The 72,089-nt window shown below is 36.7% G+C and overlaps 1 protein-coding gene across 1 annotated transcript; it reads right to left on the bottom strand.

The window, feature by feature from the left end:
* Nucleotides 1-26,172: 26,172 nt before the first annotated feature.
* LOC149256857 (uncharacterized) lies at nt 26,173-34,412 on the bottom strand. Its single transcript, XM_089457519.1, has 3 exons — nt 33,652-34,412; nt 28,700-28,785; nt 26,173-26,596 (listed from the first exon to the last, which is right to left on the bottom strand). Exons 1-3 carry the CDS (start codon nt 34,004-34,006, stop codon nt 26,591-26,593), a joined length of 447 nt encoding a protein of 148 aa, XP_089313645.1. The 5' UTR covers nt 34,007-34,412; the 3' UTR covers nt 26,173-26,590.
* Between the last annotated feature and the right edge of the window lie 37,677 nt (nt 34,413-72,089).

Consider the following 72,089-nt stretch of genomic DNA (forward strand, 5'->3'; position numbering starts at 1 on the left):
TATATTTTTTATATTCTCCAGTAGGCATGCCATTTAAGGAGTGGGCAGTATTAGAGGCCCATACATAGCAGCTATGATTCTTTCCATTTTGGTAGGTGCTTGTGGACCTGCCATAGTTGTGGTGGCTAAAAGAGTATTGGAAGTCTAGAATGACAGAGGGCTGAGGAGTGACTGATAAGACTAAAGGAGTATGATGGATAGGAGGTGAGGTTTCCTTTGGGCTTACAACAAAGGAGAACCTAAAGAATAAGGAGCTTTATGAATTTTTGAGTGTTTTTCTTCATTGCTCGTATTAGAATCTATACTCTCAACATGTATTTGTTCTATTGCAGGATTTTCTTGAAGAGATATAGAATATTGTTTAGGTTTACCTGAACTTGATGCTCCTTTCTGCAATACCTTTCTTTCTTTGATGATATTTTCAGGGTCAAGTACTGGGTCAGCTTGTGACTTCTAAGGGTTTCTCCGAGTATGCCTCACAAACTGAGCTATAACTATGAAGCGGGATCGCCAAGAGGTTCGCCCTCCAGTAGAGTCACCAGATAGATGATTACAACCAAAAATGTGCCTAGACTTTGTCTATCATCAAAGCTGGATCTGTGTCGTTTCCCAGGGAAGATAAGCTTCGTTTCCTTTCCCCGGCAGTGGCGTCAATTATGTTAGCACTCTAGGAAACTCTCCTAGGTTGCAGCTCGGAGATGCCTGGTAACATATAATCTTCAATATTGTTCTCAGAACTATTGGAATGGATGATGGTTTGGATCAAGTCAGATAATCATTTCAGCTCTATTCTCACTCAAGACATGCATGAACACCCTCAACAACACAAGGCCTTAGACCACTAATGCTCAATAGTTTGTAGATTTAATGGATAGATGGAGAATACTGATAGTATCAGTAGATTGCATACATGAACGTATATGAACGTCTAGCTACAGGCAGCAAATGAGCTTACTAACTATACTGGCAGATGCACATATAATAACACATATAAATGGCTAGCTACAGGTAGCAAAGAAGCTTGAAAATGTAACATATCAAAGCAGAGATAAGATGATAGTTATCTGGCCTTAAGCACAAAGAAAACCTAAACAAACTGTTCAAGTGCAAACATAGAACAACAAAGAGCATGGGCATTGAACATATAATGGCAAAAGAAGCTTATATTGCTAGAATGAAGATGAGAAGCTTGAATGAACAGAGGAGGAATAATCTCCAAAACTTGAACCCTTATTACATCTCACTAACATTTATTTATAGCATGTTTACAATGCTCCTGAGCTCTTTAGAAGGCTCGGAGTCTTAATCTGCCTGATATGCATTGTTTAACTGTTTTGATGCCCTCTAGGCAAGCATGGCTTGGCGTTTTTTCCTCCTTCTGACAAAGGAATAACAACTTTCAGATATTTTGGATAGCATGCTTCGCTGTCTAGGAGTTATCCTGTGCCAAAGATGTTCCATAATGTTTGTTGCGGTGATAGTCTGTTGCACTGTCTAGGAGTTCTCCGATGCCAGAGAGCTCCACGATCATTCTGTTTGTTCTATGGATGTGTTGCGTTGTCTACTGATGCTTTCCGGCCTCTGTCCCTATCTCTCGGCCTCTATTGGGTAGTGGAAAGGGTTTGTGTGCCTTTGTTTTCTCTTTCAACTACATTGTGATTGTTTCTATTATCAACAGAAAGCACAGCCATACTGCGAAATCCTGCCATTCCCTGTCCTTTTCGGACTTCAAAGATCGTTAAACATGGTTTATTTACCCATCAGGTCTGCCCTCAGGGTTATCGCAAGTCGCACTCAACCATGTCCTGTTTATTCCATTAAACCATGGAAATACATGAAATACATTCAAAACGACCCTCTTGTGGATCTCAGATTTCATATATTTCACTTCCCGGACTCGAGGTCCGGGCCTTATCGCTATCGACGGTGTCAGGCTCCCTTTGTAATTTTCGTTATATAACGAAAATATACCAAAATTCATTTGAAATGGCTTAAGCGCGGATCGCAAAATATATAAATTTCCTGCTATAATGTTGTCGGGTCCGGCTCTTCGAGTTGCCTGCATGTATGTACATAGGCCCCTCCCTTGGTATATAGCTGATGCGATTCGATCGCAATCGTTGATCACTAAATGCCCAGGCCCTATATATATATATAATCAAGCATTTTTCCCCACCGATGCGACCCGCATATCCGATCGTCAGCGATCGCTGATCGACAATGTCATGAGCCTACGTTTAAACTGTTGCTTCTACCCGGACGATATGCGATTTGACGCTTAGATCTGGGCCATTGATTAGCCAGATCTAGCGGCTACTATGCAATCACTTGTTTAAGCCTGTGGTAATGCTTATTCATGGTTTTAGAGTGTTTTGAGCCTCCCAATAGTGCATTTCTGCCCTTCCAAGGGCTTTCCTCTTGCACTGATTTTGATCATTAGATGATCTTTGAGCTAAAATTGAAAATGTCAAGTGCATTAATGGATCCATTGACATGCTTCTAAGCAAAGGTGGAGACCTTTAGGACATATATGGATCCAATTTTGGTCAATGTTATTGGTCAATTATCTGATTTGATGATGGGGAGAGTGATTTGTCCAAAATATTTAGACCCTCGGAGTCCAGTAGTAGATGTGCACACAGACTTCCAATTCCGCTCCAGAAGACGCTGCAAACGGCCCAACCAACCTTTTCAGACCATACCAGGACCACACCAACCACTACAGCTACCGTGAAACACCATTTTCAGAGCTAATTTGCCAAATTCCAGGTATTTCACCACAAATTACCTCTTATCCCTGTAAATTTCAAGACCTTTAGCTAGTGTGGTATTTTAAATTAAGAAATTGAGTAAAAATACTGCCAATTTAAGAATTGCCTACCTAAACCCTCTGAAAAAATTAAAAACCTTGGATAAACCCCCCCTAGAGCATAATTCAAATCCACAAGAACTGAATTATGGCTTCCCTGTCGCCATGGACATTAGACCCGTTACTACTCCACACCTAGACCTGGACCACCTTCCCTTGGCTGATAGGGATTTCCAAATCAAAGACACAAATCCAATAGAACTCCTGCTTATAATTCATTGCTTAAGCAAAGACAGATACTTGAACCATATAGATGATATTGGCCTCTGGGAGTCCAATTTACCCAGATACCAGTTCCCCCAAGTTCATATCTTTCCAAAAGTTGTTCATATGTGCTATGCATGCTACGTCCCTAGGCATAGAGCCATAATGTCTCATGACCAAAAGGTCCTATTCACTATCACAACTGAGTCCATTAATGAAATGGTGTAGTTCCAACTAGGGCCAAACCTAACCACACTCTCAATTGGAGACCTGTTAGACCAGTATCCCAAGCTAAGCCCATCATGATTGGCCCAGTTGTTCTAAACCTTCATTAGGGAGGATAAACACATCCCTAAGGATACCCCTCCATATGTAGCAATTATTTTCTCTAAATGGAGCCAGAACATTGTAACCATGATATCCTAAGTTTTGGGTTACTCTACCAGTGAATACATTGATGAAATTATTCTTGCTTTCATGTCCATTTATACCCCAGGGCAGCCTCCTGCAACCATACATGACTTTGCCAGTTTCATAGTTGATAGAATCATTAAGAAGTTCACAAGAATGGGAAATGAGAGGGTATTCAAATACTCTTCTATATTGTATCATCTATTGTTGTATTATCAGTCAGATAAGTTTCCTTTCACTCTCTAGAAGCTTGACACCAGGGGCCAACCCATATCTGTCATTTTTTTGACCCCACTTTTCCATGAATTTGGATCACCATATACATACTCAAACTTCATAGATTATTTTGTGTATACAATCATGACTATGCTCACTGGAAATACTCCACCTAGGATAAGTCCAGAGATAAAAAGAGTCCTCCAACTTTCCAAGCAAACCAAAGTGGGTGATTGGTACCTTTACAAAAACCACACAGAAATCAGAATATATGGTTGCCTGCTTGCACCATATAAGCTGCCAAGATACCTCCCTATGAGGTTATTTGCCTTAGAATATTACAGACAGATCATCAATGCAGATGAAGTCAACTTTGTCAGTGCCAAGAAGAAGGCCTATTTCCAAATCAAAGACCAATTAGGTCCCCTCATATGCAATTCCAGAGAGGTAGGGAAAGAGGCAGACTTAATCTTGCAAAGAATGAAATTCCAAATGAGTTTTGTATGGAGATATGACCCTTTAGAATTCATTACCAAGAAAAGGCAAAAGGTCAAGCTAGGACCTTTTATTCACCACCCCATACCAGAGATAGAGGCATATGCAAATCAAACAGAATGGGTGGAAAATACTTTAGTAGATAGAGACAACACGAGGGTAGATGTAGAAAATGCTCTGATTGATTTGGAAAAGCAACTTGGAGATCACTTTCCTGCAGCTACTAGAAGAGAAAGAAAGAGCCATGAGCACCCCTCCAGTCATGCAGACTCCTCAAAATGACGAGAAAAATCCAAAAAGAAACAGAGAGGGAGCTTCCACTTCAGGAAAGGACACCTCTAATTTGCGACAGTAAACAAGTCACAACAAGAGGCAAAGGCTCAATCTGGCCTCTGAACATGAATACACAGGAGGATCAGCACAGGTTACCAACACAAAGGTAGAAAGAAGTAGGCCCACAACTCCATCTGAAGACATACAAGATCCTTCCACATCACAGACTCAGATGTTGGAAAGGAAGCTTAGTGTGGAAGTGTCTTCCTTCAGTAGGCCTATTGACAAAGACCAGGACATAAAGGACAAGTATAAGGAAATCAAAATGAGAAACGAGAGGCTCAAAGCCCAAACATATGCTTAATACCTAAAGCTCACTTCCACAAATCAAACAAGGCTAATGTCAGCCTTTGACATCAAGGAGGGAAAGCTGCAGATGTCCTTTATCAAACATACAATACAATAGCCCAAAACATCATCATATTTCAAGAGGGTTGACTTTGAAGTGTTGGCAAGGGATATTCATCCCATAGACTAGATAGAACTGCATAAATAGGCTGGAGAGATGATATACTCCACCCTAACAGGTAAAGCCATAGCTGCCATCAGCTACAAAACCATTTGAACAACATTTCGACACAGTTTTAGTTAGAGAAGGCCTCTTCACAGAAAAAGGATACGAGGATTAAACCTTTGGAAGACTTGGTTTTTGAGCTGGGACATAATCCCAAGGATATAAAAGATACTGAGTAGTTGATAAAGAAGAAGAACGATGATATTGCTGCACTAAAGAAGAAATTGAAGATACCTCAACTGTAACATCCTCAAACACTTGAAGTCATAGAGAACCAAACCAAACATGAAGAGTTGATGGACTTGGTCCTAAAACTCAATGATCAACTAAAAGAAACTGAGAAAGAATTGGATAATTTAATCCAATTAAAGTAGACTGACATTGCATCAACTTCTACGAATGTCATCCCTACAGTATCTACAATAGTCCCTTCTACACTAGAAGCTTCACTTGCACCAACAGCTCCACTTGCCACAACATTTCCTAGTTACAACAGAGTCGACAACAGCAACAGGTACATCAGGAGAAAAAGTAGCAGAATTAGTTAAAGCCCTGGAAGAGATTTCAATTCAGGCTATAGAAATGAAAAGACTGAAGGAGAAGGCAACAAGTTTAGAAACTGACTATAAACTTGCACAAATTATGCAAAAAGAAGAGGCGTAGAAAGCCAACAGGATGAGTGAAAAGGTCAAAGCCTTGGAAAAGGACCTAACATTGGAGAAACCCCTTGGGCAAGCCAAGGAAAGGTTATGGGTGAATATCATTGACTCCGTCAAGGATATTTGGCCATCTATTCAAGTTATGTTTGAGAAAATAGAATTGATAAAGGTAGCTACAATAGCTATTCAGAAAGTCAAAGAGGAATTGGGTGAAAATCTAGAGGATGCCAATAGACTCATCCACTTCCTTAACAAAAAAAACAGATATGAGCTTCAGGAGCTCAATATAGAAGACAAGGCTGAAACCATCTTGGAAATAAGGAAGGTCCTTTCCAAGAAAAACCTAATGTTGAACTTAGAAGAAAAGTGCCATAACATGCAGGTGGCCATTGATAGATTCATGGCCAAATTCCAAATTCTGAGGGAGAAAGGATTGCCTAGTCCATTGGTCATCAATGACAAAATTATGATATAGGTGGATTATGATAATAGATTAAGGCAGTTGGCTAAGGAACAAACTAGCACTTCATCTATAAAAGCACTGCCAACAAGAAAAGTTTTGTATAACACCTTCGAGAACTTGTTTTTTCTCCAGCATGAGATTAAACACTTGTTCATTACTAAGCCCAATTTTTCCAAGTACACCGAAGCTGATGAGATATATAGGCAGATGTTGAATGTGAAATTACCTGATGCAGAATGGTGGGAGACAATTATTGATTTACTGTGATAAATTTACAACAAAAAGTTACTGCACAGTAAAATTAGAACAACAAGGTAAATAGATGAAAACACGACAGCATGGTTAGAAAGTATCAGGGTAAACGAAGTATCAGTTGAAAGGTAAAAGTTGAAGAAGATTCCAACGTGAAAGAACACAACTAAAAGCCAGCACAAAGGGCTACAAATTCAACCATAAAAGCCAACACTACCACATAAAAAGTGACAGCATGAAACAGTTCAATAGTTGTCTTTATCTTCTTGCAAGAAGATATTTGTATTTCCTAGATTAAATCTCAAGTTAGTTTGAGATATTTTGTAATAATTTTTTGTATAAATACTTCACAATTCGAAGTATGTAGGGTGGATTCTTAGACATTTCTATAGACTTTCTTGATCGAAATACTTTAAGCTATTGTATTATTGTTTGGGTCAGCAAGCTGGATTAATGAATAAAGCCAAGACATTTCACATGATTCATGTGTGAAGCGAAGTACAAACAAGTATTTTTCTCTTATGTTGTTATCTTTCTTTAAAAGTTTTCCAACAATCTTTAATGTATCTGAAATTTGAATGCTATAATATGGAATGATATCTCAGAATTTGCTTCATTGCACTCTGTTTTAACTATTATGCATTTTATTGTTTTCTGTTAATTATCTAAGTTAAGGAATTCTTGATTGCTCCTTAGTTTAGGTAGTCTCCCTTTGATCTATAGCGAAGGATTCTTAATTTCCCTTTGCTCATGATTATTCTCTGTTCCTCATTTTAATCTCAACTTGAGAATTCTTAAGTGCTCTCTCGCCCTGGTTAATATTACCTCACCCATTCAGCCCCAAGACCTGCACTTCACTTTGCTAGCTTGCCCTTTGAACACTCCCTTTAATGAGTTAACTTCCAGTTCTGTGCCCTTATTTGACTCCACAACCCAATAGTCCAGAGATATCATTCTATCCATCTTTTTTAAGGATTCCACCATCAAACCTTCAATACAAATCAAAACCCCCTGAACTTTAAGAACTAGCCTAAAATCCCATAAAACAAAGCTAAATCATATAGAGAGAGCCCTCTCTGAGTCATAGGTTGTCTAGAGCCTATACTTAAAAGAATGGTTTGTGGTTACCTCAGTCTTTTCTTTCTTCTGATAACTTCTAAGGAAAAATTCTGAGTGATAACATAGTGCCGACCATACTGGGGATCTCAAACCCCCAGTCCTAATAAAGCTTTAAGAAATTTTTAAATCTGTATTTTGAGCCTCTTAAAGTAATTTATTAGAAGTTATTTTAAAAATATCACAAAAAGAAAACAATTAGAAAATTTTTGAAATTCTGGCTTCAAGGGAAACTCATTATACTCGGGCTAACCCAGATCCAAACCCTACCCCAGTAGTTGATAATCCCAACCCGATTTCAAGAAAATCCAAAAAAGAAGAAAGTTCAGCTAGTCACACACCTTTAGTTAAATCTAATTCATGTCCTAATAAGTGGTTGTTTTTAGAAGATCTTCCCTTTGATGAGCAATTTGATTTATCATTATTTAAAGCAAAGTCTGAAAGTGAAATATACGATACTGTTCTAGACCCTGATTTCATTGCAGATCTTGAAGTCCAAAAGGCCAACAAATCAATTGATGAATACATTCTTGAGCTTTCTAAACAATTGTCCACTACTCTTAGTTCATCGTTGTTCCCTTCAACTTCTGAAGTCCATTCTCCACCACCATTTATACCTTCACTCCCTCACCAACCTAGTGTTGCTCATTCATCACCTACCAGTCCTGGTTCATCATCCACTACTGTATCGTCTCCAAGTACCTCAACCCCACATCTCAGCCACTCCCAACCTACAGTCGTGGCTAATAGATATGCTCCTCTTGTTTTACCTGCCCCACTTGGTGCTATTCCAGCAGACTACCAAAGTAAAATTGTTCAATTTGATGGCATAGGACCCTACACTGCACAACACCATGTCAATAAGATGACAGATTACTTTGAACTACATGAAATTGATATTGGGGATGTTCAAATGAGACTATTTGCTCAGACTTTAGCTGGTGATGTTAGGAAATGGTTTAGAGCGTTACCTGCTAATAGTATTGATAATTTAGATATGTTTTACCAACAATTTTTGAATAGATGGGAAAAGAAAAAGAACCCCTTACAGATCCTTTCAGAGTATGAAAATATTAGAAGGGGACCCAATGAAACTGTACAAGATTACTGCACTAGATTCAATAATATATATAATGCAATCCCAGTTAACCTTAGACCCCCACCTGATTTAGCATTAATAAAGTTTCCTGATGGTTTTGACATGGACATGGCATACCAACTCAGGGAAAGAAACCCCCCAACCTTAGAGGAAACGCAAAGTGTAGCAGTTAGTGTAGAAGCCACCCCCAACCTTAGAGGAAATGCAAAGTGTAGCAGTTAGTGTAGAAGCCAATTTGTTAGCTAAAAGAGCCAGAGTTAGGAATGGAAGGAGAGGAACTGCAAAGGATGAAGCTTCACCATATGATCTCAAAATAGATGGTTTAGCCAAAAGTATGGAAAAACTAATGGATAGAATAGACAATATGGAGAGGAAAACTCAATGGGATAACCAACATGCACCTCCAGTTAGAAACCCAAATTTTAGAAAAAACCAAAACCAAAACACTGGAAAAAATGGACCTGATCAGAATATTAGGCCTCCTTTTCAAGAAAATTATGTAGAAACATCCCAGCCAGAAGATCCAGAACAAGATACACAGATTAACCTGATGGGATTAGATGATGAGGATACTATTTTCCTAACCCAAGATGAGCAGGAACTGCATATGTTGTAGTAATTGCAAATCTAGTCTGGAGAGTCATTTGATTATAAACAAGGATACGATTCTACCATCTTTGAAGTGCATAAATAGTATAACCTAAGGAGTAAAAAGAACTCTGATATCCCTCACCAAACCAAGAAAACAGTGCCAAATCAACCCAAGAAAATCAAAGAAGCCCCGGTTTATAAAATCCTCCAGATTCTCCCTAGACAGAACCAGAATCCTTCTGGCCCCACCATTGTAGATATAACACCTAATCAACCTTCGGATGATCAACCATCCACTTCAATTCCCCCTAGAGAACTAGTGGACAAACCTCAAAACACCAAATTTGAAAACCCATATAAAGAGGTCCCCAATAAAGGAAAAGAAGACCATCCCACTCAAATCCCTGCTATGAAAATTCAAAACCCTTAAACAGAGAAAGCCTCTTTGTCATTCAATCTAGGAGCATAGGTAGCTAAGCTAAAGAATGTAGTCCCTTTAATAGAACTAATCAAGAATGAGACCTGCAAGTCACAGATAAACCAAACTTTAAACATTGTTGAAAATGAGGATTCGGTCAACTTGTTTGATGACCAACCAGAACTTATATTAGGTCCAGATGTTAACGGAAAACCACTAGAAGGAGGAGTACCACCTTTCTACATTAGCCTTAGCATCCATGACAAAATTCTACACAATGCAATTTTGGATTCTGGGGCCTCCCACAACTTAATGCCCAAATTAGTAATGGAGAAATTAAACCTAGACATTACAAGGCCTTACAAGGACTTATTCTCATTTGACTCAAGTCAAGTAAAGTGTCTAGGATGGATTAAAGACTTGTGTGTTACTTTATTTCAATATCCTGCCAAAAGCATCCTTATGGATATTGTGGTTGCTGACATCCCACCAAAGTATGGCATGTTGTTATCCAGATCATGGGGAGCCAAACTTCAGGGATCTTTACAACTAGATATGTCATATGCAACAATCTCTGTTTTTGGACAACCTAAGAAACTGTACCGAGAAACCTTAATGAAATACATGGTAAGTAGCCAGGATCGGCCTCAAAACCTTCCTATCTACTCCGTACATTCCGACATTGATTCCTTTATCTTGTATAATGCTGATCAAACACAAGAAACTATTTTAGACAGTATTGATACAGAACCAAAAGAAATTGCAGTTTCTATTCAAAATGAAACTAACCAAACTTTAGAACTTTCCAATAAACAAGGTGGCCAAATTGCTATAAATTTGCTGCACCAGATGATGAAAATTATGAACATGAGATATTATGGCATCTTGAGTTTGATGGGCCAGTCAATAAGTTTGGAGCAGGAGCAGGAGTGTGGATATATAATCTAGAGAATAATCACTCAGAAGGCCATGCATACATAAAGAATTTTAAATGTACTAACAATATGGCCAAGTATGAAGCATTAATTTTAGGTCTTAAATTATTTAGAAATCTAGGAGCTAAAAGAGTTTTTGTCATGGGAGACTCTGAAATAGTTATAAAACAGATTGATGTTATATATATGACAAAGGACCCTAGATTAAGTTGTCATAGAGGAACCATTGTAGAAATACTTAACACTTTCCTAGAAACTAAGCTTGTAGTAATTCCCAGAAAACACAATATGCAGGCTTATAGTTTAGCAATGTTTTCTAGCACCTGCAAGTTACCCTTCCAACCTAACCATCAGTACACTATTGAAGTTAGGAACAGACCTGCAATTCCAGATAATTTGAAGAACTAGAAAATATTTTCTGATGACAAGCAGATAAACAACTTTTTAATCTCAGAAGAAGAGTTTGTAAATACCAATATAGACACTGACACATCAATATATCCTAACACTAAAAATGGGATATAAATAAATTAGATAGAAGGCAAATAAATAGATAGATTTCATCCTACTAAATTTACTAAGTCAGATGTAGAAAACCTAGAGAAAGTTGAGATTGATGAAATAATCAGTGAAGACACCGAAGTAGTTAATATCAAAGATAATTTCTTACCTAAGGGATTAACCCCTTTGGAAGATTTTTTTGATTCAAATGATGTTCATATTAAACCTAAAATGGAACCTTTGAAGTCTGATATAGAGGAGTGTAATATAGGCACTGATGAAAATCCAAAATTGATCAAACTTTCAAAATCATTACCTCCAACTGAAAAAGTGAAATAAATTGAATTATTAAAAGAATTTCAAGATGTCTTCGCTTATAGTTATGAGGACCTCAAATCCTATGACATCAACATCATACAACACACCATTCCTATAAAGGAAAATCAAAAGCCTTTCAAACAAAAACTTAGAAGGATTAATCCTATCTTATCACCTGCAATTGAAAAGGAAATTCAGAGGATGTATGATGCCAAAATAATTGCACCAATCAAATTTTCTGATTGGGTCTCAAACTTGGTGCCAACTAGGAAGAAAACTGGTGAGATTAGACTTTGTGTGGATCTCAAAAACCTCAACAAAGTGTCACTAAAAGGCAATTACCCTCTCCCCAAAATGGACCACATTTTATAGAGAGTAGTTGGAGCAACTAGAATCTCATTGTTGGATGGGTTTTCTGGTTACAATCAGATCTTAGTTCATCCTAATGATCAAGTCAAGCTTTCCTTTACTACTGCTTAGAGCACATTCATGTATGTGAAAATTCATTTTGGACTAATGAATGCAGGAGCCACTTTCTAGAGGGATATGGATATAGCCTTTGCAGAAGAAATTCATGATTTCCTTATGATATATCTAGATGACATTACTGTATTTTCAAAATCTGAAAATCAACATTTGGATCATCTAAGGCAAGTTTTTATTAAATGCAGGAAATATGGAATCTCCTTGAGCCCCAAGAAGTCTTTGTTTAGGTTAGAAGAAGGAAAGTTATTAGGTCATATAATTTCAAAAGATGGTATCCGAATAGACTCTGCAAGAATAGAATCCATCTTACAGATACAACATCCGAGGAACATTAGAGAATTGCAAGCTTTCTTAGGGAAAATTAATTTTATTTGAAGATTTATTTCTAATTTAGCAGAGTTAATTAGATCGCTGAACAATATGCTGAAAGAAGATTCGACCATAAAATAGACTCTTGAGGCTAAGAAATCCTTTGAAGACATTAAACTAGCCTTAACTAAAACATCAGTGTTAATTAGTCCAAAATTTGACAGAGATTTCATCTTATTTTCCTTTGCTTCTAAGCATACAATTGCTACAGTTCTACTGTAGAAAAATGACCAGGGCTATGAACAACCTATTGCTTTCTTTAGCAAAGCCCTGCGAGATGCCCCCTTGAAATATAACATAATGGAAAAACAAGCCTTTTCTTTGGTCAAAGCCATCAAGGATTTTAGGGTATACATATTATATTCTCATATAGTGGCCTAGGTTCCTAATTCAGTAGTCAAAGACATCCTAACTCAGGAAGGTCCAGATGGAAAGAGGGGAAAGTGGACTGCTACTATTATAGAATATGATATAGAAATCAAACCAACTAAGTTAATCAAGAGCCAAGGTTTAGCCAAGATCATGGCTGAATGAAACTGTTAGGCCTTGGATATAAACTTTATTACAGCAATAGATGATGGAGAGGAGATGGCGACTCCACTAATCAGCCAGGCCTTTATTGAATCACCATGGTATGTTGATGTTATTTACATTTTACTGAATTTACAAGCTCCTCTTGAATTATCTAGGACTAAAAGCAGGTTTTTAAAGATGAAATCCTTAAAATTTTGTACATTAGACAATGCTTTGTTTTGGAGAGATCATGAAGGAATTCTTCTCAATTGTTTATTAAAATATGAAGCTAACAAGGTGTTGCAAGAGTTTCATGTAGGTGACTGTGGAAGACACCTTTACTAGAAGACCACTGTAGAAAAAATTCTTAGAGCTGGTTTCTACTGGCCTACCCTGTTTTCTGATGTCAAGAAATATGTGACCTCCTGTCACAAATGTCAAATTTTTGAGGGAAAGAAAAAGATTTTACCTTTACCCCTCAAGCCAATCTCTGCTGAAATACCTTTTCAACAATGGGGTTTAGACTTCATTGGTGAAATTCACCCACCCTCCTCTGCCCAACACAAATGGATCCTCACAACCATAGATTACTTCACAAAATGGATAGAGGCCATACCTTCAAGGCAAACCACAGACGTTGTTATCATAACCTTCCTTGAAACCAATATTCTATCAAGATTTAGATGTCCAACTAAGCTCATTACTGATAATGCAGCAGCATTTAAATCCAAAATAATGATAGATTTCTGCAACAAGTATCATGTAACCCTAGGCTATTCCATAGCCTATTATCCTCAAGGAAATGGACTGGCAGAATCCTCAAACAAAAGCTTGGTAAACATCATAAAAAATTTGCTAGAGGACAATAAGAAAACATGGAATAAGAAGCTATTCAATGCCTTATGGGCAGACAGACTAACCACTAAGAAATCAATTGGTACTTCTACCTATCAACTAGTTTATGGGATGGAAGCTATTTTTCCATCTTCCTTGGGAACACCAGTGATTAAGTTGCTTCAAGAATTGCAGTTTGAACCACATAGTATCCAAAGAAGAATCAACCAAACAAGTCATGTTCAACAAACCAGGGAAGAGGTCTATATCAGGTCTCAAGTTGTGTAGGAAATGATTAAAAAGATTTTTTATAAGAGAACCAAGGTTGAAGATTTTTACCTTGGTGACAAAGTACTCAAGTGGTATTCAAGGATGGAAGACAAAGGTAAACATGGGAAAATTGATTTCCTATGGAAAGGCCCATATGTCATTTATGATTTCAGAGGTAATAATGCTTTCTTCCTAAGAGAAATGGATGGGATAGAAGTAGAAGGTGGGCCAGTGAATGGTTGAATGCTAAAACACTATTTTGAACCTTGTTATTAATTTTCATTTTCCATTAGAGCACATTTTATTTTCAAAAGTCTAGATTGGATTGGATGGTGATTTTTGAAGTTGAAGCCCGAAGAGAAGGCCGTAAGCTTTGAAAGATTCATTGTCATAAGTATCAATAATGTAGAAGCATAAAGGAACATTTTTCAAGGTAACATCAACAACAATTCAGGGGCTACTGATCTAGAAAGTTCTTGACATTTCACTAGAAAATATCATCCCCAAGTGGAGCCACTGTTAGGTTCCTATACCAATAGGAGTCATAATTTTGAATGACTAAGGTTATGCCTTGTAATATTGTAGATGCCTCTACTTTCTGCAAATGTTTTCCATATTAAAAATTTTAAAAAATGTAAAGAGGATATGTCCTAAAAGAATAAACAAAGGACAAGAAGAATAAGAAAATGTCAGTAAAAAATGAAAGATATATGAATCCCAAAAGACAAAAGAGATCATGAAAATTTTCAAGTCAAAATGCCACTACTATTTACTTTCATGCATAATAATGATTGTGTGCAGCTTGTCACTCATGCCACAATCCATAGTAATCAAACAGTTTAATCTTGATTATATCGTGCTTTGAATTTTATGTTTATAGTTAGAGAATAAAATATGACCAAACAGTTTAATCTTAGCAGATCATTAGATAGTTAGAGTAAATAAAATGAACTAATCAGTTTAATCTGAGCCCTTAGATGATATAAGGTTAAAATTAGATAGTTTACTTTGTAAAAGAAAAGAAAAAGATTGATAAGGGTTTTCCAACCTAAATGCACCCAAATAAAGTGAAGAAAAAATGGTAGGGTAAGTAAATGGGTAAGTAGTGGAAAGGTTGTAGAAATATCATGTGATTACATAAAAGCACTTATGTCATTGTGTTAAATGCATATTTCCAATATGCATAAGCAGTAAACAAAGCAAAGACAATGGTTCACAATATGATTTATTTAACATCCCCTCATTCATTTCACCCCTTTGCTTCACTAACTGCCCTTAAATAAGTTCTAGTACTTAAATCCTACAAGTCAAAAAGACTCAGGGCATTTCTCTGAATTTTGGAGGGATGAGACCCTCGGCTTGATGGCTTATGGGCATAAGTGCTAGAACCCCTTCATAAAAATACATTCCCCCTTCATAAAATCCATTTCCCCTCATTAACCTAAGAAAATCCCTTTTTCCTAATGTTTAAACACCATTTACCTAGGAAAAGTGACTCACCCCCATGTAAATCCTATTTCACCAAAAAACCCACCAAAAGTTTTTATCCTAAGTATAAATCAAAACGTGCAATCACATACACTTTACCCCTTTTTACTTAGGAAAACCCACTCTGCCATCGCTTTCATATTAATTAACTAACTCTATTATATAAACCCATTATAACCCTTTTCCCGTAAATAATTAAAACTCTATATAAAATACCCCAACCCCTTAGTTTAAATAAAAACTAATATAAACTACCCCTTATCCCGATATAACTTCACTTAATTTACCTAACCCTAGTAAAACTTAAGTTAATCTCGCATTGGCCTCACCCGATTCCCTAATCCCTCATTAAGCCCACCCAATCACATAACCTAGGATTAGTCCCTAAACTAATCTCGAACCGCCATAATTAAATCCCTGGGCCCCTCATCAACTCCCATCATTTCCCCCCACGCAACTTCGTCTCCCGACTACCATTGATCATCCCTTCCCCACATCCAATGACACACAACCATATCGGCCGCGCCCGATGGCTAAACAATTACCACCCAATAAAGTGGTTTTTCTCCCGACCCTTGATGCTATGTGTCAAACGATGTATGGCATTGGGTGACCCCTCCCGAAAACTGCCCGCACCACAAAAGCGGTGCAACGACCCTCCAAAACCATTTCCCCCACTCAACCGAAAAACCGTCAACTGTTCATCTGAAAGTGAAACCCGCCAAAATTAATCACTTTTTCTATAAAAGATCGCGAAGCCCTCATTCGCCCTTTTTTCCGCGCATTCTATTTGTAAGCTGTGTCAACCATTGTTACCACTGTAAAAGTTGAAATTACCCACAAACTTCTAATTCTGCTCCAGAAGACACTGCAAACAGCCCAACCAACCTTTTCAGACCTTACCAGGACCACACCAACCACTGCAACTGCTGTGAAACACCATTTTCAAAGCCAATTTGCCCAATTCTAGGTATTTCACCACAAATTACCTCTTACCCCTGCAAAGTTTGAGACCTTTAGCCTATGCGGTATTTTATATTAAGAAATTGAGTAAAAATACTGCCAATTTAAGAATTGCTTGCCTAAACCCTCTGAAAAGTTTTAAAACCTTTGATAAAACCTCCCCAGAGCATAATTCAAATCCACAAGAACTGAATTATGGCTACCCCTTTCGCCATGGACGTTAGACCCATTACTACTCCACCCCTAGACCTGGACCACCTTCCCCTGACTAACAGGTATTTCCAAATCAAAGACACAACTGCAATATAACTCCTACTTAAAATTCATTGCTTAAGTAAAGACAGATACTTGAACCATACAAATGATATTGGCCTCTGGGAGTCCAATTTATCCAGATACTAGTTCCCCCAAGTTCATATCTTTCCAGAAGTTGTTCATATGTGCTATGCATGCTACATCCCCAACCATAGAGCCATAATGTCTCATGACCAGAAGGTCCTATTCACTATCACAACTGAGTCCATTAATGAAATGCTACAGTTCCAATTAGGGCCAAACCTAACCCCACTCTCAATTGGAGACTTGTTGGACCAGTATCCCAAGTTAAGCCCATCAAGATTGGCCCAGTTGTTCTAAACCTTCATTAGGGAGGATAAACACATCCCTAAGGACCCCCCTCCATATGTAGAAACTATTTTCTCTAAATGGGGCCAGAACATTGTAACCATGATATCTTGTGTTTTGGGTTACTCTACTAGTGAATACATTGATGAACTTATTCTTGCTTTCATGTCCATTTATACCCCAGGGCATCCTCCTGCAACCATATATGAATTTTCCAGTTTCATAGTTGATAGAATGCATGAGCAGTTCACAAGAATGGGCAATGAGAGGGTATTCAAATACTCTTCTATATTGTACCATCTATTTTTGTATTATTAGTTGGATAATTTTCCTTTCACTCTCTAGAAGCTTGACACCAGGGGCCAGCCCAGATCTGTCATTTTTTTGACCCCACTTTTCCATGAGTTTGGATCACCATATACATACTCAGACTTCATATATTCTTTTGTATATCCAATCATGACTATGCTCACTGGAAATCCCCCACCTAAGATAAGTCCAGAGATAAAAAGAGTCCTCCAGCTTTCTAAGCAAACCAAAGTGGGTGATTGGTACCTTTACCAAAACAACACAAAAATCAGAATATATGGTTTCCTTCCTGCACCATATAAGTTGCCAAGATACCTCCCTATGAGGTTGTTTGCCTTAGAATATTATAGACAGATCATCAACGCAGATGAAGTCAACTTTTTCAATCCCAAGAAGAAGGCCTATTTCAAAATCAAAGACCAATTAGGTCCCTTCATATGAAATTCTAGAGAGGCAAGGAAAGAGGGAGACCTAATCCTGCAAAGAATGAAATTCTAAAGGAGTTTTGTATGGAGATATGACCCTTTAGAATTCATTACCAAGAAAAGGAAAAAGGTCAAGCTAAGACCTTTTATTCACCAGCCCATACCAGAGATAGAGGCATATGCAAATCAAATAGAATGGGTGGAAAATACTTTAGTAGACAAAGACAGCATGAGGGTAGATGTAGAAAATGCTCTGATTGATTTGGAAAAACAGCTTGATGAGAGCACTTTCCTGCAGGTACTAGAAGAGCAAGAAAGAGCCATGAGCACCCCTCCAGTCATGAAAACTCCTCGGAATGAGGAGAAAAATCCAAAAAGAAATAGAGAGGGAACTTCCACTTCAGGAATGGACACCTCTAATTTGCAACAGAAAACAAGTCACAGCAAGAGGCAAAGGCTCAATCCAGCCTCTGAATAAGAATACACAGAAGGATCAGCATAGGTTACCAACACAGAGGTAGACAAAAGTAGGCCCACAACTCCATCTAAAGACATACAAGAGTTTTCCACATCACAAACTCAGATGTTGGAAAGACAGCTTAGTGTGGAAGTGTCTTCCTTCAGTAGGCATGTTGACAAAGCCCATAACATAAAGGACAGGTATAAGGAAATAAAAATGAGAAACGAGAGGCTCAAAGCCCAAACATATGCTCAATACCTAAAGCTCACTCCCGCAAATCAAACAAGGCTACTGTCAGCCTTTGATATCAAGGAGGGAAAGCTGTAGATGTCCTTTATCAAACCTATAGCACAACAACCCAAAACATCATCACATTTCAAGAGGGTTGACTTTGAAGTGTTGACAAGGGATGTTCATCCCATAGACTAGATATAACTGCATAAACAGGCTGAAGAGATGATATACTCCACCCTAATAGGTAAAGCCATAGTTGCCCATTAGCTACAAAACTCTTTGAACAACATTGCGACACAGTTTTAGTTAGAGAAGGCCTCCTCACAGGCAAAGGATATGAGGATTAAGCCTTTGGAAGACTTGGTTATTGAGCTGGAACATGATCCCAAGGATATAAAAGCTATTGAGCAGCTGATAAAGAAGAAGAATGATGATATTGTTGCACTAAAGAAGTAATTGAAGATACATAAACTGCAACATCCTCAAACACTTGAAGTCATAAAGAACCAAACCAAACATGAAGAGTTGATGGACTTGGTCCTAAAACTCAATGATCAACTAAAAGAAACCGAGAAAGAATTGGATAATTTAATCCAATTAAAGCAGACTGACATTGCATCAACTTCTACGAATGTGATCCCTATAGTATCTACAACGGTCCCTTCTACATTGGCAGCTTCACTTGCACCAACAACTCCACCTGCCACAACATTGCCAGTTACAACGGAGACTACAACAACAGCAGGTACATCAGGAGAAAAAGTAGCAGAATTAGTTAAAGCCCTGGAAGAGATGTCAATTCAGGCTACATAAATGAAAAGATTGAAGGAAAAGGTAGCAAGTTTAGAAACTGACAATAAACTTACACAAATTATGCAAAAAGAAGAGGCACAGAAAGCCAACGGGATGAGTGAAAAGGTCAAAGCCTTGGAAAAGGACCTAACATTGGAGAAACCCCTTGGGCAAGCCAAGGAATTGTTATGGGCTAATATCATTAACTGCGTCAAGGATATTTGGCCATCTATTCAGGTTATGTTTGAGCAAACAAAATTGATAAAGGTAGCTAGAGTAGCTATTCAGAAAGTCAAAGTGGAATTGGGTGAAAAGCCAGAGGATGCCAATAGACTCATCCATTTCCTTAATAGCAAAAATAGATATGAGCTTCAGGAGCTCAATATAGAAGACAAAATTGAAACCATCTTGGAAATAAGGAAGGTCCTTTCCAAGAGAAACCTAATGTTGAACTTATAAGAAAAGTGCCATAACATGCAAGTGGCCATTGATAGATTCATGGCCAAATTCCAAATTCTGAGGGAGAAAGGATTGCCTAGTCCATTATTCATCAATGACAAACTTATGATACAACTAGACTGTGATAATAAATTAAGGCAGTTGGCTAAGAAACAAACTAGCACTTCATCTATAAAAGCATTGCCAACAGGAAAAGTTTTGTATAACACCTTTGAGAACTTGTTTTTTCTCTAGCATGAGATTAAACACTTGTTCATCACTAAGCCTAATTTTGCCAAGTACACCGAAGCTGATGAGATATATAGGCGGATGATGAATGTGAAATTACCTAATGCAGAATGGTGGGAGACAATGATTGATTTACTGTGATAAATTTACAGCAAAAAGTTACTGCACAGTAAAAATAGAACAACAAGGTAAATAGATGAAAACATGACAACATGGTTAAAGAGTATCAAGGTTAAAGAAGTATCAGGTGAAAGGTAAAAGTTGAAGAAGATTCCAACGTGAAAGACCACAACTAAAAGCCAATACAAAGGGCTAAAAATTCAACCATAAAAGCCAGCAGTACCACATAAAAAGGGACATCATGAAATAGTTCAATAGCTGTTTCTATCTTCTTGCAAGAAGATATTTGTATTTCCTAGATTAAATCTCAAGTTAGTTTGAGATATTTTGTAATAATTTTTTGTATAAATACTTCACAATTCGAAGTATGTATGGTGGATTCTTAGACATTTCTATAGACTTTCTTGATCGAAAACTGTAAGCTATTGTATTACTGTTTGGGCCAACAAGTTGGATTAATGAATAAAGCCATGACATTTCACAGGATTCATGTGTGAAGCGAAGTACATACAAGTATTTGTATCTTGTGTTGTTATCTTTCTTTAAAAGTTTTCCCACAATATTTAATGTATCTGAAATTTGAATGCTATAATATGGATTGATATCTCAAAATTTGCTTCATTGCACTCTGTTTTCACTATTATGCATTTTAATGTTTTCTACTAATTATCTAAGTTAAGGAATTCTTGATTGCTCCTTAGTTTAAGTAGTCTCCCTCTGATCTATAGCAAAGGATTCTTAATTGCCATTTTCTCATGATTATTCTTTGTTCTTCATTTTAATCCCGGTCTAAGAATTCTTAAGTGCTATCTCGCCCTGGTTAAGATTACCTCACCCATTCAGCTCCAAGACCTACACTTCACTCTGCTAACTTGCCCTTTGAACACTCCCTTTAATGAGTTAACTTCCAGTTCTACTGCCCTTCTTTAACTCCATAGCCCAATAGTCCAGAGACATCATTCTATCCATCTGTTTTAAGGATTCCACCATTCAACCTTCAATACAAATCAAAACCCCTTGAACTTTAAGAACTAGCCTAAAATCCCAGCAAACAAAGCTAAATCCAGGGAAAATTTTAGGGGCTAATATTCGTAGGTGGGCTAATTTTCCATGCTTTTTCTAGAAAAAAGATTCTCTAATTTCCATTTTTTCTAAATATGATTCGCCCAAATTTTATAGTATAAAATTATTTCACCTTAATGATCGCCAAAATTTTATATAGAGACTGTACAAAATTATTAGAAATTTGAATTTTTTTACAAAAATATTTTCGAACATTTGATAGATTGCATATGATGGACTACGATATTCGCCAAGGTTTCTAAACTTTAAGTTAAATTTCCATCCTTAAAATTTTCCCTAGCTAAATCATATAGAGAGAGCCCTCTCTTAGTCATAGGTTGGCTAGAGCCTATACTTAAAAGTTTGGTTTGTGGTTACCTCAGTCTTTTCCTTCTTCTGATAACTTATAGGGAAAAACTCTGAGTGACAACATAGTAGCGACCATACTGAGGATCTCAAACCCTCAGTCCTAATAAAGCTTTAAGAAATTTTTAAATCTGTATTATGAGCCTCTTAAAGTAATTTATTAGAAGTTATTTTAAAAATCTCACAAAAAGAAAACAATTAGAAAAATTTTGAAATTCTGGCTCCAAGGAGAATTCATTATACTCGGGCTAACCCAGATCCAAACCCTGCCCCAGTAGTTGATAATCCCAACCTGATTTCAAGAAGATCCCAAAAAGAAGAAAGTTCAGCGAGTCACACACCTTTAATTAAAGCTAATTCATGTCTTGATGAGTAGTTGTTTTTAGAAGATCTTCCCTTTGATGAGCAATTTGATTTGTCATTATTTAAATCAAAGTCTGAAAGTGAAATATATGATATTGTTCTAGACCCTGATTTCATTGCAGACCTTGAAGTCCAAAAGGCCAACAAATCAATTGATGAATACATTCTGAATTCTCCACAATCATCCCTTAGTACTTCCAAGATCCCTGAGCTTTCTGAACAATTGTCTACTACTCTTAGTTCACCGTTGTTCCCTTCAACTTCTGAAGTCCATTCTCCACCACCATTTATACCTTCACTCCCTCACCAACCTAGTGTTGTTCATTCATCACCTACCAGTCTTGGTTCATCATCCACTACTGCATCATCTCCAAGTACCTCAACCCCACATCTCAATCACTCCCAACTTATAGCTATGGCTAATAGATATGCTTCTCTTGTTTTACATGCCCCACTTGGTGCTATGTCAGCAGACTACCAGAGTAAAATTGTTCAATTTGATGGCATAGGATCCTACACTGGAGAACACCATGTCAATAAGATAACAGATTACTTTGAACTACATGAAATTGATATTGGGAATGTTCAAATGAGACTATTTGCTTAGACTTTAGCTGGTGATGTTAGGAAATGGTTTAGAGCGTTACCTGCTAAAAGTATTGATAATTTAGATATGTTTTACCAACAATTTTTGAATAGATGGGAAAAGAAAAAGAACCCCTTACAAATCTTTTCAAAGTATGAAAATATTAGAAGGGGGCCCAATGAAACTGTACAAGATTACTGCACTAGATTCAATAATATATATAGCAATCCCAGTTAACCTTAGACCCCCACCTGATTTAGCATTAATAAATTTTCCTGATGGTTTTGACATGGACATGGCATACCAACTCAGGGAAAGAAACCCCCCAACCTTAGAGGAAATGCAAAGTGTAGCAGTTAGTGTAGAAGCCAATTTGTTAGCTAAAAGAGCCAGAGTTAGGAATGAAAGGAGAGGAACTACAAAAGACGAAGCTTCACCATCTGATCTCAAAATAGATTGTTTAGCCAAAAGTATGGAAAAACTAATAGATAGAACAGACAATGTGGAGAGGAAACCTCAATGGGATAACCAACATGCACCTCCAGTTAGAAACCCAAATTTTAAAATCCAAAACCAAAACACTGGAAAAAATGGACCTGATCAGAATATTAGACCTCATTTTCAAGAAAATTATGCAAAAACATCCCAGGATACACAGATTAACCTGATGGGATTAGATGATGAGGATATTGTTTTCCTAACCCAAGATAAGCAGGAACTGCATATGCTGCAGCAATTGCAAATCGAGTTTGGAGAGTCTTTTGATTATAAACAAGGATATGATTTTGCCAAATATCAAAACCAACAATGACGTTTACAGCCGCAAGATGCTCTAATCACAAACACTTATTGAATGGCCGTAGTCTAAAGACATTGCTTTTTTGCTTTGAAAGTTATGGAAATTCTAGTTATATTTTGAAAAAATCTGGCATGGATTTTTGGAAATCTATATAAAAGCTATTAAATTTCATAATTTTAGGTAAGTTTTTGATGGTGCTCAATCTATTTCTACAATCGAAAACATGATTTAAACACTACCTCTACAAGATTTTTTGAATCTTTTTACCCAAATTCCGACCACTTTTATCCATCCAAACAATTCTTACGCTTCTATAAACAACTCCTATTAAATATAGCTCTTTATACCATTGATGCCCATCCTTCACGTTTTAGTGTTTTCAGTAAAGTCTATGAAAATAGATACATCCTTAACGTTTTAGTGTTTTCAGTAAAGTCTATGAAAATAGATACATCCTTAACGTTTTAGTGTTTTCAGTAAAGTCTATGAAAATAGATACCTACATATTAATAACGGCAATAATAGCCAATCAGTTATTTCAGTATTTTAAAGTCTGGTCACCATACAAAAACAAAACCGCTGACTTGACTCGCTTTACCAATGTGCACCTAATGAGAAACGCGGGCTATTTAGTACATTTGCAGGAAATTATTACAAAAAATTTTAAAAATGATACAACCAATTGAGAAAAAGAAGAAGATAAATGATACATTGTCTTTAACAGAAACTCAACCAATAAAAAAGAAAAGATAAATGATAGATGGTCCTGACTCATAAATGACATGCTTTGCTGTTATACACTTATTGAAGGTAAGTCCTTCAAGTTTCAGTGATTTTCACTACAGTGATACTAGATACATTTTATGTATTTTACTTTTTGAATGTATAGAAATTTATGGAAATACTAAAAAATGAAGATTAATAAAATTATTATTAAATTGTGTGTTTTAAAAATTTTTAATAGAACTGAATCTATTTTCACCGTAAAAACATGACTCAAACATTATTTAAAAAAAAAAAATTGAAACTTTTATACTCAAATTTAAACATTTTTTAATTTGCTCATAATTCCTGCACTTCCATGAACTACTATTATTAATATCTATGTATCTATTTCCATAGGATTTTTCAGATATTTCCCGTACTTGTGAATGTATGCAAATTTTATGAAATCAAGACTGCTGTCTTGACTCCCGTATCGGTTCATTCTTCGTTGTGGACTCGTAAGGGAGTCCTCCTTTCTCCGTGCATTTGTAAAGGAGTTCTCCTTCCATGGCATTTCTCCTAATGCGGAGATTGGTGAAGCATCAGCAAACTATATTATCAATTGGTGGAGAGAGTCAATAGTGGATATTATTAATGGAGTTGTTTTTAATGTGATTTTTTTGGAATTTTTTACTGTGGGTTTTTATCAAATTTTTTTAAAATTTAACAGGAATTTATTGAAATCAAAAGTTTGATGAGTAATCTTGTACAATCGGTTTCTAGGACGCTGAATCCATATATACAATCAAAAAACTAGTTTAAATAACACAAATCTAAATTTCACCTCAATTTTTTCACCAAATTCAAACAGCAAGAAAATAAAAAAAATGGCCCATTATTAATTTATTAATTAATGAAGCTAATCAATTCCATTATTAATTTATAATTAATGAAGCAAATCAAGGAAGTGCATTCAACGATAGAGAAGGAAAGCATGTCCACTGAGTAATATTTATGGTGACGTTTCATTTGGATTGGGAAGTAAAGGCCATTCCCACCATCTATCGTCAAAGACTACCTATTTGAATGTAGGGTCAACACGCATTTTGCTGCAGCGCATCATCTGATTTCCAAGGGCACGGATTTCTTGCATTTTTCTAACGCGGAGATTGGTGAAGGGAGTAAAGTCAGAAGTCCATATTATTAATTGGTGAAGCGAGTCAAGTGAACCGTCCACATTATTAATGGGTGAAGCGAGTCAAGTCAACAGTCCTGTTTTTCTTCGATACACAAATTTGGTGACAATATTATGACAATGCGTACACAAATTTGGTGGAAACATCAACCTTTTTTTTTTTAAATAGTGAGTGAATGGAGTCTTCTCCCTTTGAGGTCATTTGTAATGGCAATTACAGAGGGCTGGTCCACCTGAAAAACAACTCTTCCCCTATTTAAAATAATAAGGAAAGATGCTGGTGTCTAAAACCGACACAAAACTAGTCACTATTTTATGTTTTTATATTTATTCTATATGTTAGTGAAAGCAATATGTTTTTCCATAAAATTAATCGCAAGACTTTATTTGAAATCAATGTTTTTTTAAAAATTAAATGAAATAAGTTGGTTGCTATTTGAAAGTGACTAGCATATACTACAATACAAAGGAGGGTTTTAAGATAATATTTAAAATAATTTTTTGGTTTAATTGTCTTAACTTAAGACAAAAGAAAACTTGTGTATTGTTTTAAATATTGTTTTTAATGGCCTCTCAAATCAAATTGTTTTAAAATATTGTTTCTATAAAGACAATATATAACACAATTTCATTTTTGTTTCTTTAAAAACAATAGTTAAGATTAAAGACATATTCTTTTTAAAGAGACAACGCCTTTGATCCTATCTATTGTCTCTCTAGAGACAATAAAAAATTACATTCAAAGATAATACAACATCACTTTTGTCTCTTTAGAGACAACATAAAATAATGAATCTAGAAAAATATATCACCATTGAAATAAACCAATATTAAAAGTATTTAATTAAAAATAAACTACAATATAATTGATTAATTCATGTTAGGACACAGTGGAATCGAACCACAAACCTCCTGCTTATAAAGCATGTGCTCTTCCATTAAGCTAGCATCCTTTAAAGAATTATGTGAGAGTTATTAAATAGTTAAAATAAAAATACATCCAAATTAAAATCACAACAACTAAAATTATATCAAAATCACTCTCAAAATAAATTTAATAAAAGCAGTTTACAAAGCAGTGACAAATATGAGTAAATTGAAAATAATACTTTTGAATGGAAGGTTGGAAACACAATAGCTGGATTTATTTTAAAGTTGGACCCAAAATAATAAAACAATAAAAACTCTTGCAACACAAATATGCCTATAACTTTGCAAATAATATAGGCATGATCATCCTTTATTTTTGGTGGCTCCTTTTGCACTAATGGTGAAGCAAAACATCATCAACATCTAAAACCTAACTCAAGGTGGAAGAGAATAATACCTACTCTTGCTACTAGGTATTTGGCATCACCAAGATCATGTTATACTACTTAGTCTTGTGAGGAGTTTCCAGAATCAATTCAGTACTGGGATTTAGTCGAGGTTCAGACATCAAGAACCTTGATGCCAATCCAGCTAGTTCAGTTGCATCTTCATTTGCATATTGTCCATCTAAGGACAAGTCCATCAACACCAACACATTCTTCACTTGTATCAAATCCTATGCCTGCAACAACAGTTCCCACATCATAATTTTTGACAGAATTTCAAATAACCATGGAGAATGACATCGATAAGTATCACAAGAGAAACTTCAACCTGTACTAGACATATATGAAAATAAAGGTAAAAAACACATGTTTTTCTATTTGTACCCAATTATTGGTGATGGAAACCAACAAAGGGAAGGAAATGAGTTTCCATAACCAAGAACATTAAGGATAGATTTTTTAGGAAACTGCAGGAAATAAAGGTAATGCTAGGAAACAATTTTGAAAAAGGTGAAGAGAAGATCTTTTCATTGAAGTTATTTCCCTTCACCTCCCATAAAATATCTTATTTGTTTTACTTGATCTTTCATGTTATAGAGATATTACTTTTCATTTAGTGAGCTAGGGAAGGATTAAAAAACCCTTTATTTCTTTATTTCTAATTTTTCAACTACAACTTCTAAAAAATTAATGCAAAAACATCGAAAGCTGCCAAGAAATTTCCAGAAACCAGTGAGGTATTTCCAGCCTTTTGGAAATGATTTCTCGCATCTGCATGTATTTCAGAAACCAAAATACTTTCAGTACTGGCTAGAAACAGTTCCCAGAATGCACTGCTTCTTTTAAATCCAGTGGAAAAAAAATATTCAGATCAAATAGATCTTGAAAAACTCTTGAATAATGAAACATAATAAAGCAAAGCAATCACATATTGCAAGCTGAAATGCTTTTTTCCCATGGAAAAATCGTAATTTTATTCATATTGAGTAAAATTACATGTTGTAGATGCTGAAAACAACATATGCTTTATCAAAACTTGTCCCGATGGAATCAGGATCTAAAATAATTTACTATCTATCTATGCTTTCCTACCTTTCTTTTTTTTCCACTTTCCACCAACCTTCATTGTTGGGTGTGGCTGTGACAATAGACATTTGTGCTTCATTTGTGGCAACCGGGATTTCTTTTTTAGAATCTGAGCTTTCTGTAGAGTGTGCTCTCTTGCTCCCTCCAATTTCTTGCACTCGGGTGTGTTTCTCACATTGCTGCTATGGATTGGTTGACTTTAGAACTATTGCAGATTCAATCTGATTTTCGTCGTTTTGTGGGTTGTGTGGAATGCTTTTTTCACTGATTTCTGGATTATTTCCTGGATATTTTTCTTCTTGAAATATGTTGGTGGTTTTTGTGTTTTTTTCCTCTTCTATGTCTTCTGCCCATGTGGCTGAAAATTGCCATCCTTTATGCTTTGGTGGCTGTCTTCTTTTCCTGTCTTTTTTGTTTTGTGGGCATGCACTTTGTAGATGACTAGTTTGACGACATATTGCAAGCTGAAATGCTATAAGAATTATAGTCTATATAAAATGTTTTATATCCATTATGATTATAAATGAATATGCTACGAGACTAGTAGCAGTAAGGAGAGCTTAGAAAATTATCAGAGAAACGATTTATAATTGTAATTTTTTATTTTCTTGTAATGGTGATGGCAGGGACAGTAAATGTATAGCATATGCTAGAAAGTACTAGTTGATTGGGAACAATAGGGTTGCAAGATGGAAAATAAAAAGAACACGACTTTATGGATTCAAATTTCATATACAATTCTAGCCACCATATTAACTTTAAAAGTTAATAACATATTACAAAATATTACATATTTATTTGCCCTAATTTCCATTTTTCATCTTAGCTTCATAAAAGGACAGAGGTGAGTGGTCGAAGTAGGATGAAATCCAAATTCATTGAATATTTGCAAACCTAAAATATCCTATATGACGAGAATACAGCGCACATAAAACAACAATTGATCAAGTTAAACAAGTAACAAGGTAAAACGATCAAATTTAAAAGAGAAATGACTCAAGGATTCTGTTGTTTAATGAAGATGGTACCTTTTCCTTCAATGGAAATGTGAAAAAGAGAGTCAGACCTGTTTATGCTACTTGATTGTATCTTCTACTTTACGTTTTCCTATAGGAAGGGAAAAGTTGAGAGGATGTTTGTGTGAAACAAATTTGAAAAATTGTAGCGTTGACCCATAATAAAACATGAAAGTAAATAAATAACGAGTGTGTTTGTGGTTTTCATAGAGATAAAGAGAGAGAGAGAGCATATACATGACTAGGTGGGATGTGTTTCCCACTAAGAAGGTCCAATAGAACTGTCCCATAGCTATATATTACACTTTTAGGAGTTACTCTACCTGCATCAATGAGAAGGAATATCCATTAAATACATTTAATGCTTGCATGTCACAAAATAATTTCCTAGAAAAACTTCCAGTTGAGAGGATGTTTGTGTGAAAGAGATTTGAAAAATTGTAGCATTGACCCACAATAAAACATGAAAGTAGATTAAAAAATGAGTGTGTTTGTGTTTATCACAGAGATAAAGAGAGAGAGAGCATATACATGACTAGGTGGGATGTGTTTCCCACTAAGAAGGTCCAATAGAATTGTCCCATAGTTATATATTACACTTTCAAGAGTTACTCTGCTTGCATCAATGAGAAGGAATATCCATTAAATACATTTAATGCTTGCATGTCACAAAATAATTTCCTAGAAAAACTGCCAGTGTTATGCACAAGAAAGAGATAAACTTAAATGATAAGGAAGATCCATTAAATACATTTAATGCTTGCATGTCACAAAATAATTTGCAAGAAAATCTGCCAATGTTACGCACGAGAAAGAGATCAATTGAATGCTAGATGCTGAACTAATAGCTATTCTAAAGAGAAAAAAATGAAAACAATCTATCAACAAAGTCAACAATTCTTGTATAATGAGAATTCAACATAGAAAAAACACAAAGATGACAGGGATGGACAAAGCTTGAAGACTAAGCAAGATCAATTACACGTATATTGCTCGTTTTATAAACAGAAACAACAAGACCAATGACATTAAATAATATATAATGAACGAACTTTATACTAATATTGAATTAATAAGATTCATTAATATCTAAATCTATGATGCTGAGAACTATAAGTAGGAATTTTGAATTCCACAAATTTATCTTTCGAATTATCGAAATGTGAAATTATTTTTAACTAACACGATATGTGGTGGATGAAGGCAAAGAGAAACAGTAATAATGAAAGAATATAAATCCAACAATGAAGAGTCGCAAATATAAGAGATGCCATCTAAAACCCAAAATATGGTTGGAGTGACATAAAGTTTTTATTCTAGCTCTCCAGCATGCATTATTGAAAATATCGTGTATTAAAAGCCCCTCTATAAAAAGCATATAAATTATACTAGTGAAATTCCTTTCACCTATTTTTGAAGTCGAAAATTTTATTCTAATTAGATATTGCCACCTGCACAAATGAAAGGCCCCTCTTCCACATGTTGGGGACACATATTTATGATTCAGGTGTGGAGCCCATGTGTGGCAAATAGATTTAAGAAATACTTTCTTATCGAAGCATATTCTCGTAGAGGAAACAATTCTACACCATCATCTTAGCCAAGTTCAGTTCCCACCTCTTCACATCAATTATTTTCCACAATGACCATACTGCACAGGATACAATGCATCGCCAACTCTTACTTGAATCAAAATAAACATCGATACCTAGAACTTCAATCATCAATGCCATTAGTTATGGTTAAGGTTACACTTCTCCTCCAACATCGTAACCTGGACATTGAGAACCATCTCTCCCCACCTCTTTGGTTCTTTATTAATTCCCTCGATCTCATTAGGACAGATGCTAATAGAGGTATTCAGGAGAAGATCTCCAAAGATTATTTGAAATTCAAATGAATTGCACCATAACATCCCCTATTCCAAAACTTCAGGTTGGCCTTATCTACACCCTAGGGTAATTCATATACAACTACACTATAGCATAAGAGTCCCGAAGGTGGGTGTCCTACACCAGAAAGTGTTTTCCAACCAATATAGGGGCCCCGCCCAGGTTTGAAACTTGGTTTATCTGTCTAGCAAGGCTTGTGGGATATTGGCAGTCCCACTGACTTGACAACAGGTCTACCAATTCTCCTGATTAAAAAAAAACTTCAGGCTTGTTATCACCAATTGTATACTGAGACCGATCATCATCTTCAAAGGGGGCACAATATTTGTGCATATTTTTTATTTGGCAACCTGAATCTCAGGATCATTTTGTTTTTTTATGTGCTATAAATTACAAAAACCATGGTTGATGCCAATGTTTTTTTAGTGATTCACATCATGCATGCCCTCTATGGGACTTCTCTACAGTAAGAAAACCAAAGTTGTCTTGTTCCTTTGCAAGGTGCTACCCCTTAAGCATAATTCTCACAGACAAGACCTCCTATAACATGAATTTGATGTTAATTTCTGAATGCCAGATCCAATTTATGTCCCAAGTAAATTTTTATAACCCAGAAATTTCATTTACCAAGTAAATCTTTTCTAAAATTGTTGAATAAAAATACTCTGTATTTTAACAATAAATTTGACAACAAAAGCACAAATATCAAATCAATCACATGCAAAAAACTATAAACCCTCTGATTTATCCTTCACTTTTATTTCTCAGAATAAATAAGAATATGGCGCATATACAAATATAGAATTCTTACAACAAATGGAACCTGAAAATTTGGCTCCCTAGAAAAAACGAACTGCACCGACACTACCTTCCTCCCTCCTAGCCATCATACATATGGCCTGTGTGTAGTAATATCCACAAATGCAAACTGTGAGAAGTACTATCTACACGAGCTACCTCCCTGAACAAGTCAGCCCATGCGACTCTCCTAGAGTTAGATATTGGGTATCTGTGAATCTGGTGCTCAACAACTCATATTGTCTTAGCCTCCACTAAGTTTCCTTCTCTGGACTTTTCCAGTTGAAAAATTTTCTCTCTTTAGTCTTTGAGTCTCTCACTGCTCACTTGATGAAATGTCTCTCAAATTTGCAAATTACTTGTAATTGTAATGTGTCTTTCTCCTTCCCTTAGGTTTTCTTTATAATTCTCCATTCCGCTATATCCATAACCCTAATCTCCAAAGTATATCTAGAATTACATAGTTTTTACAACAAATGGAACCAGAATAAGATATCTCATACTGTCCACATCACTATCACTGACCTTATTTATACGTGCTCAAAAATAAATAAATTCCCTGCAGGTCTGGCAGTACTTAAAATAGCATCAGAGAAATACATATGCCTCTGTCTATAACAATAAGAACCTCATCATTTTTATGATAAAATCTGCAATTTATTAGAGCTGGCGTGTGAGAAAAATAAAAATATCCATTAGGCTTCAAGATCTGTGCCCACTCTGGGACACCGTGCTTGAAAGGACGGTAAGTAATTGCAAATTTACTAACACCACAACTAGTTGGATGCTTAATCTTATAAGTGACTGGAGATGAAGATGTTTTTGCTTATACATTCATTTAATACCTCAAACTTTGCATAGTAAAAAACTCATATAATCATCGACATACCATGCCTGCTTACAACAAGAATGCATGCCTACATAGATTACAATGTAGTTGGGTGCATAAGATAAGTATAAGGACACAAGGCTGAAGTTTACAAGTATGGGCATTCACGTGAGAAAGATTGTTGGCTAACCAATCAAACCAAATCTACACAAATAACCACTTTGTAATTGAAACTAGAACCACAACATCCCACTTTCAAGCTCTGACATCACTAAAAAATGCTTGTAATAATGCTACAATCAACATGTAAGAATAGAAGAGTGTAGGACATCTACAGGTTAATGGAGACTCATAGCAACACAATGTTTCTGAGCATCTAAAAATATGACATCAAAACTTCTTGTTGCCCCTATAAATCTATATACAAAATCTGAATATGAGCCTGCATATATATTTTGTTTGAGCATGACAAGCTACCGGATTTTATTCAAGGCATCATTCCTTATTCTACATCAAATTACAACAAGCCACTACATCAAATTACAACAAGCCATAACTAGGTTGTTGGCTGTCAAACATATTCTTTTCTCGCATCATAAAAATAAAATATGGTTGCCATAATAAACCTTCAAATATCCATGCAATCATATCCAATGAATTACATAAGACTTGTATGGCACCAAATATAAAAATAGATAATTTACTTCCAATGCATGCTATAGGAGATACAACTCCACCTCATAATATATTCAAATATAGCATGCAGCCCAAGAAAAGAATGGATTGGGGTTGCAATCCCACCCATCCAAATAAGGAAAACGAGTAGCCTAATGGCCATTTCCAATGGCTTAACCATATGCTCAAGAACTCCTCTACTCAACAGATTTCATCCTACATGTGGCCATTCAAATTGACATTGGAAATGATAGAGATCTGAAGGAATTGCATGCCAAGAATATAAACTTAATCAATAACCCATTTCCACCATACTTCAACAAACAGCAAAGGCTGGTATAAATCTCGTCATGGCCCCCAACTCAACACCGAGGCCAAGTTCCACCACAATAGTTCTTCAGAAGTATTCCCAAACAACTAGATGTATACATATACAAACAGAGAAGCTACAACCAATGCAATAATTGCTCCATCACCCTCAAAATGCAAGCATAAAATGGTTCACATGGCTTCCAGAGCGTTCAATACCATGGGTATGGAAACTACAACCATGTAAAGGTTATTTCCCCATTTCCATCCAAAACATGGGTGAAATAAAATGGTTCAAGGCTTCCAACAATCTCAAGGTCATGGGTATGTGCATGGGCCAAAGGATAAGCCATGGTAAGTGGAAGGAGGGTTTCCCAAGTCAAAACAAAGACAAATAGAAAAGGATAGGGAACAATCAATTTCCAAATTTGCATCCAAGTAAATAGACGATATACCCATCATATAATTCCCATGCAATATGGCTAGGTGTAGGCCTTTACATGGCTTGGCTCATGGGTTTGCAAATATACTTTAATAAAATGAGAAGAGGTAAAATTTGTGGAAGAAGAGCTGAAAATAAATAGTCTGACTGAGGGAAACAAGGCACCCAAAAAATACTTCAAACTCATGCAACAAAACATTAAAAATGCAAGGATAAAGGGTAGTTTAAGAGCCACAAATCCTACCTCCTTTTCTTCCAGAGGTGGCTAGACGGCTTTCCCCTTCTTTGATGATCTTTCCATGGCGTCCGCTGCCTTCAACCACGAAATAGATTCCCCAAGAGGCTGCGTTAATGTGTGTGAAATCGACCCTCAAATAACTTCTAGTTTTGGGATAAAAAAAGAGAGGGTCGAGCAAAAAAAAGAAAATATGGCCTCTTCTCTTCAGAACTGAGACTGTCCAACAAATGCGCCTATGCCTGAAGCAACCACCACGAAAATGGGTATCCAATGGTGCGAGTAGAGGTGTGATATGGACATTACAAAGGTAAGGATTATGGCCAAGTGAAGGTCGCTCCTCCACATCAATGGAAATTTTCATATGTGCCTTTTTCTATCTCCGTAATGATTTTTAGGATACCGCTAATGACTTCTCTGCCCGTATTTGCATAAGATTCTAAGAGCTTGGTGCACATGATTCTTCTTCTTCATCGCGTACATGTAGGGAATGTAGTAATCTTCTCTTTGATATGAAATGGGGTTCCAGTGTCGAATATCTTCTTGGTCAAAGGTCGAATTTTCCGAAGTTAGGGATTTTCGGGCTGGAAATGGCTGGGTTGACATGGGTTGTTGGATCTATGTAAAATGGCCTCCGAGATTGGAATTTTTTTACGGTGCTCCTCAATTGGGTGATGGTTCTTCTGGTGGTGAAGGAATCCATTCCAGTTAGCTGGAATAAACTGTATCCAAAACCCTTTAAATTGGGAAATTTAGGACGACATCTGAATTCGAGATTATATTCTACCCACCAGTACTTTATTCAAATTTAGGTTGTGATAAAAATGTGAAGAAAATAATAATTTATCAATTTTATACTAAAAGTTAGAGTAAACCTTAAACTAATATTAATCATTGCAATTAAAAAATTGATGAAAGTTGATTAGAAGCGTGAACAACATCCTTTAATTAAAATCCTTTATGTCTTTTAGTCACTTTGGTTCAACATAGATTTAATCTATGATATAGGACTTCCCAAACATATGGTAAGCCTAAACCAAATCAAAACTAATTAAGATATATAAAACATGTATGGTCACCTTTGGTACTAATGTCTCTTCCTATGGTAACTTCCAACCTGAGGATTGCTTACTACTAGCTAGATCTCCAATGGACAAGAAATGGTGAAGGACTCTTTTACTCTATTTAGGGGAAAAAAGGCAGACTTCTATTTCCTTGTGTTTGGATTTGGACGGATGCTTGCTAAGGTGATAAAACATGCTAAAATGGTCATAGAATTGATTTTACCATCAATCACTTAATGCTCCCCATTACAAGGGAATGATTGGGGAAAACACGAAGAAAGAAATCTCTACTGATATAACATGTGTTTAATATTTTTTGGGCGCCAAAGAAACTCCCTTAATAAAACGTCTTCCGCCAAGTTTGTTTTAAGACAATTGTATTTCACTTAGTTTACTACATTTTTTCTTATGACAATTATATTTCACTTGGTTTGAGATATTTTTTAAGACAAGTTTAATGTTTAAGAATTAAAAAATGTCTTACACTACCCTTTCTCGTAGACATGCACCTTTCAAGACCTTTCCAATCTAGGAAATACACATGCACAAATTCCAAGCATTCCCTTAGCCTCAAGTAATACTAATATGAGCTAATAATAAAGTGTGTGCATATTAACTCAAGGATTTGAAACCCAAAGTTTACTTTTGGGTGGGTAATGTTATAGGCCCATACTATGCTTGGCTAATATTTGGCACATGGATAATTCAAATGTCTAGAATAAAATGAAATAATGATATAGGACTAACCTGAGCCAAAGCATAGTACAATGTAGCATACATTCTTGCACCCCTTTCTCTGTAGAACACAGTTCTTTCTACTAAAACCAAAGGTTTCACATTTTAAAGTTGTTGACTCCTAAGAATATAAATGCTCCATACAAAGCCCCAACATTGATAGAGAGATCATTTCTTATGTCCCTGATATGTTGTAATCTAGTCATTAGTATCTAATAAGAGTCTATATCATACAAAATGAGAACATCACACATTTTGATGCTCTATCTATCCAAACAAAATATTTTCGGCAGTAATTTGTCATACAAGATATTTTCAACTACATACTACTTTGTGTTGACTTTCCAAAAGATAATTTCAAAGAGAAAAGCACAGGTAGGTGTGAAGAAGTATCTAACAACATTATAATAAAGACTTTATCAGTAAGTCCACCACTACTTCCACAGACAGGATGTGAATTGTCCAAAGAATGATTATGAGTATTGGGTAGTGAAGTATAGATCTTGAGTTGAGCTCTTTAACAAAATTTCTATTCCGCCTTCATGTCCAAGAAAAATAATTAAATCTTAAAATGTGACTTTGAAGTGGATATCTTAGTATCTAGTAGAATTGTTATAATGCTAGCATAAGGATTCTAGTGCCAAAACATTAACAACTTTAATTCCTACTTGTGGAGGGAATAGTTTTTGGATTTCTCTACAAAGTCTATCCCTAGACGATGTTCAACAACAATATAACTAACTTCCAACATCCATGTAACTGGGTTGTATTTTTCTTTGATCTTTGATACTTCGTGAATAACATGTAGTTTGCATGGTGAAAGTAAGAAAATTAACTCACATTTAGACATTAAATTGATAATACTTTGTTAAAACCATTCCTTTTCTAGCTACAGGACTCTGCAAAGTGGTTACCTCAAAATATTCAACGATCTTGTGATAATAATGGCCCAGTAGCTTGAAGTGAATTCCTTTCCCTCATCTTTTCATCAACAATAATTGAACCCATTATAGTAAGTCAAAAATCACCACTCTAAAATAAACAATATAAGTTATCATATACTCTAGACATTGCTTTATCTCATAAAAACCTTCAAATATGTCAATGTTGGGTTGATGAATGGTACATATAATCATCCTTACAGTATCTATTTAATTACAAACAATTTACATAACAATTGTAGCTACTATGGCATCCAAAATAGAAGTGCACTCATCCATGAAAATTATAGAAGGATTTGCAACATGCTCAACAACTATTGTTAGCCTTTTCTTTTGTTCTATTGACAATCGAGTCACACTAGGCAGGCCTACTAGTGCATCTCTTAAATTGTCTAATTCTACAAGTTCCATGACTTCATCAATAAAGGCCTGCAAATTGGTATCTTTTTCAAGTCAACAACATGACGATTTGTCACAATGTCATAAGAGAAATTGATTAGTTTTTTAGACTTACAACTTTGGTTTCTTTGTCAACATCCTTCAAAATATAGATAAATGACAAATATAACAGTGATTCCCAAACAGTGACATGTGGAGAATGTATGTCATTCTACTCACATTTATCGAAAATTTGAGCAAAGGTTTCCTGCTTTTTGGGAAATCCATATATCTGGATATCACCCTCAATATATCCTCCAATCTTCCTTCCAACTAACACATCCATGAAATTGTCTTCCTTGTGCCACTAACCCCCATAAATGTTGTAAGAACACCAAGTATGAATGCACATGTAACAAAGGAATTGAAGTCTATCTTTAGTCACTTAGGGAAGAACAAGCATATATAAGGTGTATGGTTGGCTTGATGAAGGTTCTTCCAGAGATGAATTTCACTATGAGGATCCATTCGGGCATGCTTTACATGTAATTGGAGGAATGGTTACATGTATTACATTCTATTTTTTCATGTCATTGATGGATATCCTTGTTCTTAGGTTAAAACTAGGGCCTAAGACCATGTGGATGAAGGATATGAGAAAAAAGGGAGCTTTACAAGATGAACACCCAACTTGAGATCATGCCATGTAGCACTAAGTTACACATGGGTTTGGTCAAAGGCCCACTTGAGTCTTGAGGTTGGATACCCTCTTGAAGGTGGTGGTTGGGGAATGTTGCAGGTAAGAATGGGTGAGAAATAACCCTAATGGAAGAGCTTCCATGTATTTGAAGGTGTGTTTCCCCCTCAAGTAGAAATTTTTGAGGGTAAGGACACATTTTCACATATTTGGAGGCATATTTCACCTTTTGAGGTATTTGGGGTTAAGTACATTACAAAAATTCAACCTTAGGTGACTATTATCTATATGATCCTAGTTAAATAGATAAATTTCTAAATTTAATATAATGTAGAAATTACTTTCAGATAATAACATCAATCACACAATAACTGAAAAATTAAGAAGTGGAAGAATAAAAGAGTTTTGTAGATACATAAGTAATTTCTTCTCAAAATAAGCTTTTCATGCCTTAAGGAAGCCTCTAGAAGCTACTAAAATAACAACTGCAAGGTCATCATAGTCATCTCAAAATGAGGTATATGATCTGCACAAAAAAGAAAGGCAGAAGTTGTACAACTGGTGTATTGCTCCATATGGCCATACAAAACCATATGATTGTATTGATTCTTTTTACAATTTCCTTTCAACCTATTGAAAATCTGTAAGTTCATCCTTATTGTGCATTGCTTTCTCTCAGTTGTTCAATGTGGAAAATACCTCTCCATCTTGTCTTATTTATGCTTTTCTGAAACATGTACAAGTTCTTGCTTGCACTACATTTCTCAATGTACATATTGTTCGGGACCTTTTCTTCATATCTGGAAGAAATTTTGCATGAGGAGATACCATGTGGTTGCTGACATAATCAAACCCTCAGATGAATATTAAATTCATGCTTTAAAATAATTTAATGAAATATAAAGTGGCAAGTGGCAATATGGACCCATTTTAGTCATTCAAAAGACAAAAGGAAGTGCTCCACTTGAGGAGGATTAGGGCCTTGAAAATAACCATGGAGAAAATGACACAAGGCCACCAATACAGTCGCCAAAGAAACTCAGAGCATATTTTATAGGAACCAAAATGATCGTGAATCCCCAACCATGGCCATCCCAATGCAAGCCAACAACCCACACTAGAAGATAAGCAGAGAAAAAGGACCACAGGGCCCATGGCATCCCAACATCCTTCATAACAAGGAACCTCATCCTTGATTGTCTCCATCGTATTGTGCCCCAACACTAGCTAACCAATATGAAAATCCATTGAGGAGAAAAATTCATCGACGATGGCATCAAAAGGCACAAATGAATTTTCCAGTGCCCCCTTGTTGTGTATAGCTCCCACCAAAGAAGAGGAGTATAACATAATCTTCCTCAGCGAAGAACAACTGTCATTGTTCTCACAGCCTCCATAATGCACCTCACAACCTTTGGCATCTTCACCATGCCCAATTCTACAACTGAATCCACCTCATCTGAACACATTACATTGGACAACGCCTCCTCATGCCACCATTCTGATAAACAATCAAAGCCTCAAAGACCTTGACCCTTTCAAAAAACCCTAGCAAAGTCCTCTCCATTCACATTTGATTTGAAACAATGTAAAAAAGTATTGGTAGCATATAATATTCTCCCTCATGTGGTTATTTGAAATTGTAACATCCTTTCAAGTGGTGAGATAAACAACCATCAGTGTGTTCATGACTTGGATTACCATTTTCTTTTTATTACTAAATAGTCAATACTACTCCATTACTATTTTAGTAGATATCCCCTAGTTTTACCAAATACTCATTTTAATACGTCCAAAACCTATAACCCTCTACCCAAAATCCCCACCCCCAATATCTATAATATATTGGCTCTATTTTTCACAATTTTAAAAACCCCCTTTACGAATGAACATGATAATTAATAAAGTGAAGCCCCTATGGAAATTCATCCCTTGAAGTGGTGATCCCATTTTGGCCTTTGGTAATGATCAATCCCATATCCTCTGATGATCTGTCACATTATCCCAATCCCTCTGCGGACTGCATGAATGAGTTAAGACATGTGACTCTTGTCCCTCAAACTCAGCCTGTAGATGAGCCCTCCTCTCTTTCCAATAAGTCATCCTATGTCACTGGGTTGCCATTCTAGCCTTTGGATATGGTCTCATCCCCTGGTACATTTTCCCCTGACAAGGTGACGCAGGGTTACCCCCGCTTAGACCCACAGTATGCATGTAAAATGCATAAGCACATTTGTCCCAGGAATTTTAACTCTCTAACGAGTCAAAATCTTCAACCATCAATGGTTAAGGCCCCCTTTCTTAATCTCTATGGAATAATTTATAGACTAACTAAGTCTAACCCTTAATTCATCCTTTCCTTTCTATCGGAAATCATTCATTCTCATAAACCTTAGTTTAAACCTTTTATTAACCCTTAAGCCTGCATATATATTCAAACCCACTTATAATTGGACTTTCACATAGAAACCTCATATAGGTGCTTTATTCTATTATAAACCCTTTATGATAGAATTCCATTGCAAACATACCTTTTTCGCACTTTTTAAAGCCCTTGCACAGTTTCTGAGGTTTCCCTTTATCACTTATCGCAATCGCGATTCTCCGTAGTCACACTACACACTCCTTGCATCCCAGATATGCGATAACATAACCTTCTGAAACTCAAATTATTAGACCTACATCTATAACTCCGTCGGGTCCGTCTCATGGCTTCAATCCTTTCCACTGCGCTCCGCCTTCTCTGATCTCTGATCGCACTTAATGCTTAAGCCAGACTTCAAAAGGATTACTCCTGCATCTATAGATCATCAGTCTGTGCATCAAAGCCTTCCTCTATACTCCACCATCCTTCGTTATCCCCGATCTCTGATCGAACAACTTGCACGACAATCCTCCACCGTGGATCTGCACTCAACGGATCCAATGGTCCATGATGATTTTGGGTGAGACACATGCATGGGGAAAACTCACCTGATAAAGTGGTTTCCTCTCTTTGCTTTCATGCTACGTGTCAACTGATGAATGGAATTGAGTGATTACTCTTCAATACCACTTACCACTTTTGCTCCACCCGAAATACCACTTTCCAGTATAAAAACCGCTTTGTCGCCGACTATCTTCTGTGCTCTTCCACCATGTGAATCAATCCTGCCCATTGATCTATAAGATCCAATGGTTGTTGTGCATCACCTCTTCACTTCTCCGCTCTTCTCTTTACTTATGTTTTACGCTATTTCTTCAGTGTTTTCTCTGTGGTTCAAGTTTCTTCAAAGGTTCTCATCCTTCCGCTATTCTGCTGCTCAATTCACTCATGAGCTTGACTTTTGTGAATCCTCACATTGTTGTCTCTCTAGAGCTTCGCTCTGATCCTCCAATTGGGTTCGATGATCCATTATGATTCCTCCGAATCATTCTTCTCCTCTGCGTATTTCTATAGAACTCTACCTGCAACCTTTGTTACAGAATACACAACTTACATGTAATTCAATCATTCAATATTCATTTCAAACATCTATATAGTTCTGGAAAAACCATTTTTATCTATAAATATGAACAACTGATTACATATCGAGACTCTCTGTCTCTCGGGGCTGATCTTCAATATCAATGGCCTCCTCCTACACTCTGCCCGTAGGCTTACATTTATACCAGAAAGGTTCTATTGAACTAATTCTGGTTCAGATCCTTAATCTACTGAACTGACTCCTAAATGTCCTCTAAGTCCACTTCTAACTTCAGTTAATCCCTAAGAATCCTCTCTAGTTCCTTGAATCATGAAATTATCTTAAGAGTTATAATTGACTTCTAACTCTCTTGTCATTATTAACCACTCATGTTCTCCTTCATTTGAGAGCATTTAAAAACATCCTCACAACATCTAATTAATTCCTATTCTAATCACTCAAAAGCCTAAATATTACATTAACTTAACACTTAGGAAACCAACTTCCCTAAAACACATGACTCCCTATGTCTACTAAAATACAATGATTTTCCTTGGGTTGAATGCTCATGCGTCACAAGGAATTGGAGGCTATTTTTTCCTCATCTAAGAATATGGCTCCCCTTTCTATTCAAAGATTAATTTTCCATAATCCTTTGGATTCTAGAGGTCAATCATATAAAAATGTCACACATAGGAAGAAGAAACCCCCTAAATATAAAGATGTTTAAGCCTATAACAAGATTGAATTGGGTTATGCCGATGAGGTTAGATCTCCCAATAACTGGTTTGATAATGATTATGATTTTGCTGTTGGGAATATCTCTATTTTTTTATTTTGATGGTGTTCGGGTCCTTAGAGGGGATGTAACCGTGCATGTGGTACCTCCATGATTATTATTTCCATTAACATCTCGGGTTTGGGAGCGACTCCAAAATTAATCTCTCTCAGAGGTATTGTTTGGGTTCATAAACCCTCTCTAATCCTTTTCCAATAAACGATGGTTTGTAGAGATGAGGTGTGGGAGGTAATGTTGTCTTTATGCCCTTAATGGCATGTAGTTGCAACTGATGCTATTGGGTTATGTGGGATCATTGAGATGCGGGAATTTCTATCATGTGTAGCGATTATCATAACTGGACACATGATGGGAAACTGTCAAAGGGTCTAAATTGTCAATTCATATGCTCCATATGTGGGGCGTAGAATATTTTGGGACCAGGTTTCGCAATTTGGAATCCTTTGATTAACTTCCATGATCATCATGGGGGGGTCTTAATTTTTCGATGGGGAGGGAAGAGATTTGGGGACAAAAGTCTAGAATTGATAGTATGGATGCTTATTTTAGAGGTTTGATGGAGGATTTTTCCCTATTGGATGTGAGACCAGATCCTCTTGGCCCCACTTAGAGGAATGGGAGAACTAGTGAGGAGGGTATCTAAGAAAGAATGGATTGGTTTCTGGTTAATCAGACTATGGTTAATCATCTGATAGATATAAGATCTTATATTATTCCAACATTTATTTCTGATCACTTTCCCATTATGCTGCCGCAGGACAAAGGGGAACAAAAGAGATCACAACCCTTCAAATTCAATCTGAAATGGCTTAAAATGGATGAATTTGGGGATTTGGTTTGAAATTCTTGGTCTTGGTCATTTCTTCCTTCTCCATAATATCACATGACATCCATATGACGAAATCTTAGAGAGTTGAAAAGGGCTGCTCAGGAATGGATTAAGGGGATGAAGGAGGGCGAAACTAAATCTCTTAGGGAGAATGACATTTTCTTATGTTATTTCAATGATCCTCAGGATCCATTATTCTTATCAGAGGAATACTGGCACAAGATTATTGAATTGGAGTGTAAGAGAAGGGACATTCTCTGCACATGGAAGAAGACATCCACATGAAGAGCAGGGTGACACAGATAAAAGTTGGAGATAAAAATATGAGATATTTCCATGCACATTTCAATGTCAAGATACAGATCAATTCCTTAAGGAGGATAACATATGACTTCAAAAACATATTCAGTTCATAGAGATCTATTGAACATGCGACTGTCACACTTTTCAAAGGCCAATTATTGGCACAAGAGAAATATTTCTGGTCACAAATGAATTTTATTGAAGAAGTTCCAAACATGTTGACATCAAAGGATAGTGACAGATTGGGACAACAAATCACAAGGGAGGAATTGATGAAGATATTGAAGGAATGTGCAAAGGAGAAAAGTCTGGGCTTGGATGGGCGGGGGATTGAACTTTTTATTCACTACATTGATTTGATGATCCCATATTTGTTGGTAGTAGCTAAAGAATATAGGATTCGTGGGTTCATCCGGGGGCCATAAATGTGACTTTCATAGCATTAATCCTAAAAAGGGTGGAACCAAGAACCTTTGCATATTATCGTCCCATATCTCTCTGCAACTCGGAGTACAAAATGATATCAAAATTGATTGCAAGTAGGTTGAAGTCAGTATTTTCAAAGCATATTACAGAGGAACAATTTATTTTCTTAGAAGGTAGACAAATACAAGGTGTAATTGGTATTACCCAGGAGATGATGTACTCTATTAAATCACAGAAACAAAAAGCTTTCCTTCTAAAGGTAAACTTGGGTAGGGAATATGATTGCATTGATTGGAAATTCTCCTTCTTGGTCTGGTTAAAATCTACTATGTCTTTATTTAACATTAAATGGATTTTGGCATGTTGCAAAACTACAAATTTGGTGTCATTATTAATGTCTTTCCTTCATAGTTTTTCAATGCATATAGAGGAATTAGACAGGGTTGTGCCATGTATCCATTTCTCCTTCTCTTAGTTATTGATTGTAAAGTAGAAAAATGTGGTTGTCAAAGGATAATGGAATTATTAAATGGATCAGAGTAACCAAAAATATTTCCATCTCTCATTTAATGTTCGTAGATGATATGTTACTCGGTGGGGAATCCATGGTGGGGGAGTGGAGAACCATTAGATATCTCATTAAATCATCTGGAGTTGTGTATGGTTTGAGTATGAATGAAGGAAAATTGATCTTGTTACACAATGACAGTGAGGAGAATGTAACAAAGGACATATGTGATATGTTTGGGGTAGCATCGTCAATCTTGGATGATGGTTTCACCTACCTTAGGTTTAATATGAAACTGAAAGGATACTATAACTAGGATTGGGCATGGTTAATCAAAAGATTTCACAAAATATTGGAAAGTTGGAAGTACATATGGTTGATGAAATCGATGCTACAAAAAATTTCAGTATATTGGATGCACCTTTATTTAATTTCAAGGGAGATCACCCATAAGATAGACGCTATCATGAGCCACTTCTTATGGGTTGGAACACAGTTATAAGACAAAATTCATATGGTATGATGGCAACACTTACAAGGCCAGTGGATGAAGAAGGTTGGCATTTCATAAATACATCCACTTTTAAAAAGGCTTTGATTATAAAAAACATGTGGAGGGTAGTGCCTGGAAATGGTGTGTGGTATCATATCATTAAGGAAAAATATATTTTTGGTCAAACTTTCTCCTCATGGATTAGCAGCGGTGCGAAGAAGAAATTTGTTATATCACACATATGGAGAAGTACGATGCACACTCTATTGATAAATCCAGGGCATAGCAATTAGGTGATTTCTCTTGTAATGATAAATGCTTGTGAATGTTTTCTACTCCTTTAGATTATGATCTTCTCTTTAGTTATATTATTATAGTGTTCTTCATAAAACAACTACCAAAGCATAAACAATAAAGAGACAAGTGACACATAATATAGGCAATAAGCCAGGGCCAAAACCTCTCCCACTTGAGAGGAAGATGTAAACAAATTCTTCTTCTTATAGAGACTTCAATTAATGAATACCAAGACCAAGAGCCTTGACTTATTTGACCTCTCCAAGACCAAGACACTAAGCTTCTTATTTTGACCTCTATTTCTTAATAGAGTCAATGATAGTCAACTACATGTTTCTTCTTTCTACCTTTGTTACCTTTCAGATCTCGGCTTCCTTTTCTCTACTTCAGACCTACAACTTATCTGCCCTAATTCATAAACCCTAGTACATGTAGATGACCTTCTCTTATACCTTGATTTCCTTCACTTTAGGTGGAGGCTACCTCCTTGAAAACTCGGCTTGAGATACTCCTTAATTTTCTCCTTGACTTGACCTTCAAAAGGGACTGTAGTACTTCTACTTCTTCTACAATTGGTAGCCTCTATACTTCACACTTGTGGAGTGATTTAGCCTAAAACAAACCCAAAAAAAAAGCTAAGGACATCACTATTCATTTCCTTCTTTTTGTTGGTTATGAGGCTCCTTCCCTTGTGATTCTCACACTCCTTATTGCAAAATTCTCCTTGACCAAAATTATGTCCTTGAAATGAAGTCGAGCTACCCTATTTATAGTGGTTTCCCATGTAAATTAGCCGACTTGAGTTGTGTGTGAGCTGACATGTCCTTTGGTGAAGCTTCATAATTTCATTTAAGACTGACTTGAAGGAGATGTTTGAGCTTGATCTTGAAGGGTCTCTTTGACTCTTTCAATGACTCACATATATTTGTAACATGCCCAAGAAGGGTCATCCATAGATAACATTGACTCAATAGACTATTATGACTTGATGACAAACCTAAAGGCTCACAATGGGAACCTTAACTAAAATAAAATTCCTTGATGAGGAAACCCATGATTCAAGCAATACAAAAAGTAATTTTATTTTCTTCTGTACATCAATTACATAAAATCATATTTACACATGTCATTATGAAGATCGAACCTAGTTACACTTTTCAACACACTTTACACTGGATGTTGGGGTTCGTCTGTTGGGGGGTTGGAGATGGATCCAAAATCAAAATTGGATTAGACGCCATCATGGGGAAGGATATAAATAATTCATTTTTCTTTTAGTTATTGTAAGTCCTTCACAGAAAGGACATTATTCGATTACAACAGATATATCTACGAGGGACTCAAAACATTGATCAAAAGAGTTGGAGAAAGGCTAAAGGCCTTGGCATACTAGAGACATATCATGAGGAATTAGGGTCATACATAGGGAAACTTAGATCTGCTGGAATCACTCTTGGTGATAAGTATGACTGTATGATATCGGGGGGTAAAATGAAAAAGAACAATTTGATGGTCCAAGACATCTACTTGAAGTTGCCAAGGTTCGGGAGGGTCAATGACTATAATAAGCATCTACATGATATATGGAGATGGAATCTCCCGAACAAACTAATTTTTTTTGTTGACTGGAAGCACATGATCATATATTAACATGGAACAACTTACAAAAGAATGGGTTCATTGGTCCTCGAATATGCCCTTTATGCATGGTGGGGGGGGGGGGGGGGGTTGGGGGAGATACAGATCATTTTTTGATCAAATGCTCATATGCGAGGCTAAATTGGGATGGGGTTATGGAGGAAATTAATCTTCCTTTCGTTGGCACTAATAAACCCTTGTTCAAATGCCTTATGTCATGGTTCACTTCACATAGGACGTATAGGTCCCTCCCATTATATATCATATGTATTATATGGCGAAGTAGGAACGCTAGCATTTTTTATTAGAAAACTATGATTGTTAGAGAAGCCATTATCAAGACAGTTTCTTTTTTCAATGAGATCAGGTTGATGATCAAGTCTAATAGAAACAGGAAATGCAAATTCATTGATATTTGGAAAGAATATCCGGTTGGTTTTTTTTACGGAGCCAACAATAGAAGGAAATATGGATGTGGTGCAATCATAGTTACTGAGCCTGGTAATTTCTTCCACTTCTGGTGGGAGGGCAGAATGGGATCAAACAACAAATTAGAGATTACAACATTATGGGGATTCCTTATTGCAGCAAAATGGCTAAGGTTAGACAAAATTTAGGTATATGGAGATGCAAAAGGAATCATTGACTGGGTAAACAAGCATACTAATTTCAATGCCCCCATACTTGCAAATTGGATGATGAGGATTCATAACTTAGTAAGGAATTGTAATCATATACGTTTCCAACATATATACAAAGAACATAATTGACAACATACTTCCTATCTAAAAGAGGTATTTTGAAGGAAACAGGTAAAACAAATTTCTCAGCCTTCAAGTAGGGTATCATGGTAAATGCAAGCAACATCAACTACTCTTAGGAGACATTTTAACAAAAACCCGATTTTGATGGAAGTTTTATATCTTTAGATAATGAAAGTGTTCATTTATGAAAATGTAATGGTTACAAGCTAACATTTGATGTTAAGAAAGACACTTTTGTAGAACAAGAAAATATAAATGTATGGGCATAAGAATGATAGGAGAAGCATGAAAGGAAAATATAATGAATGAAATCTGAATTATTTATTATCCTTATATTTTAATACAAAGATAGCATTCTTTTCTTTCTGGAAAAAAACATAGTGTCAAAATAAATGAAACAGTAAAGAAACACATATTAAAACACAATCGATGGAGACCCTGAAAAGTACTCCAACTATATTATTGCCTATCCACGTTTAGTGAAAGTGCCTCCATTTCTCCTCTCGTGAAGCACACCTTTGTTGTTGGCCTCCATCGCCCTAAATCCCATCAGTTGTTGTGAGCCTCCATTGCTCCACTTCCTGAAGAACCCATCACAACGTAAAGACGAACTCCTAATCCTTTACCTTTACCTTTTTTACTAGTGCCTTGCATTAAAATTTTTAAGACATTAAATTTTAAGACAAAAGATTTCTTTCGTCTTAAAAAATTGTCTTAAAAGCCCCCTCCGTGTAGTACTGTAGAATGCAACAAAAGACAAATGGTCTCTAATCGTATCAACAGAGATCGAAGGGACATAAGATGAATTGATGTCCAGGAAATCTTGAGAGGAAAAGTTGTTTCATTCTTCAGAATTGATTAACCCACAAACGAAGAGCCCAATAAATCGTTGTCTTTATATAAGATAACATGAATGGTAAGTGAAATAACAACCTTAGTATAGGTGTAGGAAAATAGTAGCATGCAAGTTAGCAGACTTAGGGTACACTGTCAGAGTCAGTTTTGCAGTTGTTAGATAATATTGTCTTAAATTGATAAGTTTTTGTCTTAATTGTTAATTGTCTTAAATGAGTTTCGTCTTAAGTGGTCATTCTATTAAATATAAAGTTTTGTCTTAAAAATAATTTTGTCTTAAATTGGTTTTGTCTTTAAATAATTTTGTCTCAAATTGTTTTTGTATTAAATATAAAGATTGTCTTAAAATATTTTTGTCTTAAATTGTTTTTGCCTTAAACATAAAGTTTTGTCTCAAACTATATTTGTCTTAAATTTAAAGTTTTGTCTTAAAATATATTTGTCTCATACTGTTTTTGTCTTGAATTTTAGATTTAAGACAATTCAATTGATATTAAATTTTAATGTAAAATAACTAAAATAAAATATTTCTTTTGTCTTAAACAAATGTCTTAAAAATGCCTTTAGTGTAGTAGTGATACTTGAATTTAGAAATACATTGTGAATGATTTTTTTGAGTAATAAAAATCCAATTTAATTATTTGATAAAATTTAACTTTAAATTATACTATCAAAATATCAAAATTTATTAAACTTATAATTAATTTCATAAAATTATTTTTAATTTACTCATTATTTTATTATTATTATATTTTTTATATATGTTTTTTTGACTAATTATATTTAAAATTAATACATATGTTCAAAAATTAAAATAATTATAGAATTTTGTATGTTATTAACACCACACTTTTTTTCACCATTAATTATTCATTCCAATATTTTCAAGTTCAACAACAATTAATAAACTTAAAGAATTATCAAGATATTAATAACAGTTAATTAATAAACATAAAGCATTATCAAGATATTAATAACCATTACTAAGATGGTATATTAATAACCCTAATAAATAATAATTGCAATGTTGAGGTTAACTTAATTGTGAAAGAGTGGACTGCTTCCATCAGTATCTACCCCTTTCGATTTCATTTTCTTTGCTTATTTGCGCAAGCAGAGCGTACGAAAATTTGGTGATAATACCATAACAATGCCTACACAACTTTGGTTGTAACGTTGTCAAGAGTCGGGACTCGTTAAAATTTCATAGTAAAGGACCTGTTCAATTACAAACAGGAACGAACCACTCCTTCTTAGGGTTCAAATTTAAACTAAGTTGGACTCATCCGAAGGATGAGCTTATAATCAAGCAAATGTTATCCTCCTCAAGCTTGTCAAAAATAAAGATGTACTTGCCAGAAATGGTGGGGGAAAAGAGAGAAAAATGAGCCTGTTTTTCATACTTTGTAACCACTCTTGAACACGACACTTTTATTCACCTGGGTTGGGAAATCCTTTGCCTAACAGTTGATCAAACCACATTGAAAGTCTTCAGCCGATTTTTGGGTATTAACTTTAGGTCAATTGTCACCAAACCATCTGTCGTGTCGTTATGTGTTCAAGAGGTCACTACCAATAAGCCATTCATCTGCAAAATATCTGTCATCCATCTTGACCATCCCTGAGTCAGTATTTGCAACTAAATTTCTTCAACTTGATCTATGATTTCGTGTTGCGAGCTTGTCTACGACGGATCGCTTTCTATCGACATCAACTCATTATCTAGAAAGACAATCTAGGAATCGTCAGTACCTTGAGATCTGCATGCATCAATGGCAGATTTCTCACCTTTGATGACAGTTTACATCATTGATTTTCGATCAAAGGATTCCATGACATGCTCGACATCAACACATCTATTCGCATCTCATGGACTGTACTGGGTACTTTGAGAGCCATTGACATTACTGGTGGTTTCTCTCACACTTGTTAACAGTTTACATCATTGACTGGTAATCAAGTGGTTTCTACCATGTTCGACATCAACACATTCATTCACATGGATAGAATCGTATTGTTTCGGGAAGTAGAAATGAAGACCCTGGATCTAGTTTCCACAATCCAGGTTGCGAGGAATTTTGTATTCATTATATAATGGACTATTCATAAACAGATGGTTGCATCCATACTGTGTCCACATGAGTCTATACTTGTGATGTTTTACAAGATCATTCCTGTATCAGAGCAGTAGTTAGTTTTTCTAGTCAGTTTTTATCTGAGTATGGGAATGCCTACCTCAGCGATGATATGATCTCATATATATATCTTGCATTGAATGTTTTTACAGGTTCCAACTGGGTTCTCCACAAGATGATCCTCGAAATGATAAAGTACTTCACTCTTCCTAAATGATAAGAAATCCTCATCTACTACAGACTTTGCACTTTAGGGGGCAATCTGTTACACAAAAATATCGTCATCATGATTATTTGCAGTCAGTATGGGTCTATCATCACTTGTATTGTCCTCCTAAGCAAGTATTAGACCTCAGCTCTCCAAATCAAGCTTTAGAAACGAGAGAAAGACATTAAAAATCAATGTAACTCTGGTTCCACACTTTCTCTCATGGTCACCTGCGGTCCCGCACCTTCTGTGTACAAAAACTGCGGACCTGCCCGCTCTGTCCCTAACGGTGTAGGTGCGGACCCCTGTGAAAGTCAAAAGGCACAAGTTTTATCTTAAAAAACTCACTTTGGGTTAATTCTAGAGGTTTCTAGAAGGAATTTTGACGTGGATTGTTCGCTCTGAGGTGGTTCATGCATCCCAAAAGAGAAGGAGCTAATCCCTTGATGAAAGGAGCTATCCCTTTGAAGGCGGGCTTTATCCCTTTGAAGGAGGAACTAGTAACCTCCCTCCATTGCACTATAAATATAGGCATTGGGCTGGTTGCTAGGGAGGTTAGAAGCAGAACATTTTTGAGGGTAAATGCTGGTGAAATCAAGACTTCCTAGTTAAGCCTAAAGAGGAGAGATCACATACCTTTTTTGGTTTCATTAGGGAGTGAGTGAAACTTGTCAAAGTAGAGGAGACTTCTTGCTGGACCCTGGGAGGAGCTTGTACAGCATTAAGGCAAAGGTTGTAAGGTTCTTCTTCTTTTGAATTAATACAATCAAACTCATTTTTCTCAACAATTATCTTATGTTATTTGTTTCATGGACTCCTTGACTTTCATGTTAAATATGTTTTATGCAATTGGCTTTTCAGGTGCTATTTAATTTGTTTGCCTTGTTTGTGTTTGCAGATTCGCGAAAAGGAGCTCATTTGGATTGAAGGAGCGAGGGCATCCACAAGCTAGCATTGGACCTAAGGTAGGCCCTAAAAACACTTGTTTGCTATTGTCTATCAAAGCATATTTAGAGAAAGATAGTGTCTGGTTGGTTTGCTTGTCATTAGGTCTTCTTTAGATTCTAGGAAGGTCTATCTTGTCCGCAAGATCAACTTATTCCGTGTGACAGCAATGGTAAGCTGTGGCTATCACAACAGAAGTATGTTGAGAAAATACTCTTGAGGTTTGGTATGAACAATGTGAAGCCTATGTCAGTACCTTTAGCTTCCCATTTTAAGCTTTCTTCCAGTTTATGTCTTAATATAGATGAAGAAAAGGATTATATGTCTCAAATTCTGTATGCCAATGTAGTAGGATGTTTGATGTATGCGATGGTTTGTACTCGACCAGATATTTCACATGCAGTTGGGGTTGTCAGCAGGTATATGGCAAATCCAGGTAAAGAACACTGGTCAGCGGTGAAATGGGTGCTTCGGTATTTGAGAGGCACAAGTGATTATTGTATCACTTATAATAAAAGTAGTGAATTTGTTTGTGGATATGTTGATTCCGATTTTGCAGGTGATTTGGATAAGAGAAGGCCAACTTCAGGGTATGTCTTTACTCTTGTAGTTGGAGCTATTAGCTGGATGTCAAAGCTACAAAACATTGTTGCTTTATCCACTACTGAAGCAGAATACATTGCTGCTTCTCATGCTTGCAAAGAAGCGGTTTTGGTTGAAAGGTTTGATTGGTGAGTTTGGTAGGTTGCAGGACAACATCAAGTTATTTTGTGACAGTCAAAGTGCAATTCATTTGGCTAAGAATCCAGCCTATCATAGTAAATCAAAGCATATGCCAATCAAATACCATTTTGTAAGATAGTTTATCACTGAAAGGGGTGTTTCTCTTGAAAAGGTGCATACGAAGGAAAACTGTGCAGACATGTTCACAAAACCAGTTTTGTTAGAGAAGTTGCGTTGGTGTTTGGCTTCTCTTGGCTTGCAGAAAAGATAAAAATAATAAATGAACAAGGCATCAGGCTAATTGTTGTCAAGGTGGAGATTGTTGAGATTTTCGGTTTTATTAAATTGGGCAGAAATCTCATGTATGTGACAACAATAGGATTAGTTGCTATATTAGCTCCAGTATTTTTTGAGGAGGAGTTAATGCATCCTATATTTGTTGTGAGGGAATTTATGATTCAGTTTTATGCTCCAGCTATATAGAAATGTAATCCGTAAAGGATTGTAAGAGTGTGTAGAGAAAGTAGAGGAAATAGGGGAGAGATGAGAGCATGTGTGAATTATTAGATTTGTTGTAATCTCCTTTGAATAATAAGATTGATGATGCCTCTGTTCTGGTGGACGTAGCCAAGATTGGTTGGGTGAACCACGTTAAATCTCTGTGTGATGGTTTTATGAGTTTTTTGTTTGTGCTGTGTATGTTTCTATTATTTCAACTGTGCTTTGTTTAGTCTAACACTTTATTTTTTCCAACCACCATTAATGCTAGAAATTGCACAAGATGTTGCAAAGGAATTGCTATAAGGCATAAATTCAAGATGTGACACAAAAAATTATGGAAGATAAAAAATAGTAAACAAAATGTCATTCAAAGCTAGAATATAAAGGGAAATCACTTACATTATGCCAAATTGATAGATTTTATAACCTTTCCAACATAGATTCTTCGTGTTTGTCCTTAGAACATTTGCCTTAAATTCAAAGGGAGGGTAGGGAGAAAAGTAGTGAAAACACTTTAATTAAGGAATAATTATTATAACATGTTTAGGTCAATTTTGAAAGACCATTATTTGTACTAGGTTTTAATGATTCAATGCCTTCCTGAATTCACTTCTATTTTTTAGGCCTAGGGTAAATATGGTGCTTGGTGGGCATTTTATTTCAATGAAAGTTAACTAGAGGCAATGTCCCACCCCCCCTGCTTCATTGGCAGCTATTGCATTCAACGCTTATCCTTTAGAGGAGTACCTAAGCTGGTTGTTGGTTGATGTTTGTTTTGTTAAGGATGCCGCTAATTTGAAATTATTCATAGGTTGGGCATGTTTGGTTATCATTCTCATTTATATGCTTATGTGTGTGTGGGATAAGAATTATCCTCATTGGGATTAGATTGGCATTTCCAGTAAGGCGGTTATAATAGATTTGAGGGGGCATCATTTAATTATGCTTACCTTACAATTGCACCACTTGATTTTGAGAAGTTGATCCATTTGCATAAATAATTCATAGAGTATTACAATGGGTGATCGTAAGTAATGCATTGATTTTCATGTGACCCAATAGAGGTAAGAACATTTCCCAAGGTTTTGTAACGGTATAGGTTGAGGTAGAGAGAGACTGAAATTGGCATCGAGTGTGCCAACTCTTGGATCATACCTACTGACATGGAGTTAAAGGGAACATGAGGGTAGGGACTCTCCTGTTTGGGGTGGATAGTCTTAATATGTCCCAAACTCGATTAATATTCTAGCTTCTCGTTCTCGCTATTCCGGTCTCCATGAGGTTCAAGCCCAAAGAGATTGGGTGGGAGGTGAGTCTAGATTACAAAATATGAACGAAGACCTCTAGATTTATTATATCAACTACATAAGCTAGTTCCCCTCCATTACAACCAATATGAAATTTAGGGGTAGGAAGACCTTATAAAACAAACCCTTGAGCAATGGATTATTCATTCTATTGAAACTATTGAACCTGCGTAAGGCCCAGATGAGGTTTTTCTGTATTCCTTACCATCTGAAGTTTTGGCCATGTCCGAACCAGCTAAGCCACATCTTAATCAATATGAGAATATATCTCAGCTGACATTATATATGTAATTATACAACAAAAATCTCAACGACTATCAATGATTTAAAGTCAAAACATATATAGTTCGGTGAGTGTTCGATTGGCACAAAACTCATGGTACAACAACCATGACCCCAAGGATTTGTATTGGTTCAAAGTCACCATAATATGATTATGACCCAGCTAAGCAAGCCATCCCTACATCTGCCTTTATTTCATGACTAAGGTGAGGATGATGTAAAGCATCACTACTTCCTCTGCAATGCGATCTAGAATGCATATAGGACCAATGATGCCACCATATTAGTAGATTTCTATATGACCTTATAGGGTAGGGCTCTGCAATGGTATATGAAATGCAAGAAAAGTGCACCTGTGATGTAGCAGTAATGATGACGTACCGATAATGTTAAGCATAGTTCAATATTGAGACAAAGACCCAAATTGATATTAATATTGATAGTCAAAGGGAAGGGTGGGATATATAGGCATATGTTCTAATTGATTCTATTGATTAAGTTATGGATTACGCAATTGAACCAAGACTTGTACCCTTTTTAGGGTAAGAAGCTCTTGTAGAAGTTCCAGGGACAACCTTTTCACCCCCATGTCTAATCGATTTCCCCCATGTACCAGCAAAGAAGTCCAAGAAAGATATCCTATATAATGGGTTTATTTGTTCAATAGGGTTGGTTGGGGTTGGTCGAAATGGATTCGATGGATGGATTGCTAACATGGGCCCAAAAATCCAACCAAAGTATTCAATCTATTTCCTAGTGTTATTGGGTAAATCCTGGAACTCTGGTCATGGACCACCCTGGTTGGTTAGCTAGGAACACACGTTGCATAAAATTGTTGGGTTGGGTTGGTCAAAATCAATAACAATATCCAAAGCTTGTCTTGTTTTCCTTTATCTGTCTAAATCTCCCTTACGATTCATAACTAGATCATTTGAGTCCTTAGATTAATAAGTTCAGTTTCCAACTCACTGCCTTCTTGATTGTCTCCCATATCAAAATATTTAGATTGTTTCTTTGTTCTTCTTGCTCCAATCTTAGCTTTATGAAGAGTGCTCCATTTAAACCAAGATTTTTTACTTCGTTAATAGGGTGCGCATATAGGGCAAGTAATAAATTCCTTTCAGTGGTGAAATTCCCTCTCCTTTTAGTCAATCCTGCTTGCGCCTCAATAAATTCATCACTAATAAAGCCAAAAAAAAAAAAAAAAATAGGGCCAGGTATTGTTGAATCTAGGGTGGGCAAGGGATTTCCTTGAATAGGGGCCATGATACTATTTTTACTTGAGGAGGAGGTTTGGGCTCTTATAGTGGGAGTGGATTTTTTTTTATCACCCCAGATTTATTTTTTTCAGGCCTTTAGCTGCCAAATTTTGAGGACCAACTCCTCTTTCCCTTTTCATCTATTGACACAAGTCCCCTTCTTCTGCTTGATTTTGTTGGTCTTATATTTTCTTCATAATTCCTTACAAAAATGCCCATATTCATGCACAATTTACACTTGAAATCTAGTTAGTCATAACCCATTTCTTGAATGAAAGATTGATTGTTTAAAGATAAGAGAATAGATGAGGGTAAACCTTTATCTAGAGCCACTTCAACATCTATTCAGGCATAAGAAAACATGCCTTAATGAGGCTCAACTTGATCAATTATTTTTTATTTGAAGTTTTCATCATTCCAACAATGTGAAAGAAGGAAGGGAAGCATATCCTAGACAAGAAATCATTCTCTAGATCAAAATATAGACTCCATTGATTTAAGTATAAACCCTAGGTGGCCATAAAGTAGGAATTTGCAAAAAATGGGATCTTGATTTGTCTTGTGTTCAAAAAGGAATGTAAAGAAACTGTAGCCTCAGGAATACACTGAGAATTGGTCTAAGATGAACAACCTCTAGTTTTTATCAATCTAAGAGTTAAGCAATTTGGGGGATGGCTAGACACCTATAGATTGTCCTACTAACCCCCATCTTCGCTACCCTGAGAGCCATTGATCAAGATTGGGAAACATGGAGGGCGATCTTTGGTATTTCATCCAACTTCTTGACAAAATTGGAGGGTTTGGTCCGAGGGGTGCGCAAACTGCTAGTTATTAGTGCATTGAAGGTTGTAATGTTAAGTGCAGTAGGAGGAGTGGCAACTGCAAGCCGTTCAGAGCCTAAATCCATTCGAGGTTGGAGAAAATAGCTAGGGTTTAGTTAATAAAAAATAGAGGTGTGCACATCTATGATTAATAATTATGTTTATTATAATATATAGTGATTATTTATAGTTCTATATTTTATATTAGCTAAACATTTGTTGGGTTGTTTTATATTCTTTCCACGACTAGCTCCCCTAACCAACCTATGGTTTTGTGCATGGTTTTGGCACATGGTTTTGGGTGCGATGGTTTTCGGTCCATGGTATTTTGTAGATCCTGTCAACGAAAATATGGTTATGTTCTAATCCAGGGTTAATGGATTGGGGTTTATGGATGCTTTGACATGTATATATATGTATTGTAACATTGAAAGGAATATAATGAAAAATCAATCTGGTAGTCCCGGTTTTGGGATCCAAGGGAAAATCTATGTGTATATTTATTTTATGTGTTACGCTCTCACTATTATTTATTTTATGTTTTTAGAATTCGTATGTAGGTATATTTTTGTACGGGGTTAAAACCTACAACATTATAATTAATCAAATATGTATGTTTATTTTGGAATAGGCCTTTCAAAATTTTAATTTAATTATAAATTATTACCAACCCATGAGATGTAGACTAGTTGGATAGAGTGGGGTTCTATTAATAGACAGATAATTATTTTAAAATAAAGTTATAATTTATTTAATATTTTGTTTTATTTTTTTTAACATTGGCAATGTGAAATGTATTATGAGGGAATTGTTTTACGTTTAGTAGTCATGTCTGTTAATATTAATGGTGGTACAAATGCTATAAGGTAGCTTAATCCTAGATAAATCATGTAAATTGATCGTTATAATTGATGTTTGAAGTGGAGAAATTAATTGTCTACTAACACGCAAGAACTTGCATACATTTTGGTGGGCATTAACCACTAGTAAACCTACACATTTACTTTTTTACTCATACTGATTAACGTGTTTATGAACACATAAATAATGGTGGGAAGTATTTCCAGTAAGTATATTTATTTATTTTTTATGCAAATACTTGCATATATTATATTGGGCAATTTTGGGTGGTTTTCCTATAAATTTAAAGAATAAAATTCCATTGCACAAATATCTAAAAATCATGGCACGAATATTTTCATTCTATTGAGAAATTATGGTATAAAATTTGTGAGACATTTATGAACATGACAATGTATTATGCAAATGTTGCAATAAGACTTGGTCCAATTAAATGTTTGAAATATAACTTTTTGATAATACCGTGTATATATATATATATATATATATATATATATATATATATATATATAGATATGTTTGTCCATCACATTGAGATTTTAATTGTTGATGTAGTTCATCATTTTGTTATAAAGATGAACCACACTTGATGGTTTGAAACATTGGCACTAAAAATCTCAATGTAATTAATTCTAATCACATAAGCCTCAATTCATAAACAAATATTTATTTTTCAAATTCAAACATTATAAATTTCATTATCGAATGCTAAACTAACAATGGTAATACACAAATTGATTGCTATAGCCTTACCTTGTAAAGACTAATAATATGTGTTGTATATATATTACTTCTTTCTACTTGCACAATATTTTTTTTTTCTCGTTAAAACTATACTATTCTATTATATACAAGAACAGGAAAAACAGTTACAATCATAGAGTCATTTTGCCAAAGGCCAAAAGTGGCACTTTGGAATGAGAGTTATCAGATAGAGCAGCCCACGCAGGGGCACCGCAATTGAGCAAAAACAGCCCGCGCAGGGGCTTTAAACCACAGAAGTGCTGCCAGTTCATAATTACCATCCCACGCAGGGGCTCTGGGCAAAAAGTGTTCATCCCACGCAGGGGCATCAAAAAAATCTTCAGCAAGATCCCTTTCGAAGCAAACAAACATAGCAAGAACATATAGTAAGCCAACATAACAAACACAGAAAATCAAAGTAGGACCTGAGCAGCACCTGAGAGAGTGATGCTGTGCGGGTGGACAACTAATCGTCCGGCTTCTCCTCGACGATCTTGCACCAGCCATATTCTTCCATTTCCTATGCCGTAGGAAAATAATCCATGTCGTTCTTGTCACCCGTGGGCGATAACGCTGCCTGATTCTGAGGTGAGTTGGCGGCATGCTCTGGAGCAGCCTCTGGCGTCTCCTCGACATCCTTTGAGTTCCCGCTCGGGTGCATCCCCTTGCTGGGATGTTCCTCGCCATCATCCTGAGGTTCTTCAAGGAAGAGGACCGAGACGTGGGCATTGATACAGTATTTTTCCTGGGAACTGTTGAAGGAGAAAATGGCAATACCAAAAGCAGGCAGAGGTGCCGAGTCAGAATCTGGGCTTTTGGTGTCCATGAATTGGCTTGATTGGAGGGGGTTGGCTTCAACAATTCGATGGCAAAGGCATCGACAGCAGTGGGATTGGGGATTTTCAGTTGAAGGACGAGAAGACCCACCTCGGCCAGAGCCTCGACGGCTGAGCAGGCGCTGTCGAGGCCTGACCATCTTTGCAAAAGTACCAGGGGGATAGAACAAAGCGGAATAGGAGGAATTGAAACGCCACCCAACCAACCTTTCAAACTTGAAATAGCACTCAACTAACAAAGGGATGGCGAGAGTTGTTGCCCCGTAAACCATAGACCAGGCAGGAGCCTGAACACCAAACACCAGATTCTGAGCGTGAACCAGCACATGACAATCCACCCCATCACCTTTCTTAAACTCTTCATCGCCTCCTCGAACCCTGTACGCCATAACTGCTCGCTGCAGTCGCACCAATACCCCGGACAGAGCATTGAATTGCCGTCCATGAGAACCCACACATATATTCCTTGGCGGTGTTTCACATTGAATGCATGTCTTAGGCTTGAGGCAGCACATGGCTTTCATGTGGCTCCTCACCTCCACCCGTCGTGTCACCCGCATCCGGGGAAGCAGCATCGCTTTGGACCAGTCTAGCGTATTCCTGAGCCTGGACATTATTTGGTATAATAGTCGTGTTTCCTGTGAGGAGAGTATTCTCATTTTCTACTCCTATGTTGGCTAGGAGGTCTGCAACCTTGTTGCCTTCTCTTTTTGTATGATTGAAGGAAATGGCCCTGTTATTGCGGAGAGCTTGTTCGATGGCCTCTAGTCTAGCTTCGAGCCTCCAGCTGGTGGTGATTTATTTTGCTTGAGAGCCATTCTGAAGGCGGTTGGCCATGTTTATGAGAATCTGGGAGTCTCCTTCCACGATCAGGGGTTGAAGGTTGAGATTCCAAGCGAGAAGGAGCCCTTGCCAGAGTCCCTCAAGCTCAGCAGAGTTGTTGGTGTCCCAACCCATGTTTTCGAAGTATATCTGCAGGGGTGTGCCTTCATGATTCCTCAGAATTCCTCCAAAGCTAGCCATTCCGGGGTTGCCTTTGGAGGCACCATCGAAATTGAGCTTATAAGAATGCTTAGGGGGAGCAATCCATGTGCCTTTGTTTATGATGCTACTTTTGGAGGGGCCGATCTTGTGTAGTTCCTGAGGTAGATGCAGTTGCCAGTTGTCTAGAATGCCTTTCTCGTTGTTTAGAGAAGGAAGATCCTCCTGTGTCCAGGATCGGAGCAGCAGCGTTTCTTTGAGGTTCCCACAGAGCCTGTTCCATATGTCTTCGATCGATGAGCGCTGGTTTTTGAATATGCGTTTGTTCCTTTCCTTCCAGATGCTCCATAAGATGAGCCCTGGGATCATGTTCCACAAACAGTTGAGAAGCTCACTTTTATAAGGATTCTGCGGCCAGTGTCTTAAGGAGTTGGTTATGTCGTTCTCTATTCTGCATCTTTTTTGACATCTAAAGCTCGCCTTTTCCCATAGCTGATTGGCTAGGGGGCAGGTGTCCAGGAGGTGTTGGAGAGTTTCCTCATTTTGATTGCAGTTAAGACAAATGGATGGACCATGGTTCTACTTGCACAATATTAATAACTAATATATATGAGATAATATTAATAGATCCAATTATTATAATGGTGTCTATACCTAATTTACAATGGATAACTATTCACCTCAACTTGCTTTTTATAAAATATAAATATATAGCTTTTCAACTAATTATCAACAAATGCATATTTTTAAATAATGAATCCATTGATTACCATATAAACCACCTAGGGTTTATACTTAAATCAATGGAGTCTATATTTTGATCTAGAGAATGCTTTCTTGTCTAGGATATGCTTCCCTTCCTTCTTTCACATTGTTGGAATGGTGAAAACTTCAAATAAAAAATCATTGATCAAGTTGAGCCTCATTAAGGCATGTTTTCTTATGCCTGATTCGATGTTGAAGTGGCTCTAGATAAAGGTTTACCCTCATCTATTCTCTTATCTTTAAACAATCAATATTTCATTCAAGAAATGGGTTATGACTAACTAGATTTCAAGTTTTTAAATAATGAATCCATACAGGTGAGGATAGTTTTAGGTAGAGGAGGAATGACCTGTTGTAGAGTTTTATGAACCCAACGTTTTGGACTACCAAGTGAGTCCGTCATCAGGGAGAATGCGTCAATAGATTTCAAGTGTAAATTGTGCATGAATATGGGAATTGTTGCAAGGAATTATGAATAAAATAGAAGACCAACAAAATCAAGTAGAAGAAGGGGACTTGTGTCAATAGATGAAAAGGGAAAGAGGAGCTGGTCCTCAAAATTTGGTAGCTAAAGCCCTAAAAAAAATAACTCTGGGGTGATAAAAAAAAAATCCACTCCCACTATAAGAGCCCAAACCTCCTCCTCTAGTAAAAATAGTATCATGGCCCCTATTGGGAATAGGATAGAAAGGATAGAATACCTTGAAGAGGAAGGATAAATACAGGAAGGCACAAATCAAGAAAATCCAAAAGTTTCGGAGTTAAACAACCATGAAAGAGTAACAAAGAAACACCACCATTAGAAGACATCCCAACTATGAATCAAAATATGAAAGAGATGGATTCAATGGATGAGGAAGAGTTTCTCACCCCTAAATTGCAACATTAGATCCAATTATTGGATTGGCGAATGAGAGATCTAAGAAGGAATATGAAAAAGAGTAAGGACCAAATTGTGGCACCAAGAAATGATCCAGGCTTATGCAGGAATGCAACAAAATACATAAATACCCATATACACAAAGATGCAGTAGAAATAAAACTTCATTTCATTAATATCAAAGAACTAAAATATGCTTACATATAGAAATAAGAATAAACTAGCTCGGGCGATGGTAGCTTATCTCTAAGAAGAGATGTGGCAGCTATATGCCTCTCAACTATGTTACAATGAGGCTCAAGGGCCTATTTATTATTGAAGAATAAGGGAAAACCCTAAACAACCCAAACCCAAACCCCGAGAGATGGAACACCAAGAGTTTGTGGGCCCCGATGGGGTTAGTTGGGCAGCCAACTTCCTAGGGTCCTAACTTGGTCATATTACCCTTGTTTGGCCGGTATGATACCTTGTTGGAAATATTTATTTGACTACTACAGGATTTGTGGTAGGCCCATATATGCAGCTATGGGCCTGCTACAAACCTCAAAAAACACCGTTTACGGGGTCAAAACTGCTCCGGAAGTCCAAGACCCGAAAATATGCAAAAAAATAGTAAATGTTTCTATAAACAAGGAAACAGATGAAACCAAGTGGAGGTCTAGGTGGAATAGGTGGGTGGTGACCAATATCCAACTGGATCAATCCTCCCTCCTTAGGAAGCAATGGTCCCCATTGCATGTAGAGCCTCCATAAGGTGAGGAAATTTCTGTTGAACTTGTGAACCACTTGCCCTGGTGAAGGAGTTGGCCTGATTTGACAACTCGATATAGTTGGATCCTCTATTGGTGAGTGTTCTTGATATGTATATCTATGATCTAATCAGTTGTGGCATGTTCCATGCAACTTGGGTTTATCTCTATTGGTGTGAGTTGTTCTGCAATGTCGGATGTGTCCAACAATGGTGGAAACAATGGCCGAAGGAGGTTTACATTGAACAATAGGTGAAAAAGAAGGAACTGAGGAATGCTGAACTCAAAGGAATTGTCCCCTAGAACCTTGGTGATGGTGTATGACCCATATTGGAGCGGGAAAAGATTTCGGTGGGCTAGATTTCGGTGGGCTCTAGTGAGGGTGATACAATACCGAAGTACTCGACAAAGTTCACCCAATGTCGAGATGAGATTGGAAGTGTCGGTGTTACGGTTGTTGAAGATGATCTGATGAGCCTAACATGTCTAGGACTTCCGAAGAGCTGACACAATTACCATGACACAGTGAATGGGAGGGAGAAGCTACCAGAGTGGGAGCGATTGTGGTCCAACATGGTACAAGAATAGATTCGGCAGAACACCATAGATGGATCCTCATCTAAGCACGATGATGAGGAGAACTATTCCTTAGCTGGAATGGCGAAGAAAGGGAAGGGTAATTCATCCCATTCCAAATAAGATTCTAATCAGGGCGGTAAGAAGAAGGAAATGTCGAAGATTAAATGTTTTCTTTGTCACGAGCTAGGACATTATGCCACAAAGTGTCTACACAAGAAGGTCGGTAAGAAGCCCTTGGGAGGAACGACAGGTGAAGCTATTGCTTCACAATTTGAACTAGATTTCACCCTCATCACTTGCATGGTCACATCGGTGATGGGTAGTGTGTGGTACCTCAATAGTGGAGCCTCATGACCGGAAACAAAGAGTTCTTTTGTGACTTGGAGGAGAAGGACCTCCAGATGCACATTGAGATGGGAGATGATGGGAGGTATAGCGTGATCGACATCAGTACTATTACCTTTCAGAGGGATTCTGGCTCTCCTCTCACATTAAAATATGTCAAGTATGTTCTGGGTTTGAAGAATAATTTGGTTTCTGTTGCCATGTTGGAGGAATGTGGCTACGATGTCATATTTAGCAAGAGAAAGGCTTTCCTTCATCACATAGCCTCAGCATAGGTGAAGTAGATCTGGGTTCAGGTGAACAATATCTAAATTGGATGTAGCATATTGCACTGATTTGAGCACTAGAGTAGAGAAGGTGCAGAGCAAAGACATCGGTGAGTTGTGGCATAGAATATTAGGTCACTTGCACCACAAAGCTTTGAAGATCATGCAACAAATTTCTATAGGACTTCCCAAGGGTACACTAGAGTAGAGAGGCACATGAAAAGGGTGTACATTAGGTAAGTACACCAAACGTTCCTTTCATGATAAAGACATTCGAGCACAAGCGATCCTTGATTGTGCTCACTCAGATGTGTGTGGATAGTTCTCGATAGAATCCATAGCCAAGAACAGGTATTATGTAATATATTTTTTTTATCATTTTTCTCATAATTGTTGGAGTTTATTCATGCAGAAGAAATATCAGATGTTCGCTAAATTTTATGAATTTAAAGAAAATGTCGAGAAATATATTGGCAAGAAATTTAAAGCTCTCAAAAGAAATAATGGTGGAGAATATGTGTCGAATGAATTCAATAACTTATGTGCATCAGAAGGCATTCAATGAGAGTTAATAGCACCTCATAAATCCCAACAGAATGGGGTGGATGAAAGGAAGAACAAAATTATTATGGTAGCAACACGGGTGATGTTACCTGATCAAGGCCTATCATTGCACTTGTGGGCTGAAGCATGCAACACAGTTGTTTATTTGTAGAAAATAATCCCTCATAGAATTCTCAAGATGATTAAACCAAAAGAAGCTTTTTCAGGTAAGAAACCAGATGTGGCACACTTCAAAATATTTGGTTCATCAATCTACTTTCATGTTACTGAGGAAGCACGGAAAAATATAGAGCTAATAACTTAGTTGGGAATATTTGTGGGGTACACTAATACACCTCATAACTATCGGGTGTACCTGCCATCCAACAGGAAGAAAGTGGTTCATAGAGATGTGAAAGTTCAATGAAGAGAAGGCCATGAGATGTTTCCTTGAGAGGGAGCTTTAGTTGCATGCAGAAGAGGAGCTTTTAGCTCCAAATGAGGAACCTCAGGATGATGTGGAGCAACCACATGTAGAGGAGCAGAGAGTGGAAGCACCCACTCATGTAGAGACTTCCAGAGATGGAAGAAAGTGCACCAGAGAGGCTAACATATTGATGCACGATACTAGAGAGGATGTGGGATCACCCACATGACAACATAGGCAGAGGAGTTCACCAGATCAGTACACTAGCTACATGAATTTGATGAGCGAGAGTGTAGAGGTTGAGCCATCCTCATTTGAGGAAGCAGTGTAGCAACCACTGTGGGTTGATGACATGGTTGAGGATTATGAATCCATTATTAGAAACAATATTTGGGAAGTGGTCCCAAGACTAGCATACAAGTTAGTAGTGAGTTCCACATGGCTTTATAAGGTAAATCGAGTAACATATGGGAGTGTTGAGAAACACAAGGCCAAATTTGTAGCCAGAGGGTTCTATCAGGTGGAGGGAATTGATTACAATGAGACTTGTTCTCTAGTAGCAAGGTACTCTTCAATAAGATCTATTCTAACACTGTCAGAGCAGATGGGATGGAAGATACATCATATGGATGTGAAGACAACATTCCTCAATGACATGATTGAGGAAGAGGTGTATATTGAGCAGCTGGAAGGATTTGAGACCTTCAACAGAGAGTCACATGTGTGAGACTCAAGTGAGCATTGTATGGACTAAAACAAGCACCCCGTCCTTGGTACACCAGAATTGACAGTTATTTCACTGAGTTGGGCTTCATCAAAACTGAAGCAGATGGGAACCTTTACGATATTGTGGTTGAAGGTAAATTATTGATTATAGTATTATATTTCGATGATTTGATTCTAACAGGCAATGAGAAATAGATAAAATCTTGCAAAGAGGATCTTGTGATCTGAAATTGGATTAGGTGATCTCTTCCTCTTTTTAGAAATCAAATAAACAAAACTTAGGACCATGTCAACGCTTTGTAAGGTTAAAAATAGGTCTTGAAACAACATGTTTTACAATGACCCCTCAAATCATGAATCAATATTCATATATAACTTAACATAATGAACATAACAACACATAATCCATGCAGGCATAAAGAAGAGTAAGACAAAATGTTTGTTGACGGAGTTCACCCCTCTTGGGCTACATCTCCGGGCCTGTCAACATGACAAGACAACTCATATATTCAGTAACAAAATGAAGTACATAAACATTCTCTACAGGTAAATATGTGGCTATTACCCCTACAAGGTAATTTTCTCTTACAAAGAACTCCCACAATAGCAGCAACTCAAAACATCTCCTACAAAGATGACATACTTCAACTAAAATGAGCTAAAAAATCATGTGAACCCTTCAATTCCACATTGAAGCACATAACCAAAACTTTATGTTAAGGGAAGTTGAACTTGAGATGAACCTTGATGGTTACAACTACTGCAGTAGCCTTCTGAAAGTGAGAATACCCCTACAAGGTCTTCTCCATGCCTGAATACCTTTCAGACCTGCTTCCAAACCCTGATTGATCCATACACCTTTAGCCTCAAAACTATAAAAATACTATGTAATATGCTCGAATAAGAAATTAGTGGTTACCAATGGATTCAAAACATCCAAAAACCCCTAAGCAACCTCTTTTTGTGGTCAATTTGGATAAAAAATCAAAATTTTATGAGCTTCCAAGCTATCTCATGAACTTGACTTTTAACCATCCTACAAATTCACCCTTCTCGCTAACTTTCCTACAAATATGCCCTAAAAATCGCTAACGGAGCGATAATTTAGCCCTCTATCTATGTATTCTTTTGGATGTTTAATTCGTCCTATAACCCCTTAAGACCGAAAAACTAGGTCAGATGGCCACATAAGGCCATGGGCTAGGCCTTAATGCCCACCGCTACCTGTTAAGCCCTTAAAGTTTTGGCATACAGTTATATAGAACCACGGGTATGAGTGTTGCGCCTTAATTCCCACCCTACCCGCTGGAGCTCCCAAATCCTGCACCTGTGGTCACATCGGGGTCATAAGACCATCGTGCTGGCCTGCCATCAGAGTGACTTTGTGTCGAGATCCCAAACCTTTGCTCCACCATGGTTATATGTCAGTGGTTATGTGACCTTGGGGCTCGAGCTCATTAAACTATGCTCCTCTACACTGTGTGATGGCATATGGTCCCACGGACTGTGTTTTTGTGGGTGAAGAAACCTTGAGCCAGGTCTAATCCTTGGTCCTTGGCTCCCCTGCCTATGGTCTCGTGGTCATGGGGTGGCCAGGGGCTAGGGCTTAGCCCTGGCCCCTTCCCCCAAATGTGCATACCATAAAATTTGAATAGGTATGGTGGCCTATGTGTAACAAGAACCACCACACGCCCTAGTGGTAAGGTGCGGCATTGCTACTCGATCGATCCCATGTTCGATCCTTATCGAGGGGTACTTTGGCCCATAACAAATTTTAGTCCATTTTGGGGAGGCCACATGGCAACCACCTATTGGCCCACATGGATCCAAGTTATTCGTCCACATAGAAACACCAACAACCAACCATAACACATCAAATTTGAACTAGTCTAGAGAGGACAAGTGGTAGCTTACCATTGGTCCGAGAAACCTATTCAACATGTTCAGTCACCCTGCTCAGTCAGTGTACCTACAAATTTTTTTCTTGTTTGGGAAAATGATCAGAACGTGATATCAGGAGCATACGATATTGATTTTGAGAAATTAAAATTGCGTTGGATTCATATTGGCCTAGTCAATATAAAGAGGATGGAACTCAAAAATACCCAAAAAATCAATCCAAAATGCAAAATTTTCAATTGGTTCCCTTCAAGCCCCAACGAAGGCACTTCACTTATCATCATCATGAAGACCTGTTGTCCTATTAAGAATTGATCCATCTTTCTTATCGCTCTTGCAGGAACAAAATATTGATGAGTGGAATCTGAACATTCTCTTTACTCTCATCTTTGCATGGCTCCAAAAAAACTTCATCTTGAAGTTTAAACTGTTGAAGGCAAACTTGACTCCATCTTGGAAATAAGAAACAAAATAAATTTTCTTTAATGTCTTCAAGATGAACTTGTACATGAAAAGTACACTGCTACAAAATTTTCCATGTTATTATTGACCTTGCCTACAAGACATAGTCATCTTATACAATCTTAAAGATAAAGATTCAATTCACACAAGTTTCAAATCGAATACTTGTATCAGTGAACATATAACAACTTGGAGAAAACTTTTAGCGACAATCTTGTACATTCACAAAAGTCGTTAACATGTGGACTATAACAAGTCAATAGATACATCAATGAAAAACATCTACTTGTTGAAGATCGTGACAATAATGTTCACTTTACAAAAGTACCTAAACAGGTAATGAAAACAAGTATTTACAAAATAACTTTACAATAAGTCTACCCAAATCTTCCCTCTCCTAGGCTTGTGGGTTATCTTCTTGCACCATCTTGTCTTGCACGTTGTTTAGGATTGTGGAGAGTCCCCTTTGCCACCTTTTGTTTCCATTGCCTTATGCAGCATAATCTCTTTACCTTTCTCTGAACAAATTTCTAGATGCAACTTCCAACATCGTTCAGTGTCATGTCCATGCACCTTGCAATGAGCACATAAAAACTTCTTCTTGTTTGCTGACATAGAAGTTCTCTCATGAAAAAGAAATTCATTATGCTTGATGCCCAAAATTTGGTTCATTTGTTTAACCATTATCATACGTTCCTCACATATAACCATGCAATGGTCAAAAGAATCACAAAATGTACAAGGGTAATGATTCCACAAGTATTCAAAATTTCCATGCATTGGAAAACACTTTTGATAGTTATACATGTCTCTAGAGTTGCATCTTCGACGATTGTCACAAGGTGGTGACATCTCATGCTCGAATGTTTGATGTACCTTAATTTGTTTGGATCATTCCCCAAACTCCTTTCTACCATATCCAAATCCCATATACTTCGTTATCTCCTCAACCATAATTGGATTCGTAATACCTTGGCCATTTATGCCGAGTCCTCCACCTTCATATCCCATCTTAGAAAGCAACTTCATACCTATGCCTTTGGAATGTTGCTCGAACACTGCAAAAGAGTTGTTATGGATATAAATGGAAGGAGTGGAACTTGAGATGCTAATTACCTCCTTAAAATTGTCATTCATCCTTTCATCTTTTGATGATGATAATGATGGCCAACTTGTAGATGACTCTAGCCACCCACTCTTATCCACTGGAATATGTTGTGCTTCTTGAAGATGTTTTCAAAATTCACATGCAACATCTTCCACATATGGTCCAAAACCACTATTTGAAATTGTTGGAAATACTGAGAGGGGGGGTGAACCAGTATTTCTTTTTAGTTGTTATGTTTACCAGTTAGATCGCTTATAATTAGAACACAAAATGAACAATAGGAATAAATACTTTTATTAATCAGGGATAACAAGGACTTCAATTATCTTCTTTACAATAAATCAAGGACAATATAATGTAGGGCTCCAACCCTAGATTAAGACACCAATCTCCAATGTCCTAGGCTCCGACTTGTATTTTTCTAAGCACCAACTTGGACTTCACGAGGCTCCAACCCTATCTTCCCAAGGCTCCAACCTTGTCACTTTGAGGCACCAACCTCTAGGGCTCCAACCCTATCTTTGGTACAAGCTCCAACTTGGTCTTCTTGAGGACTCCTATCCTTTAGGGATCCAACCCTTTGCTTCAATTCTTTAAGATAGATTCAATGATTCTTCATAGATCCAATATCATATACAATGAGCCCTAACAATATCTTCACCTTCAACACTGCCCTCAAACTATCTCCAAGGAACTTATCTCATCAATTGACAACTTTTTCTTCTCATGAAGGTGTCACCACAACTCTTCATGGTACCCAAACAAAATCTCCAAGGTCACTTCATGATGACTTTTGTACATCATGGTCTTCAATAATATCTCTACGCCTAGCTTCTACAAGTCAAATATCTTCAAGTAACCTTCAAGGTATATTCAATAAGAAGATCTATGAGTGTCTTCAATATCAAATTCTACAAGTCTTCCAAAATATGTCAATGGGTTGCTCCTTCAACTGAGGTATGCTACTCCAAGGTTGTCTTCAGGAGTTGGTCTTAACAACGTCTTCAATAGGGTGCTTCCAAATGAAGGTATAATCAATACGCCTCAAACATTGATCTTCAAATAAGTTGGCAAAGCTCCAAGGCAATTATTCAAGCATTCCTTCTTGGCTCCTCTTAACACCCTCTATTATTGCCTCCAAAATGTTGGCATTATGATGCATGTGTTGTACTTGATGGCAACCCACTTGTAGCAGAACAAGTATATGATAACTAGATGAATCTACAGGACAGATTAGAGGTGACAAAATGATGGAACAAAATAATGGTCAAAGGTTTGATACAGGGAGATTAGTAGTGTGTGTTATCCTTGATCAGATTGTTATTTGATGAATGAACTAATTGATAGAAGTATAAATAGGATGTGACACAATGCATGGTAGTTGTGTTTACAGATGTGACAAAATGCAGGGCAGTTCAAAGGAATCAGTTTAGAAGTAATGTACAATGAAAAATCACATTATAACAAGTCTACTCAGAGGTAACAGAGTAATGGTATAGAAGAACAAGATGATGGGACAAAGGACTACAGATCATAATCAAGCAATTGAGGATAAGGAATGTTTTCAGGTATGTTAAGTTGTATACGTGGGTTCACCTAGCCCAAGAAGCATATACATGCGGGTTCACTGTAAAAAAAGAGCATATACGTATACACGCACTTTCACAAGAGGAAAAGTGTGTATGGGATGGAAAATTAAGGTAAATTAAATTTAAAGAATACCAAGGGTCCATACCATGGTATTAGCCCACAATATTGAGCGAAATAATGGTTACTTGATCTCGTCTAAGAATACCACAGGTTCTAAGTGTTTTTTTGGTCCAAGGTATTGAGAAAGGCTAAAACTATATAAGGAGGAAAAGATCAAAGGGCTAAGTGCACAAGTAATGAATATCTTATGAAGTGTTAGATCAAAAGCAATTATGCATGTTATGGGTTTCTGATTCTTTTCTTGATCTAGACTAAGTATGCACTTGAGTGTTTGATGATGGATGAGATATAATGATGGATCGGGATCATAATGACTTATCATTATGTGATGTGATAATGAATAGGCTAGATTTGAGTGCTAACAAATGTTTTGTCCTTTAAATGCTATGATATGGTGTTATGAAACCAGCTCACAAAAAGATAGAAAAGATAGATCAACGCCTTAGAATTCAGCCTCTTCGAGGGGGAAACCTCCTTTACATTACACAAATGAATGATTCTTTGATGATTCAAATGACAAAACCTCCTTTCTATATATAGGAGTCTAAGGAGTCACAATATAACCCAGCAGACCTAACAATAATAATATAAAGGAACAAAAATAACAATAGAGGGATTCTATGGGACATAGTAATAACAATATGGGGACAATAGGGGCGCAACAATATTAATAAGGGATACAAATACAATAGTAATGGGGTAATCACTAGTATTATGGGGACCTAACATGCCCCTCTCCTTAAAAAAAGTGTTGTCCTTAATGCTTAAGTAGTTCTGGATGCTTCTGTATAAAATTCTCATCCTCCCATATGGAATCTTCAGCGGATAAGTTCTTCCACTTGATGAGATACTCCGAAATTGATCGATTTCGTAGCTGTCGAGTTCTTGTTTCTGTGACTGCTTCCGGTTCCAATATAATTTTTCCTTCCTTGTCAAGTTCTGGAAATATTGTTTGAACTGGGAGCTTGTCGCCTATAACCTTCTTTAAACATGAAACATGGAAAACTGGGTGCACTCGAGAAGCTACAGGAAGCTCCAATTTGTATGCCATAGTACTAATCTTTTGCAACACCTTGTACGGACCATAATACTTTGGTAATAATTTATTATCCTTCTTAGCTTGCTTGAGGGACATTTGTTTATATGGTTGTAGCCGTAGGAATACGCAATCACCTACATCAAAACTTCTTTCACTGCGATGTTGATATGCCTATTGTTTCATTCTATTCTACGCCAACACGAGGTTATCCTTTAAGATTTGGAGGACTTTTTGTTGATGCTCGATGTGATGTTCCATTGCTTGAACCTTAGAATTTTCTCTTAAATATGATGTGATGGATGGTGGTTGATATCCATAAAATGCCATAAATGGGGTCATTTTTGTTGTTGTATGGAAGGAAGTGTTATACCACCATTCAGCCAGAGGCAACCATTTGACCCATTGTGTCTGTTTATCAGATACAAAGCAACGAAGATATCCTTCCAAACATTTGTTTACTATCTCAGTTTTCCCATCAGATTGAGGATGATAAGATGAGCTATGAGCTAACTGAGTACCGAGACAAGAAAATAATTCTGTCCAAAAATTTCCAGTGAAAATGGGATCTCTGTCACTTACAATAATCTTTGGGTTTCCATGTAGCTTTTGAATTGTTTCCATAAATGTAGTAGAAACTGTACTAGCTTTAAATGGATGTGATAATGCACAAAAGTGTGCATACTTGGTAAGTCTGTCAACTACCACCATGATGACACTCTTTCCCTCAGACTTGGGTAAACCTGTGATAAAATCCATTGAAACCTCCTCCCAACGTTGGCTTGGAATGGATAAAGGTTGAAATAGACCTAGGGTCTTAATTGTTTCAACTTTATTTTGTTGGCAAACCAAACATTCTGCCACAAACTTTTGAATATCCGATTTAAGGCCATCCCAAAAAAATTCCTTCTTATCCCTGTGCTAAGTTTTTAAAAATACTGAGTGCCCTCCTAAGGGAGAAGTGTGCAATTCCATAAGAATCTTTTGTTTGAGTTGGGAATTCTTACAGAGGTATAAGCGATCTTTGTACCATAACGAATCATTTTTCCAGCTAAATGTATCAGATGTACTGGAATATTGTTGTAACTTTCGAATAAGTGCCCACAATTCTTCATCATTCTTCCATTCCTCCCTTGCTTCGTTTATCCAATCTGGTTGGATAATAGAAATGGTGCA

Source organism: Pinus tabuliformis, chromosome 7 (assembly GCF_031772625.1).
Source record: "Pinus tabuliformis cultivar Carrire ecotype Pingquan chromosome 7, CPIR1, whole genome shotgun sequence".
Classification (NCBI taxonomy): Eukaryota; Viridiplantae; Streptophyta; class Pinopsida; order Pinales; family Pinaceae; genus Pinus; species Pinus tabuliformis.

Coding starts and splice junctions, on each gene's coding strand:
- LOC149256857 (XM_089457519.1), bottom strand. CDS start 34,006: ATGAAAATTTCCATTGATGTGGAGGAGCGACCTTCACTTGGCCATAAT. Junction 28,786..33,651: donor CACCTCTGGAAGAAAAGGAG/GTAGGATTTGTG, acceptor TCATTGATGCAG/GTAGAGTAACTCCTAAAAGT.